Genomic DNA, 72,089 nt, shown 5'->3' with positions numbered 1-72,089 from the left:
TTTAAGAATTTGTCCCAAATGGGTGTTGAAAAGTCGTGTAGGAAAGGCATATTGTGACATATCTCCATAACAGACAACTTTGGCTAATGTATTACTGCCTTTCTTCCTAACAGTTAACATTTTATGGAATTAAACCAAAAAGCATATTATGGAAAGGGAAGAAAATGTTAGGTAGATGTGCTTAGTTTTCTGGTGGTATTTAAACTGATTGGAGAGTACTAGAAATAATCAGGTTCCAGCAAGAATCTAAAAATGGCATCAATTTTGAATTTTGAACAAGATGGAAGATAGAGCCATGCAAAGGCCTCTGTCCCTCCCATTCCAAATTCGTGGAAATGACAGATCTTTTTTTTGTTTTTTTTAAAAATTCATAGTAGTACTAGAAAACAGAAATGGATACACTGGACGGGCCAGAAATTATTATAAGGAATCCTGAAGTATGCAAAGCAGATGGAATAATGTTAACAGAGAAAAGCTACTACCTAAAAATGGAAATGACTTCAAATGTGCTACTGACTCAGGGCAGATACAGGGAACAGGAAGAATCCTAGGCCACCAGAAAGTGACCAGTTGGGACAAATGTGGACATTAAAGCAAAAATGCTGAAGAACATGTTGGTACATCAGATTCAGTGATGTATTAATAGATTTATGTATTATAACCAAGCAGGATTTATCCCAGAAGAGGTTCAACACTGGAAAAAAAATTAATGTAATTCACTCTATTACTAGATTAAAAATGGAAATCATACAGTCATGTAAATAGATGCCTCATAAAAGAATTTGATAAATTTCAACATGTATATCTAATAAAAAAATTCTTTTTAGCATAGTAGGAATAGAAAAAACCTTCTTAACCCAATAAAGGGTATTATTAACCCAAAATCCTCAACCCACAAGATCCACAGGTACAAAGGTGAATTATTTGAATGGTTTCCATTAAAGTCAGAAATAAATCTAGAATGACTGTTATCATTTCTGCTATCCAACATTATAATGAAAGTTATAACAAAATAAGAAAAAAAAATCTCTAAATATTGGCAACAAATAAGAAAAATGACCTATGTGTATTCAGATAATTTTTTTTTAATTCCAGGAGAATCAACTAACAAACTATTAGAAATAGTAACAGAGCCCAACAATGTGACCAGAAACAAAATCAATAGACAAAATCTTCAGCCTTAGACAATGTATGTGTCCCCTCAAAACTTCTTGTAGGCTTCCCTGGTGGCGCAGTGGTTGAGAGTCTGCCTGCCAATGCAGGGGACACGGGTTTGAGCCCTGGTCTGGGAGGATCCCGCGTGCCGTGTAGCGGCTGGGCCCGTGAGCCACAATTACTGAGCCTGCGCGTCTGGAGCCTGTGCTCCGCAACAAGAGAGGCCGCGATGGTGAGAGGCCCGCGCACCGCGATGAGGAGTGGCCCCTACTTGCCGAAACTAGAGAAAGCCCTCGCGCAGAAACGAGGACCCAACACAGCCATAAATAAATAAATTAAAAACAAAAGACACAAAAAACTTCTTGTATTGAAATACTAACCCCCAGTGTGATGGTATTAAAAGATAGGACCTTTGGTGACCTTTGGTATTAGAAGATAGGACCTCAAGAATGAGATTAGTGGCATCTATGAAAGAGATATTTTTCTTTCACGAAAAATGTCATGGGTATTTTGATAGGGATGACATTAAGTCTGTAGATTGGTTTGGGTAGTATGGACATTTTAACAACATTAATCTTCCAATCTAAGAACATGGGATATCTTTCCATTTCTCTGTGTCATCTTCAAGTTCCTTCATCAGTGTTTTATAGTTTTCAGAGTTTAGGTCTTTCATCTCCTTGGTTAAGTTTATTCCTAGGTATTTTATTCTTCTTGATGCTATTTTAAATGGGATTTTTTTCATGCTTTCTCTTTCTGATAGTTCGTTTTTAGTGTATAGAGGAGCAATAGATTTCTGTATATCAGTTTTGTATCCTGCAGCTTTACTGAATTCCTTGATGAACTCTAGTAGTTTTTTGGTGGGATCATGGTGTATGATCCTTTTATATATTGTTGAATTTGGTTTGCTAATATTTTGTTGAGAATTATTGCATCTCTATTCATCAGAGATATTGGCTTGTAAATTTTTTCTTTTTGGTAGCATTTTTGTCTGGTTTTGGTATTGAGTAATGGTGACCTTGTAGAATGAATTTAGGAGTGTTCCATCCTCTTTAATTTTTTGGAATAGTTTGAGAAGGATAGGTATTAGCTCTTCTTTATATGTTTGATAGAATTCCCCTATGAAGTTGTCGGGTCCTGGCTTTTGTTTGCTGGGATTTTTTTTTTAAATTACAAATTCAATTTCACTACTAGTGATCTGTCTGTTCAGATTGTCTATTTCTTTTTCTTTCTGATTCAGTCTTGGAACTGAATGTTTCTAGAAATGTGTTCATTTCATGTGTTTCTTCTAGGTTTTCCAGTTTTGGGACATACAACTGTTTGTAGTATTCTCTCATAGTTCTTTGTATCTCTGTGATATCTGTTGTTATTTCTCCTCTTTCATTTCTTATTTTGTTTATCTGCATCCTCTCTTTTTCTTAATGAGCCTGGCTAAAGGTTTATTAATTTTGTTTATCCTTTCACAAAACCAGTTCTTGATTTCATTGGTCTTTTCAATTGTTTTTTTGTTGTTGTTGTTCTCTATTTTATTTATTTCCTCTCTTATCTTTATTATTTCCTTCCTTCTGCTGACTTTGGACTTTGTTCTTCTTTTTGTAATTAGGTTAGGCTGTTTATTTGAGATTTTTGGTATTTCTTGAGGTAGGCCTGTATCACTATAAACTTCCCTCTTAGAACTGCTTTTACTGTATCTCGTAGATTTTAGAAAATTGTGTTTCCATTTTCATTTGTCTTGGGGCATTTTCGGATTTCCTCTTTGATTTCTTCATTGTTCCATTGTTTTTTTTAGTAGCATGTTGTTTGGTCTCCAAGTGTTTGTGCTTTCCCCATTTTTCTCCCTGTAATTGATTTCTAGTTTAAGACTGTTGTGGTCTGAAAAAATGCTTGATATAATTTCTCTCACCTTAAATTTGTTGAGACTTGTTTTGTGGCCTAGCATGTGATCCATCCCGGAGAATGTTCCATATGCACTTTGAAAGAATGTGTATTCTGCTATTTGGGGATGGAATGTCCGATAGATATCTCTTAAGCCCAACTATTCTATTGTATCATTTAAGACCACTGTTTCCTTATTGATTTTCTGTCTGGATGATCTGACCATTGATATAAGTGGGGTGTTAATAGTCCACTGTTATTGGATTATTGTCACTTTCTCCCTTTATGTCTGTTAATATTTGCTTTACATATTTAGGTGCTCCTGTACTAGGTGCATATATGTTAACAAGTGTAATATCCTCTTTTTGTATTGATCCCTAATGCCCTTCCTTTTCTTTTGTTATAAACTTTGTTTTAAAGTCTGATATGAGTATTGCTACCCCTGCTTTCCTGTCATTTCCATTTGCATGAAATATCTTTTTCCATCCCCTCACTTTCAGTCTGTGTATGTATTTAGCTCTGAAGTGAGTCTCTTGCAAGCAGCATATAAATGGGTCTTGTTTTTTATCCAACCAGCCACCTAATATCTTTTGATTGGAGCATTCAGTCCATTGATATTTAAAGTAATTATTGATAGCTACGTACTTATTGCTGTTTTGTTACTTGTTTTCTGGTTGTATCTGTATTTCTTCTCTTTTTCTTCTTTTAGTTTCTTCTTTTGTGTTTCGATGATTTTCTTTAGTGGTATGCTGGTGTTCCTTTCTCTCTTTTTTTGTGTATCTGTTGTAGGTTTTTGATTTGTGGTTACCATGAGGTTCATATATGTTGACCTATAACTGTCTACTTGTTTCAAACAAGTAGTCCTTCAGGTTCAAACACATTCTAAAAGATCTACAATTTTTTACTCCCCTCCCCAACATTTTGTGTTTTTGATGTCATATTTAACAATTTCATGTTTATCTTTTTAATAATTATTATAGTTATAGTTGATTTTATAATTTTTTTGGTCTTTTAATTTTCATACTAGCTTATTTAAGTGGTTGATCTTCAGCCTTTACTATGTATTTGCCTTTCCTATAGAAGACCCTTTAAGACTTCTTTTAGAGTAGGTTTAGCATTGATGAACTCTTAGTTTTTGCTTGTCTGAGAAGTTCTTTATCTCTCCTTCAATTCTAAATAATAATCTTGCTGGGTAGAGTATCCTAGGTTGCAGATTTTTCCCTTTCAGTTCTTTGAATACATCATGCCACTCCCTTCTGGTCTGCAACGTTTCTGCAGAAAAGTCAGCTGATAGCCTTTTGGAGTTTCCCTTGTATGTGATTCTTTGTTTTTCTCTTGCTGCCTTTAGAATTCTCTCTTTTCTTTTACTCTTGCCATTTTAATTATGATATGTCTTGGTGTGGGTCTGTTGAGTTCATCTGGTTTGGGACCCTCTGTTTCCTATACCTGGATATTTTTTTCCTTCTTCAGGTTTGGGAACTTTTCAGCCATAGTTTTGTCAAATACATTTTCAATTCCCTTCTCTTTCTCTTCTCCTTCTGGGACCCCTATAATGCAATTGTTGGTACACTTGACGTTGTCCCAGGGACCTCTTAAACTGTTCTCATTTTTTAAATTTGTTTTTCCTTTTGGTGGTTGATTGGGTGATTTCCATTATTCTATCTTCCAGATCACTTATGAGTTCTTCTGTATCACCTAGTCTGCTGTTAATTCCTTTTAGTATGTTTTTCATTTCAGTTATTGTATTCTTCAGCTCTGACTGATACTTCTTTATGTTTTCTAGTTCCTTGTTAAAATTCTCATTGTGTTCATGTATCCTTTTCCATACTTCAGTTAGCATTTTTATTACTAATTCTTTGAATTCTTTGTCTGGTAAATTGTTTATTTCTGTTTCATTTCTTGTTTTTTCCCAGGGGTTTTCTCTTGCTCTTTCAATTGGGACAAACTCCTTTGTCTTCTCATTTTGTTTGACTTTCTTTGTCACTCTGAAATTGGGTGAAACAGTTACCTATTGTGGTCTTGAAGTAGTGTCCTTATGTGGGAGCATCCTCACTCAGTCTGTGTGTGCCCAGTGGCTTTGGTGGGGGGAGCTGAATCTCACGTGATCACGAGTCACATCTTTCTCCAGGGTGTGCCGGTAGCTATCACCATGGTAGGAGGTGGGGCTTGAGATGGAGAGGCTAGGGCTGGAGCCAGGTGTGAGCTAGGTCTTCCCGACTTTTCTGTGACCATCATCACCCTATCAGGGGTGGGGTTGGTCCCAAGTTACTGGAGCAGAAGTCTTGAGGATTGGGTCTGAGCCGGTTCTGTTCCCTTTAAGTGTGTGCTCTCGCCCCTCCCAGCACCAGTACCCTCACCCCAGAGGGAAGCAGTGCTGGAGCAAGAAGGGCTAGTGTGGGCACTTGGCATGAGTCAGGGTGTGGCCTGTCGCAGTCCGGCTGGGGTCAGAGACCCAGACTGCTTCTGATGTGCTGCCTATGTAAGCACCAGTAATGGCTGCCCCCGCCTGGCTCAGACGTCACATCAGCCACATTTTTGTCTCACTGCTGAGCTCTCTCCTTGGGCCTTGGCAGACCTTGCCCTAGTGTAGAGTTGTGTCATGATGCAAGTGTCTGGAGCTATCACTCATCTCAGGCTGGGGTACATGCAGGGGCAGTGGTATGCCGTCTCAATCCACTGTCTCTACCCTGCTTCAAGAGCAAGCGTTTGTGCACTCTTCACAAGTGGCGTCCAGGCTTCCCACAGCCCTCCTGTTAGTGCCACCGGCCCTCCAACCAGGCAAGCGGGCTTGTCTTCCCGGTGTTGGACCCCAGGGCCAAGGCGCCCAATATGTGGCTTGAACCACTCACTCCCAGGGCAAATCTCCACCTGTGTAATCTCCTTTTTCCTCTGAGACCTCTCCCAGGAGCGCAGGTCCCAACCTGACTCTTTCTCTTCCCTTTCTACCTGATTCTGTGTGTAGCTTTCCTACAGGCTTGGTTGTACAGCAGTCCTTCTGCCAGTCTCCAGTTAGTTTTCAGTGAGAATTGTTCCACATGTAGTTGTATTTTTGATGTGTTCGTGGGGAAATGTGAGTTCCACATCCTCCTACTCTGCCATCTCGATCTCCTCCCTTTCATCACTGATTTGAAATATCACCTTTATTACTTAGTAAATAAACAGAAATCATGTAAAATCTAATCATAAGTTTTAATCTAGATTTTCTATTCTGTGTTATTGATCTACTTGTCTATTCTTATACCAGTTGTTCTAATTATTATGGCTTCATTTTTGTATTTGCTACAGCATTGTACTTTTATAAATTGTCTTGGCCAATCTTGTGCATTTCTCTCTTTAAAAAAAAAAAAATTATTTATTTATTTTGGCTGCACCGGGTCTTAGTTGTGGCATGTGGGATCTTCGTTGTGGCATGTTTAGTTGTGGCATGCGGACTTCTTTGTTGCGGCATGCAAACTCTTAGTTGCAGCATGCATGTGGGATCTAGTTCCCTGACCACAGATCAAACCCGGGCCCCCTACATTGGGAGTACAGAGTCTTACCCACTGGTCTTTTGAATTAATTTTAGAATTAACTTGACATGTTCCTAGAAAATCCTGAAAGTAATTTTATTGTGATTATTTTGGATTTACAGATTAATTAAAAGACTGAAGAAACATTGCTAATACATTGTCTTACAAATATACTAAAGGAGGTCTTCAGAATGAAAGGAAATGACTACAGATAGCAGGAAATGATAGGTACCAGAAATGATAAACTGTGAATAAATAAATTGTGTACATATATTTTTTTCCTCTTCTCTTAATTTCTTTAAAAACACAGCAATCTTGTGTTAGATTGTGTAAAGCAGTAATTATAAGAATGTATTCTTGGGTTTATCACATACATAGGTGTTATACATACATAATATGTATGACAGTGGAGGGAGGAGGATTGGAACTGTATTGTTAAGTTGCTGTATTTTACTGGTATTAAGTCAGTATTAACCTAAAGTAGATTGTGCTCAGTTAATATTTATATCATAATTCCTAGAGTAACTATTAAGAAGTAGTAATTTTGTTAAAATCAACAGAAGAATGAAATAGGTTCACTAAAAAAAATTTAACACCAAAGAATACAGTAGAGGAGGAACAAAGGAAGAACAAAGACCTAAGACATGGAAAACCAACTTTACCTAGCTGATTCATGGAATGCTCCACCCAACAGAAGAATACACATGCCTTTTAAGCATACATGGAATATTACCCAAAACAGATAATATTTTAGGAAACAATCAGTAAACTACAACTCAAGAGCCAGACACCTAATTTTTTAAAACCATTTTTAAGTGTGCAGTTCAGTGGCATTATTTACATTCGTAATGTTGTGCAGCCATCACCATTAACTATACCCCAAATTTTTCATCATCCACAACATAATCTCTGTACCCATTAAACAGTAACTCCCCATTCCCCTCTCCCTCCGGTCTGTCTAATCTACTTTCTGTCCCTATGAATTAGCCTATCCTAGACATTTTATATAAGGAAAATTATATAGTATTTGTCCTTCTGTGTCTAGCTTATTTCACTTAGCCTAATGTTTTCAAGGTCTATCCGTATTGTACCATATATCAGACGTTCATTCCATATTATAGACAAAAAATATTCCATTATATGTATATACTACATTTTGTTTATCCAATCATGTGTTGATCAACACTTGGGTTGTTTATATCTTTTGTTGATTGTGAAAAATGCAGCAATGAACACTTGTGTACAAACAAGTATCTCTTTGAGTCCCTGCTTTCAGTTCTTTTGAGTATCTACCTAGAAGTGGAATTGCTGGTAGTTTTATGTTTAACTTCTTGAGGTACCACTAAACTGTTTCCCACTGCATCATTTTATATTCCCATCAGCTATGTACAAGGCTTCCAATTTCTCCACATCATCACGAGCACTTATTTTCCATTTCTTTTAAATTATAAGCATCCCAGTAGGTATGAAGTGGTATTGGGTTGCATTTCCCTAATGACTAATGATGGTTGAGCACCTTTTCATGTGCTTATTCAGTTGCCTATTTTTGTAAATAAATGTTTATTGGAACATAGCCTCACCCACTTGTTTATCTGTTGTTGACTGTGCTTTCATCAAAAAGACTGTATTGCTGCAAGTGTTAAATGTTTAACTAATATCTCACCCAGTAAGAGAAGGTTTGCTAACTCCCATGTTAGCCCATAAAAAAGCCTCAATATATTTTTAAAACATTGAAATAATTTTAAAAAATGGTCTTTGTTTAAAACCGAATTAGATTAGAAATCAACAGGAAGAAATATGGGAAATCTAAATTATTTAGAAATTTGGAATAATTTGGAAATTAAACAACATATTTCTAGATAGCCTGTCACAAGGAAAATTAGAAAATATTTCTAAATGAATAAAAATAAACACACAATGTATCAAAATTTATGGAATGTAGCTAAACCAATATATCATGGTTAAAGATGGACTGTTTCTCTGCTACTATTGGGAATGAGGCAAGGATGTCAACTCCTGTCACTTTTATTCAGTATTATAATGGAGGTTCTAACTAGAGCTATAAGGCAAGAAAAATAAAGACATACAGAGTGGAAAGGAAAAAGTAAAACTTTCTTTAATTACGGATTAATGAATTTTACAACACTGCAAGATACAGTTTATTATGCAATTATTAGTTGCATTTCTGTGTACAAGCAATAAACAGCCCAAAAATGAAATTAAGAAATCAAGTTCATTCACAATAATAAGATACTTAGCAACGCATTTAACAAAAGCAGTGCAATATATCTGAACACTATAGAGCACAGCTAAGAGAAATTAGAGAAAATCTCAATAAATGGAGAGATATTCCAATGTTTTAGAACTGGATTATGAGATGATTGCATAACTCCATAATTTAATAAAAATTACTAAACTGTACACTTACAATTGGTGAATTTTATGGTATGTAAATCATACCTCAATAAAGCTGTTAAAAAATTAGTTTTTTTTAATGACCTTTCTAGATATAGGTGCTAGGATGCATTTGTGTCAGAAAGCTACATTTTATCTTTCCAATTTTGAAATAAAGACTGTTGAAGTAAATATGAGGGTCTATTAAAACCAGGATATTTTTATATTACTAATTCCAGTCTCTAACTCTTAAACTGCTAAACATTTGTCATCATAGATTTCAACTTCTAAATTTGTACAATTATTTGTGTCCACAGCTAAGAAAAACTTGGAATGTGTATTTTGTGTGTTATTTGTTAAAACTATTGTGTTATGTTGTTTACTATAAGGAGGAGAAAATAGGGTGTCATGGATGAAAATGAAGCCAAAAGCTGTGGCTCTCTGTAAGTTAGAGTTATTTCAGTAATCTGCATGGCAATTAAGCAGTTATATTGAAAAGTTTTCTCCATTAGATGGAAACTGACAATTAGATTTCCCACAGCGAGGGACTCTTTAATATTGCTAGACTTCTCAGTGTGAAAAATTCACACATCACGTAATCCCTCTATTAAATATCTTCTTTTAGGTGGGGAAGTTCCCTGTGAAGCAGCATCTGTCATGCTACTTTTATTATTTTTGAGAAATGTGAATTAACTTTTTTCTTAATTTTGGTTCCTATGGGGAATGAAGTTAGATATTAATCTGTATGATATTAATCTTATTTTGTTCTTAGAAGTAAGAGAAATAATAAAGCAAATTTTGTTTGGCACCTACTGACTGATCCTGTGTCTTTGAAATCTGTACAGAGAATTTCAAGGGAAATGTTAATGCAGTCTTCATTTTGTATGCCTGTCATCTTTGAAAGGCTCTTAATGCTCCATAGTGCTGTTCACTCAGTGACTAAATAAAGAGTGGTAAGTACCACCAGGCATCTGAGTAAATGCTCAGTGTCCAACTTGTGGGCACCGATCTGGACTCTCATGGGCAGTTCCACTTCTTGCCACTACAGCAGCTGATTCTAAGACCCTTGCCCCCAGCCCCATCTTGGCCTTGGGTGGGAATCCAGGCAACTGTTAAGCATATTTTGCCTGGACTATTTCCTAATAGCAAGTGATCGGGTGGACAGATCTTTTGTAACAGCAACTTATTCAGGGAAAAGAAGAGCAGCTAGTGCTGCCAGATGGTAAAGGGATCCTTAGATTGGAGACATTAGCATTAAGAGCAGGAAGAGGTTAGACCATTTAGTTCAAAACCAGAAGAGGAACACCATTTAGTTCAAAACCAGTCATTTTACAGAAGAGAAAATTGAAACTCAGCAAACTGGGACTTCCCTGGCAGTCTAGTGGTTACGACTCCACGCTTCCACTGCAGGGGGCACGGGTTCAATCCCTGGTCGGGGAACTAAGATCCCACGTGCCGCGTGGTGCAGCCAAAAAAGTGAAAAAAAAGAAGAAAGAAACTCAGGAAACTGAATGGACTTAACCCCAGGGGTAGCAGAAACCGACAGTTTCCTGCTCAATATCTCTTTCTTCTTCTTCCTCACTAATAAATCCTTGATTTTGTTTAGAGTGGCAATGTTCCCAGAGTAAAATAATCACCTTCCCAGCCTTCCTTGTAACTATGGGTGGACATATGTCCTTGTTCTCACACGGGAGATGTAAGTGGAGGTCATTGGATGGGGTTTTGGGGGAAAGCTTTTTAAGGGGAAACATTTGGCTTTTTTTGTTCCTTTGTCTCTCCCTTCTTCCTGCTTGTCACGCCTGACATAAGACTAGTTTGGCTCTAACATCGTGATTTTTATTATGTGCCCAAATTCTTTCTGGGTGTGAAAAACTTTCTCTTTTAAAGCAATACCTCTTTCTGGCAATCTGTCAAGTATTGCTAATATTGGGGAGGAATGCATTCATGGATGATACAGACCTTACTTGAATTCTGTTTAGTTTTCCTTATGGAAGCAAAGGGCATACACAAGGTTCTGCAGAACTTGAGAAGGACAAGAAGCTTCTAAACAAGAAGCATTATGGTTTTGTCTTATCTCCTACTGAGCCCAACTGCGAACACCCAACACATTAACTTCTGCTGCTTGCTGTAAGAGGCGATCGGCACCAACTCAGAGAGAAAAGTTAACACACTGAAGAAGGAGCAAAGTTCTAGTGGAAGAAGAGTCAAGGAGCAACATTATTGGAGCTTTATGTGCAGGAAAAAAAAGAAAGAAATCATTATATACTTTTGGATTTCTGGACCAGAGAAGAGAAATCAGAAAATGACCAAAAGAAAAGGCAAACAAGAAAAACCCCTAAGGAAAATGGTTTCATTCTTGCAGTAAATCTTATAGTTGTGTCTAATCTAATCATAGCTGGCATTTCTTTTCTTTTCTTCTTTCTTTCTTTCTTTCTTTTTTTTTTTAAGGAAAAGCTCATGCCCTTATCACTTTCCTCCTTTTCAAGAAAGATAAGAGGTTGCCTATAGTGGAGGAATAGAGTAGTCCTGACTTTGTTCCGCCAAGTTTTCTTCTCAAGAGAAGCAAAGATAGTCAGGTATGAGTGAAGCAGGGAGAAGACTAAGAGGCCGTTTCAGCTGCAGCCTCCTAGGGGAGCTGCTATTTTAAAAAGAAGTATAAAACGTGAGAAACATGCACTGAATGTTTAACTCAATCAATGAAATAAATAATTGGAAAGTGAGTTACTCAGTAACTAGGGGTGAGAATGTCCAGGAATCTTGCTGGCAGGAATCCTTTTTTTTTTTCAAATTAAAGGAAAGTTGAGTATCAAGAGGATATAGAGATACAATCGACCTTACACACTTAGAGTGTTTAAAATACAATCCTGGTGTTTGTTCTCGTCTCAGAAGCGCTGGCTTGGTCTTTGTTACCTATTGGATTTCAGGAAAGCTGACTTGAGATGTGGCGTTGCCGCTTCCTGGGCCCTCACTTATTTTTTTTTCCGGCGCTGTCAGCCAGATCCTTTGTTGTGCCTGCTCTACATTCATTCTCTCTGCCCTCGCACCTCCAGACAGTGGGATGAGGATTTTTCCTGGTCCTTTTTGCGCTGAGAGCTCCAGACAGTCACCGTCTCAGCCATCGCATAAAGGACGGCTTTAACTATCCAGTGGATGTCCAGGCTGGGGCGGCGCCACGCCGGGAGCAGACAAGCTTTTGTGTAGGTGTTTGTCTCCGCAGCCGTCCGACCCCCGGCAGGAGGCGCGGGCCGCGACCCCCGAGGAGGCGGGGCCTCCGCGCCCTGCTCCGCCCGGTGAGGATTTCACGGTCGCCACCGCCTCCGCCGCCCTCGTTTGTTCCGTTACGTCGCCCTGCCCGGAGCTAAGAACGCCAGACGTGGCTGCCCAGGAGCCCTCTATGGCCTTCATCCCACCCAACCCCGCTTTTTGCTTTTCCCCCCGCTTTCTCATTTTTCCTCGTTAACAGCATACAGGCGGGGCGCTTGGCAAAACTCAGACTAAAAACAGAGCAAGAGAGAGAAAAAGAACGTATTCGATGCACCTGCCTGGTTCCTCCCGAGTTTGCGAAGGGTCGTAACCATGTCTGAGTCGGGGGAGATAAGTGAATTTGGCTACATCATGGAATTGCTAGCCAGAGGCAAGGTAAGTGCCGGGGCGCGCGGAGCCGCGGCCTGGGCCCCCACTCCAGGCACTACACGGCCTGTGGCTGTAGGCGTCCCGGGCCCTTGAAGCCGCCGGGGAGGGCGGGGCTGGAGTCCCAGGTCCGCTCTCTCAGCCAGGGCGCCCCAGCAGCTGCAGAACGCAAAGTAGACGCCTTCTTCTTCTTTTTTTTTTAATTGCGCGGCATTTCTGAAATGAGCCAAAAGGCACTTGGCTCGCTGGGCGACCGTGGGGGCTCTCGGGACGGCGAGGGTCAAGATCTCAGCCTGCGAAGATGGGGAGGAGGGCCGGGCATTGGCCAGGGGGCTCCCCTTGACGCCCCCAGGGCTCCTAAGCGTGGTGACATCGAGGGGTTGACCTCGCCCGTCCAGGCGCGGAGCGCGGAGGGAGGGTCGGACCAGACGGTGAATAGGCGAGGAGGGTGGGATCGGGTTCAGCAAGCAGTCTGACCTTGTGGCGGATAAATAGGAGCAGAACCCCCGTTCGCCAAGCCTTGGCGTTATCAGCACTCCTTCCAGGTCCTTGGCCGTTGTCCCAGGTCGGGAACATTTCAAACATCCTTCCTTTAGTGGGGAGGAGATGCTAAGGCACCGGATTTCAGCCAGGCACCTGTCCCGGAGCCCTTTAGAAACCCAGGCTGGCGCTGTCGGTGGCGCGTGGTGACCGCGCCCTCGGCCGGGCCGGGTGGCGCCGCGCCTAAGCTGAAAGCCTTGCGGGGAGGCGGGCCTCCGCGCTGCATCAGAGAAAGTGCCTGGAGAGGCACCTAATTGGTTTACAGGCGGGAAGTGTCGGGAAATGCGAAGGCTGCGCGGTGCGCGGCCTGTCGGGATTCGCCTGTGGCTAGAAGGCGAGAAACGGCGTCCGCGTTTGTCTTCTGCACCTGGAGTTTCGAGAAAAGGTTGTGGCACAGACGACAAAAGGAGGCCCTGCGCAAGGTCATCAGAAAGGAGAAGGATGATCTGTAGCTCTGGTGCGAGCACCTGAAACACCAGTCTCATACCTCACTAACCCCAACTCCGTGGATGCTTCAGGCCAGACAGTCCCGCGGCTCCCGGGGCTGGGGAGCCGGTTAACGCCCTCCCAGACGGAAGCGTCCCGGGCGAACTGTGAGCCTCCCTGAATTCTCTCTCCTGTTCTGCAAACACGGAATACACTCATCCGAAACAGAATACTTATGAACATTTCGAAGGTAGAGGCTGTGCTTCGGGCCATCCCTATCATTTACACCCCGGACCAGAAGTACAAATGGAGGACCCTGGTTCTACTTTTCTTCGAATCCTGGGGCTCCATCCTACAATTCGAGGGGCCTCCTGCACATGCATAGGGACATCCTGACCAGTATCTCCAAGCTCCTTGTCGCCCCAAACAGCTTCCCCTTGGCCACCAGCACCTTCCCCCTCCCCGCCCCGTCTGGGATGCGTACTACAGCACTCTCTACCCTCTGGAGGACCGACCCTGGGGAAAGAAGTCCAGAAGGAAGTGCTGGCTCTGAGCGAGGAGGCTTGCCGCCAGAGGGCCAGAAACTGGCCCTCTAAAGCACACAGTAGGACCCTGGTTGCCTAGGAACTCGGGGGGCGGGGGCGGGGAGAAGGAAAGAGGATGCCTTTTGTTGATTGCAAAATAAATGTACCACTCTTGATGGGATCGGGAATAGGATGATGGAGAGGTGAGTTTAGGCCCGTGGTGCTCAGACATTCTTCAGAGAAAGCCAGAATTGTATTAGTTGCCTAATACTTTCCTTCAATAGCAGGCAACACTTGATATACGGAGAGAATAGTTTTGAGGTGGGACCCAGGGATCTGCAAGTTGACATCCCAGGTGATTATGAAGCAGGCAGGTGAACTTCTCATGAATACTAAATGGGCGAGTAGGGCAGAATCACTAGTGAACCCTTAAAACTTCTTATAATAAAGTCAGGTGAACAAAAACCTCTCAGAATTAGCATTGTGTTTCACAATATGCTCACTGTAATGAAAAACAAAACCCAAGTAACCTTCTGGCTTCATCCACTGAATTTCTCTGCCTCGCTCTCCATTAGGTGGACCCTCTTCACTAGGTTTCAGTAATGGGCCTGCAGCAAAAGCAGGAGCAGGAGCTCAGCTGACTTCCAAAGTTAGAGAGGCAGGTATCCCTGTGAAATGTCTTGAGTTGGAAAGTAGGCTCTCACAGTGAGATCTTAGGACAGTTCCTCCCTCTGCCTTTTATTTGGCGGGGTGGGGCATGAGGGGTCAGGAGTAGCCTCCTAACCATTACAACTCAAGCTTATTTTCTGCCCACTTTCCTCACAGCTCCGCCCCCTAACTCTATTTAAAACCCTGCTTATATATATGTGATTATACAGGATTTGAACACAGAATACCTCGTTGAGTATTAGCCATGGACTAGCAGACCTTTGACTTGCTTTATTTTCCTCTGAGAAGTTAGGTTCCACTTTGTAGCTCAAGTTGGTAAGGTAAATAATAATGTGAAACTGATCTGATTACACCAAGCTCATGGAGTTAAAAAAAAAAAAAGAGCAGAGGCTCTTGTCTTCCTAACCCCCTGCCCTTTCCTTCACTTCCTTCAAAGTTGAGGGGTTGACCATCATCATAATTTCTTTCACTTGTCTCTGATGGCTTTAAAATTTTACAATGTTTAATACATGCTCATTGCAAAATATTCAAACTTTACAGAGTAAAAGGTGGAACTTCACTTCCACCTCCAATCTACTGCATTTCCCAGTGGCAGCAGTTTGCTGTGTGTCTATTTCAAATTAAATTAGCTTACTGTTGTGTTCTTGAATGTGGGAGGTGAGCCTTTCATCTTAGAGTAATATAAAACCCACATGACAAAGTTGATCATCTAGTTTTACTCTATTGTGATGATTACTTTAATATTTAAAATACACAGTGATATCTACCATTGTGGTCTTTCTGTTCATCAAACAATACCCTATGAGTATGGTTAATACCTATGATAAGTCTCAAGAGGTTTAAAAATCAATGTAAATGGACTTGCTTATATTTCACTATCACAGAAATAACAGAAATTTGTACCATTTCTGGAAGCTGCTTTCTGAGGTTTTGTTTTTTGTTGTTTTGTTTTGGTTTGTTTTGGTTTGGTTTTTCTTTTGTAACTCATCTCTTTGGCTAAAAGAGAGCTTTCCAACTCTGTGATCAATATCTAGGATTACACAAAGCAGTATTTTCAAACTGTTTTGGTCTCTAGAAAGATTTACCTTATTAATTTTTTATCATCTTCATATACTTCTTTTCTTCACACTATCACACACTTTTCTAGAATCATATAATGAAGATTTGATGACAAGTAACATAGAAGAATTTAAACTCAGTATGCTTCCTTATTTAGCATTTAAACATACTTATATTTATGTATTCACAGCCAGAAAGCACTTCTTGTTTCCCACAGTTCAATAGTTACTGTTCAGGCACATCCAAAGAGTACAATAGTTTGAGCAAAATAAAGAGCCTTTGGAAAGCTTACATTTAATTTTAATAGAGAAACAGGCGATGATTCCATTACTTGGTGAATTATTACTTTTAACTTTGAATATCTTTGAGGCACAAAAGATTCAAGAACTTTTATAAACACAAAATTTGCTTTCAAGAAGATGCTTATACTCTGAAAGAATTACATTTAGAAAATCCTCACATCTCGACTAACGTAAAGTCTTAAACATCTCCTGGGACCAAAACAAACATACCACCAAATGATGTGTTTCAGAAGGCTCAATAGATAGTTGCTCACACAACTGAATCTAAACTGGGTGATAATACTAAGGTTGTGCCCACTGCAAAGTATCCTTTAAAATATTTTTTTATATCTTGAGATTGGGTAAAGTGTGTGTGTTGTGGGGAGGAGGAAAGGCGAAGAGAAGATTTAGATGATAGCAGGATCACTTGAATGTAGCTAATTTTATAAATATCAGAATTTTCCTCTGATGTTTTTACTACAGTACTCGAAAGATAATTTTGGGGGAAAAACTGTCTCTGAAACTCCTTTGTCAAAGAATGTTTAAATCATATTTTCTATGAAATTGAAATTGCATGTTAGACACTCCTGTGGGCCTGAGTAGGGATGCTGGAGTGAGACCCATGTTTGAATCTTGGCTCTTGGTATCTAGCCATGTGACCTTGAGGGTATTACTTGATCTCCGGATAGAGGTGGAGAGGACTTGTGACTGTTACATGTCCCCTCTGAAGGGAATTATTCCTATTTCACAGGGTTATTGCAAGGATTAAATGAATATTTTGTGCGAAGTTCCTAATACAGTTATTGGCACATAGTAGGCCTTCAATAAGTAAAGCTATTACATCTAGCTACTTTGACAACAGGGTTGGGTCTTGAGACACCTTATATGCAAACTATGATCATTAACAATGGGAGGTAGAGATGCCAGATAAAATACAGGATGTAGAGTTAAATTTGAATTTCAGTTAAACAACAGATTTTTTAATGTAAATATATCCCATTCAATATTTGGGACATATACTAAAAAAGTTCATTATGTATCTGAAATTCAAATTTAACAGGGTGTTCTGTGTTTTTATTTGCTAAACCTAGCAACCCTAAGTGTAGGAATAATAAGATGCGGTCAAAGGGGACCTGCTAACAACCTCTGAATATTATCGATATTGTTCACACCCCAAGTTGGCTAAGGGACCCCTTTGCCCACCAGTTATGCAGGCAATACACTCCTGCCTTTAATGGGGAAGTGTCTGTCAGAGCAGCACTGTACCTCTCATCAACTCTCAAATTGTTGGTCTGGTGTTACCAGTTAGCAGATAAATGCCTCCTGGATTTTCTCTTAAACAAACAAAAGCTTGAAATGGATGGGAAGATAAGGCTTACAAAACATCAAAAATGAGTGTACGAAATGAGAGCATGTAATGGTGTTAAACTGAGCGGTAAGACTCTAAGTGCTAGAGGAACTCAGAGTAAAGGGAGCTGATCAATGAGAACTAGACTAATGAGGATGGAGGCTCTAGATTTGCACCTTGAAAGATGAGCTGGAGTTGGCTCGGCAAGGGAAATCCGAACTTCCTGGCTTGCTGGACTCCTCTCCCCTGAGGTTGTTCCCACAGAAACACTTTATGACAGGTAAGCTTGGCTTGTCAGATGCTTGGGTCAATAATTGGTAAATGTCATTTGTTGTCCCTCCTGATACCCAGCAGCTTAGACAGTGCATGTGCCAGTCTACTGTGAAACCCTGTGATTGACTTCATCGATTGACTTCATTGCCACCTTCTTTACTTCCCCTAAGTCCAGGGGCTCTCTTAATTGAAAACCCAGGTTGTTTCCACCAGGGGGCAAGGTTTAGAAGTATGCTGGCCATGGGACCTTGTTGCTTGTTCTGTTCAAGCTATACTAACAGAACAGTACCCTGGCTGTTTGACCTCAGACCAAACAGATTAAGAGCCAGTGGTGCCTCACGGCACTGATGCAAATATGCACCAGGGTCATTAGGACCTGACTTGGCCAGGAATTTAAGCTCTTGTTGGGTATTAGGAGTCAGTGTGGAAAAAGAGCAGGTCAGTTTAGTGAATAGTGTAGAAACTAAAGGGTATCAGGTTTATATTTTAAGTGTGAGGTAATTAACATTTATTGAACGTCTATTTTACCAGACCTGAATAGTGTGTGTGTGTGTGTTTCGGGAGTGGTGGTTGATGGCAGGTGAAGGAGGAGAAATTGACCTTTTGGACTTCATGAAGCAGATAGATTTGAGACAGCTCACACCCCTGTGATAGAAGAACAATTACACAACACCACCAAGCACAAGATACCATAATATAGGCAGGAGTATTGAAGGTCTGTGGACTGGAGGGGGTGATAGATGTGGAAGAGGCTTCCTTGTGTTGAATTTTGACGCATGTTTTAAAAGCAACTACTGGAAAAGAAGGTGCTAGGATACTCCAAACTGGGGAGGGGCAGGCACCAAGGGATGGTATATGCAATACAAATTGGGGGAATAATGATTTAAAAAACAAAACAAAACACATCTTTCATGTCATTCCTACATAAACGCCTTCAAATGTCTACAGAGAAGAAGCATAGTAATTCTAGGCCCTCCATACTATACTAGATTCATTTTGAGTTGTTGTAAGAGGATTTGAAGGCTGTCAGAGAGAGGTACGGGGAAAGGAAAGAGAAGAATTAAAAAAACAAAAACAAAAACCCAAACCACACAAGATTTTAAGTTGAGGAACTGGGAAGGCTCTTGGTATCTTTGATACCTGGGAGGCTGAGATGGATGGATGTTGAGAGAAAGTGATGAGATGCCCCAAAGCATGGCAGCCAAGGGGGGAGAAATGACTAGGCAAATGGGAGAGTGGTCATTTAGACTGGTGGTTTTCATATTTGCTATCTTCTTACCAATATTCCCCCTCCACCGTTTTGCTTTTAAAAGTATATGGGTTAAATAGTTTAAATAAATATGGATTTAAAAGTTTATGGATTAAGTTACATTAAAAAGTTTCTAGAAGTAAAACATACACATATTTTAAAGAGCAAATAATACAATACAATGTGGGTGGAAAGTGTCTTCTGCACCTGACTCCATCCCCTTACTTCTCCACAACACTGTTACCAATTTTTGTGCTCCATTTCAGACTTACTTTTATTTACTTATTTGCCTATGTAAGCAATATGCCTGCCTGTCTCACCTTTTTTTTTTCCAAAGTGGCAACATACAGAATCCATATGGTTTTGTATTTGTTTTACACTATTTTAGAAATCCTTTCTCATCAGTGCATTCATTTTAACTGCTGCAATGCTGAAATATTTTTCATGGCATGGATGTACATTATGGATGGTTGATATTTAATTTCTATGAAGTCCCCCTGAGATCTTTGTACACGTTTTAGTGTACAATGCAAGTCTTTCAGTGGGAAAGTTATTAGAAGTGGAATTGTTTAGTTAAAGGTAGAAACACTGAAATTTTTTGATAGGTTTTACAAAATTTCCCTTCAAATAAGCTGGACCAATCTACACTGTTACAAAAAAGTTTGAAAGTGTCTGCTTTCCCACATTCTTACCAAGTGTATTAACATATTTTTTGAACTTTGAGAATCAGGTGGAAAATAACTCATTGTCATTTGATTTGCATAATGGAAGGGCTTTCAAATTTATTTTCAGCCAAGTATTGTCTATACAGTTTTTTTCTTTAGTTCATGTTTATGAAACCTTCTAATCTCTTTTACTCTGTACTTTCGTTAGTTTCGGACCAAAGCACTATTCAAGTGTGCTGATGTGAGATTACAGCCAAAGGGGTATTGTTGAACCCAAAGACCAGAATTAAAAACAGAAACCGACTTATAATGCTTTTTAATGGTCGAGCCTTTTAAAATCTATATGGGAACATGGTGTAGGACATCATATAGGTAACTAAATTACACACGCATTTGTTATCTTCCTCAGTTCCCTTCTGATTAGGACGCTTCAGAACCCGTGGGGAGGAAGCAGCCTCAACTCCAGCATGTTCGGCCACGCAGCGGGCATTAATCTGGATCAGAACAGTCCAGTCATTATTTGGCAAGGTGTTCATCCTCTCTGCACCTCATCTGTAAATTGAGGGTATTCCATTAAAGACAATTGCTACGGTCCCTTGCTGTTCTTAATTCTACACTGCCACAGCGTTATTTAATTGTCGGCTGGAGAAGAGGCTATTACTGCTGACAGAGCTGTGGGAAGACGCCGGAACTTGCCACAGACAGAGACTTGTCCCAAATGGGAAATAAAAGTGGGAAGCGTGTCAAAACCTAAACGGGATACCGCGCTACAGCTCTGTGGTCCCTTCGCCCAGCTGCTTAGAGCTCCTGTTTTCTCAGTCTATACATAAGAGATGGAATTATTTAGCCAGCTGGGAGGGCGGTGGCGTGATCTAACAATACGGCTTCCAACAACCCCACGTTAATGTGTTTTCGGTTTGCCTTGAAATCTGGAAGAAACGCGCTTGAACCGCAGCAGGTGAATTTGACGCGGCTAGTCTCCAAGCTGGAAAAGCGGTGCCTGAACACAGGGCGGGCGCCCACCGCCTGGGTGCGTGGGTGCCGGAGCCGTTAAAGACCAACCAGCTGTCCCGATTTCCCCGCACCCTCTGTGCCCGGGGGTGGGAACCGTGCGGCGGCGGCGGGACGCACACACTAGGCGGGTCAGGGGGCTGCCGCCTCTAATTCCCGGCCAATACCCGGGAGAGGGACCCCTACGCTGCGGCTTGTCCCCGCGCCACTTGGCAAGAACGTGCCGTGCGTGGCAGCGCGGCGCCCTGGTGTGTAAAAGCAGAAGCAGACAACGAGTGGCTGGTGACCAGTCAGGGAATGTGAAGTTCACGCTACGAATCGGGCCGGAAGAGAAGGAGGAGAGCGGGGCGGGGACAGGGACCCTCTAGGGGAAACCCCCGGCCCCGGTTGGGGTGGGGTGAGCCGGGTCTCGCCCTGGTCGCCTCCCCCGCGCGCGACTCTGTGTGCCGGGTGCGACGGCACGGGAAGGCGGCCTGGGCCAGCCCTCGCCCCGCCGCCCCGGCTAGAGTCAGGAAATGGAGCTTGTCTCTGAATGGTTAGTCCGCGCTTTAGCAAAGCGCACGGAAAGCAAAATGAAGAGCAGAGGGTCGGCGCGGAGCAGTGGCCAGGGCAGTAGTCAGGGGCAGCACCGCCGGACCGCTCCACCGCGGCCCCGCCCCGGCTCGGCCCTCGGCCTCCACCGCCCCTTCCCCACCCTCACTTCCGACCCTCCGAGGCTTCCTACCCGGCAGGGGGCGAAGGTGGCGGCTCGGGCGGCAGTATGGAGCGGCGGGGAAGGAGCAAAGGCGGTGGCGGAGCGAGCTGTAACCCCGCCGACTGCCACACCCCCGCCCGCTGCTCCGCCGCTGGGTCTCCCACCCGCCCGCGGCCCCTCCTCCTTTGTGCGGTGGGCGCTGTTGCCCGGGCGACGGCGCCGCCCCGCTCAGGCCCCGCCCTCCGCGGCTCCCTGGCCTTGGTCTCCGCGTGGCTGCCCGCCCAGCCGCAGGCCGAAGGAGCTGCTGCTGCAGCCGGATGCGGGGCGGGATTCACGGGGCCATCGCAGGGAGCAAAGCTCGGCTCTCCGCGTCTTTGCTTTCGCCCGCCCTGGCCTCCTCGCCGCGTCGGTCCGCTGGTCGGGTCCGGCTGACCAGCTCGCCCTCCGGCTCCGAACCGAGGCTCCACGGCAGCCACAGGGACCCGCCCACCAGACCCAGCCAGGGGCCGCCCGTCTGCCTGTTTGGATCCTGCGGTTGATGACACCTGGCAGAAGGCTACCATGGAGGGGGATGGTTCAGACTCGCTGGTAAGTGTGGGAGAGGGACGGCCGCCTAACGCCTCGGTGGCGGCGCGCCGGGTCCCCTGGGTTTCTCTTTCTCCTCTGCCCTGAGCCGTGAGGGACCCTCTCCCCTCGGAGGAGCGAGGGCGGACGTGTGGTGGCCCCGCTTCCTCTTCGCCTTTCCCGCCCCGGGCAGGGTTCCGCAGCCCGGGGCACCCCCTTTCTGCCCCTCAGTGGGGACGGTCGGACTCGGGGTCACCGGGACCCGGAAGAGTGCGCCACTCCTGTGCGGTGATGGCTCACCTGAGAACCTCGGGGAGTTTGGGCGGGGCTCTTTAATGGTATTCAGATTGTAGAATTAATTCGCTTTAGGGAGTCGGGTGCCCGTCAAGACCCGGGGCGCGTGTCCCGCGCGTGTCCCGCCTGTGTCCCGCCTTCCTTTGTCTGGGAGCGCGGTGGCGCCGGCTCTCCAGTCCCCCTCGGACCCTCGGGCCCGCAGTCGCCTCGAGCAATGGCTCCTCCCCGCTTTTGCCTGCTCTCGGGAGGCGGGCTTACTCCGGCAGCTGTCGGTGTACAAGTGTTTTTGTTTCAAGGGGTCGGATATGCAATTCTTTCCAACTTGCTAGTTTCCCGTCGAACCTCATTTATTTTGAAATAGCTTAATTGGGGGAGCCAGCACATCACATTTCTCTTAATCAGATTGTTTCCTCTCAGTGAATGTAAAATGAGCACTAAATTTTTCTTTTGCGTAAGAATTGCTTTATATCCATTGTGATTAGAAAGCTTATGCACTGCTCTGTGTACAAGAAAAGTGGAAATGATTTTAGATCTTTCAGTGGGAAGTAAACCTCTCATAAAATGGGGCGTGAGAGCCTGTTTTGAACATTCAGGACAATAATTTCCTTTTGAATCAGATGTCAAATTCTTTACGAAATGAGAGAGGATATGAATATTCTGTATTCTTTGATGTGAATTGTGAGGTGTGGATATCCTCCAAATTTACTAAAACTATGACGTGATGTGGGCTTTTTTTAAACATTTGTGTGATGCATCAAGAAACGCTGCAACAAAAACAGAAATATAGATCAATGGAACAGGATAGAAAGCCCAGAGATAAACCCACACACATATGGTCACCTTATCTTTGATAAAGGAGGCAAGCATATACAGTGGAGAAAAGACAGCCTCTTCAATAAGTGGTGCTGGGAAAACTGGACAGCTACATGTAAAAGAATGAAATTAGAACACTCCCTGACACCATGCACAAAAATAAACTCAAAATGGATTAAAGACCTAAGTGTAAGGGCAGACACTATCAAACTCTTAGAGGAAAACATAGGCAGAACACTCTATGACATACATCACAGCAAGATTCTTTTTGACCCAGCTCCCAGAGAAATGGAAATAAGAACACAAATAAACAAATGGGATCTAATGAAACTTAAAAGCTTTTGCACAGCAAAGGAAACCATAAACAAGACCAAAAGACAACCCTCAGAATGGGAGAAAATATTTGCAAATGAAGCAACTGACAAAGGATTAATCTCCAAGATTTACAAGCAGCTCATGCAGCTCAATAACAAAAAAACGAACAACCCAATCCAAAAATGGGCAGAAGACCTAAATAGACATTTATCCAAAGAAGATATACAGATGGCCTACAGACACATGAAAGAATGCTCAACATCATTAATCATTAGAGAAATGCAAATCAAAACTACAATGAGATATCATCTCACACCGGTCAGAATGGCCATCATCAAAAAATCTAGAAACAATAAATGCTGGAGAGGGTGTGGAGGAAAGGGAACACTCTTGCACTGTTGGTGGGAATGTAAATTGATACAGCCACTATGGAGAACAGTATGGAGGTTCCTTAAAAAACTACAAATAGAACTACCATACGACCCAGCAATCCCACTTCTGGGCATATACCCTGAGAAAACCATAGGTCAAAAAGAGTCATGTACCAAAATGTTCATTGCAGCTCTATTTACAATAGCCAGGACATGGAAGCAACCTAAGTGTCCATCATCGGATGAATGGATAAAGCAGATGTGGCACATATATACAATGGAATATTACTCAGCCATAAAAAGAAATGAAATGGAGGTATTTGTAATGAGGTGGATGGAGTTAGAGTCTGTCATACAGAGTGAAGTAAGTCAGAAAGAGAAAAACAAATACAGTATGCTAACACATATATACAGAATCTAAGGAAAAAAAAAAAAGGCCATGAAGAACCTAGTGGCAAGACAGGAATAAAGACACAGACCTACCAGAGAATGGACTTGAGGATATGGGGAGGGGTTGGGGTGAGATGTGACAGGGTAAGAGACCAACCAAATGTAAAAAAGAGACTACCAAATGTAAAATAGATAGCTAGTGGGAAGCAGCCGCATAGCACAGGGAGATCAACTTGGTGCTTTGTGACCACCTAGAGGGGTGGGATGGGGAGGGTGGGAGGGAGGGAGATGCAAGAGGGAAGAGAAATGGGAACATATTGTATATGTATAACTGATTCACTTTGTTATAAAGCAGAAGCTAACACACCATTGTAAGGCAATTATACTTCAATAAAGATGTTAAAAAAAAAAAAGAAACGCTGCATCACAAGACCCATTGACAGTGATAAAGCCAGTTGGCTGAAGTGCTATTGTCAGGGATTATTAAAGCACTTGGTGTCTGTTTAAGGGGAATACTCGCATGCATTTTTATTTAACTAAAACAAGTGAATTAATTCAGTTTTAATTTTCTGTGTGTTTCCAGTAGTTGAAATGATTGTACGGGGTTATGAGTACTTTAAAATTATACCATCATTAAAATTGCAGGAATGCTAAATATAGATTTATAGCACCTGAAGTTTGGGATCCGTGGGGAAAAACTACACAGGCAAAGGATGGGAAAACTGGTATGAGGTCATCAGACCTTTTTAGTTGTGATGAGTCTAAATGTTTCTCACTGAAAATATTGCAAGCCTGTAGTATCGAGAGAGCGCTTATAATGGTTCCTTCTAATCCCCTATACCCTTTTAGTATTCATAAAGTGCTTTTAAGATAACTGCTTTGATATGCAGCCTGAGAACCTCTTACCTACATTACAGTTGCAGCACATGGAAAATGGTCACATTTAATGTAGAAAGTTGCTGATAATTCAGCTTGTAAATAGATTTCAAGTAGAGTTCCATGAACATAATGGCTAACCCAGTTTTTACCAGCTCTTGTTACTTGCCAGTTACAGAGCTAATGTGCTAAATAGGAATAATCCTATTCTTAGTGCTATATACTTAATTTTTATTGCAGTAATCTACTTTCAGGATTTTATTGAATTCCTAAATCAGTTAATTAATAATGATTTGAATAACTTAATAATTATTGATGAAATATTATGGTCCCCTAATACTTTATGCTAATTTTTCTCATACTTCAGGTTTTCTCTTTTTTTTTTTTCTTTAACCATTTCCTGTCCCTTCACCGCTAGGCATTGGATGATGAGGGGGACATAATTAATGGTATAGACTTTCATAGCCAAAACGAAACTTCAGACTTTAAAAAAATCTGTTTAATTCTTTTTTGAAAGGTAAACACATGTACTTATACAAGAGGTATAAGCATGTTAATGTATTTACACACTAAAAGGCTTTGATTCTGATTTCTTTTTCTCAACTTAAGGTTACCATTAAGAATATCGAAAGAGAGCTCATTTGCCCGGCATGCAAGGAGCTGTTTACCCACCCATTGATTCTCCCTTGTCAACATAGTATCTGTCATAAATGTGTAAAAGAACTCTTACTGATGCTTGATGATTCATTCAATGACGTGGGATCAGACAACTCCAATCAGAGCAGTCCTCGACTTCGGCTTCCTTCCCCTAGCATGGATAAAATTGACAGAATTAGCAGACCAGGTATGTGGTAGAACCTGGGGTGGTGGAGTTTGGTTATATGTTCAGTGATAATTGTGGAAGGGAAATTATTTTCGTTGTTTTGGGGGTTAATCATTTCAGGTGAATAAGTTAAAACTATAGTTAGAAAAGAATCCCTCTCTCTTTTAAAATGAACTTTTAAAACGTCAAAATGAACTTTTATTGTCTTTTGGTATGCATTTAAAATGGATATTGGATATTGAACACGAATTTTGTATTAAACCCATTATTAACTGTGCCTATATTTTAGGGGGTGTTCTGACCCTGTGAAGTCCTTTATATGAGGAATGAAATAATGGACTACTGAAGTACTTACTAGGGAACCATCTATGTATGGTAATAGGTAAATAAATATGCAGAATTAAGGGATGAGACTACGTAATGCCCAGTTCTAGAAGACTTTTTAGAGGAATGTTATTTGGTATCATTTTATTCCATTTTATTCTTCAGCCATTTTTTAATCCAAATTTTAAAATAAGGATTTTGAACATCAGCTAAACAGTAGTGGAATTCTGTAGTAGTATGTAGAAGTAGATCTAATTAGATGTATAGCACATGTACTATACCATTATTTATTTATTTTTTAAAAATAAATTTGTTTATTTTTAAAAGTAAATTTATTTTTTAAAATAAATTTATTTATTTTTAGAAATAAATTTATTTTTTAAAAAATAAATTTATTTATTTTTAGAAATAAATTTATTTTTTAAAAAATAAATTTATTTATTTTTTTAAAAATAAATTTATTTATTTTTTTAAAAATAAATTTATTTATTTTTGGCTGCGTCAGGTCTTCATTGCTGCGCGCGGGCTTTCTCTATTTGCAGTGAGCGGGGGCTACTCTTCATTGCAGTGCGTGGGCTTCTCATTGCGGTGGCTTCTCGTTGTGGAGCTTGGGCTCTAGGCGCACGGACTTCAGTAGTTATGGTGCGCAAGCTCAGTAGTTGTGGCTCGCGGGCTCTAGAGCGCTGGCTCAGTAGTTGTGGCGCACAGGCTTAGTTGCTTCTGTGGCATGTGAGATCTTCCCAGACCAGGGCTCGAACCCGTGTCCCCTGCATTGGCAGGCGGATTCTTAACCACTGCGGCACCAGGGAAGTCCTATACTATTATTATATAGCCGGTGTTTAAATTTTTTCCTCTTGGGATGATTTTTCTTTCTTCTGAACATCTATTGCAGAATTAATGTAGATCAAAATTAATTTAAAATCATTGGGAACAGGGCCACTGGGAAGTTAAGGGCCAAAATCAGCAGTAAGGGTCAAGGGGAGGCAGAGGTTTGGGTAGAAATACCACAGCATCATGTTCAGCACTTCCTTCCTATGGAGGAGGGTCCTCGAGCGGCCATGAGCACCAGACTTCAGGGCTTCAGCTCTGCCCAGTTTGGGCTTTGAGGTTTTCAGTTTAATCCTTTTGTCCACTCTGTCCATTTCTCCCTCCTTAGTATAGGAGTAACTTTTTAATACTGTAAAAAAAACCGTTTTTTTTTTAAGTCAGAGAAGAATCTTTTTCTCCTCATTTGCATTTTAGAGAACGTCATCTTTTTTGGTCCATGCTGGGATATGGAGTCTCCTTGAGCAATATTTGTGTCTATGTGCTCCATCAGAGAGTGGATAAGAGGAGATTTATTCTAAGAGTGGTATTATGGTATTTTAAAAACATGATTTTTTAAAAAATGGTAATCACCAATTCCTTGGAGGATATTTTACACACATAAAAATTATATGTATATACAAAAAAGGGAGCATTAGGTAACTGCGGGAGTGCAGGATGTATGAGGTTGGAGAGGGTCATGCTCTTTGTGAAGTCATCACTTTTATGTTTTCGTCCCTGTTAGGAAACTGGCATACTGAGGAGGGGAGGAAAGACAGTGATAGCTTGAAATCATTCTACCAGATAAAAATTCATATTCTGTTGGTAGATCCTCATTGGATAATTAGGGACCCTGGCTTGATTGACCAACAAGATTCAGTTTTTGTATATTAATATTCAGCACAGACCATTAAATAAAATTCTAGTTAAATACTAGTATTTCTACTGATCATTAGATTGAGGTCACATGTGTATTTCATGAAATTCTGTGTTTTATATAGGCTTTGAATCTTAAGATTTGGTTAGTTTTTTTGTGATCGATATAAAGTATGAATGAAATATAGATGAAAAATAGTTAACTGTTTCTGTTTTCAGGAACTTACCTAGCACAGTAGTTGGTAGATGTTTAATAAATATGTGTTGAGTGGATGTTGAATGACAAACGTTTGCTATAAGATTTGTACAGAGCATGCCATGATGGCTTATATTTATCGATGATGGCATTTTTTCCAGAACAAGAGATCAGAAATAGATTTACCGAGATGTTCCTCCCTCTTCTTTAGGAAGAACCCTGTTAAGCTGTATTATGTCCTCATGGGGGGCAAGTTAGAAAGCTTCTCTGTGGAGATCAATTATAGGAAATAAGAATATTTAACTTGGTGAAGGGATGACTGCAGAATATGATGGCTGCCTTGTGGAAGAGTAGTAGTACTCTGGGTATCTTCACAGCAAAAATTCCAGTACACTAGCCACATATGGCTGTTGAGTGCTTGAAACACATTAGTCTGAATTGAGATATGCACTTGTACCTCTTAGAGTGAAAAAGTGAATATAAAATATCTCTAATAATTTTATATTATATTTTAAAATGATAGTTTTTGGATATATTGTGTTAAATATGTATTACTAAAATTAATTTCACTTATTTTTACTTTTTTGTGGCTACTGGAAAATGTAAAATGACGTATGTGGCTTACACTTTCACACATATTCCTTTCAAATAGCATTGCATGGGTCATTTGACAGATTTTAAAATAGAAGGATGCCTTGAAAGGAGAGTAAGATTTGTGTGTATAACACTAGCATGTTAAATTGTGTAAAAATAAAAGAGCTATATAACTGTTCACTTTTGGTCATATATATGCAAGCTTTTCTCCCATTCTGTATTACCTGTTGTCATTAAGATACAATCATTGTTAGTAATGTTTACTTACTGTGTTGATTTAGATCACTTAAAAAAAACCAAAAAAAAAAGATGCTTGATTTTTACTTTATATATTCAACAGTTTCCAGAAGTATGATTGTTTAAAAATACAAATCTATAGGATAAAGTATAGGTCTCTTAAGTGACGCACCAACAGTGATTAATTCTGAACTGTGATAGGATAAGCTTGATGACTGTTTTACACTGGTGGCTTTATATAAATACCATGTGTACCAGGAAAAACCTTTTTTTTTACTGTTAATTCAATAATTGTATTATGTGTAGGACACAGTTACTGCTTTATCTTTTGTTAACAGGTTGTGAATCTTCTCTTTGAAATTAAATTCTAAATCCAGCTTTCTGTTCATTGTTCACAGCATCACAACGGAGATCTTTGGGGTGGAGAGGTAGAAAATGCTTTATTGCTTGTGTGGCCGCAGGCAGTATAGTGTTAGATTTAAATCAAATAACTTTATATAGATAAAGTTTTTTTAAAAATAAACATCAGTGGTCAAGTCTTCAAAATCATGTAGAAAGTGAACAAATTTGGCTGGCATGACTTAAAGGTCAACAGGACTAAATTTCCAAGCAATTTCTGATGTTTTAAAATGGAGCTCTGATTATTAGTGCTTGCATTTTGCCATGTATACACACACACACACACACACACACACACACACACACACACACACATATCCATGATGGGATATTTTTAAAGAAAATGACATCCCCTTGTTTTTTTTTAATGTTACCTTAAAAATGCTTTACATTTACTTAGTGGAACAAAGATTACGTTAACAGCCATATTACCCTTTGGGAGGTTAAATAAGCCAGTACTTTCTTCTGTATTTAAAAATTTACTTAAAGGTACTGATAATTTTTGTAGTTAATACCATAATCTTTGCTTGTTTGTGCATATGGTGTATTTTTTGTTTTTATTTTAAGGTATTTGGGATCAGAGTTTTAACAGTCAGGTCTCACTTGTGGGTAAATAATGTACATTGCTTCTGTGTGAAAGGTGGGCCAACCCATTTTATTAAAATAATTTTTTTTTTTTACTCCAGTTGACATTTAAAGTAAAATTGGCTACTTTTTTTCAGGAATGCTGGTGATACCTTAAATTTTAGTGGAGAAAATAAACACCTGAAATGTATCCCTTTTCTGGTTTCCTCACCTTCTTCTACATGCCTCGATTTTAAAATCTTACAGCCACTTCTAGAAGCCACATGTAATCCATTCTCTTACAGGCTTTAGTGAGTCCCTGAGAATTTTAAGTGTTGAAATTTAATAAGTAGGAGGAAAGATAGGAACAGTTTGCTTAAAAAATTACCTTGTTACCTACTTTTGATTCAGAGGGTAGTCGAGAAAAAGTTTTTGCAGTTTGAAAATGCTAATACTCAAAGGGTAAATGTAACTCATAGGCATCAGATGGTCAGAATGTGGAAGCATTAAGGTGGAAGCATAAGGCATCAGCCCAATGCACAACACCAGGAAGCCCAACATGAGGGTCCAGCATGAGGAGAAATAGTCTACTTAACGTGTCCAGGTGGTAACAGTGGGGAAGTTGTTTGCAGCCAGGATATGGGAGAAGTTGCAGCTGTCACAGGTTTGGAACCTGTTATGAATTGACTCTCTTTGTTTTGAAATACTTTATTATTCTCTTTGATCATTTAAACGGTAAAACATATGATGGAAAGCTGACTTTTTGGGGGGGATTTGCTATAAACGAGTTTGAAATTTTTTTGGCGTCTTCATTTTATAATTGTGTCATGGTTTATGCTTAACTAGTTTAATCTGTCTTTGAAGTTAAAGGTATGGGGGAAAGAATTGATTCTGTGAGGTGGCAGTGTTCAGATAATTAGCAACTATTATTGACCCCGCAAATGGAGTTTGACATAGAAAATTGCATTGCTTGGCCTATATTGCTTCTTTACCTTTCTAAGACATCATTACTTTTTTCCCCATTATATCATGCTACTGGGTAGTACTGCCCCATAGACCTTTCTATAATCATAGAAATGTTTGACCCTGCACCATACAAGATGGTAGCCACTAGCCATATGTGGCTCTTGAGAATTTTAAATGTGGGTACTACAACTAAGGAAATGAATTTTAAATTAAATTTTAATTAAATTTAAATAGCCACATTTGGCTAATGTTTACTATATTAGCAGAGTTATAGAGAAATATTGATTCTGTTATGTTTTATTCTTAGTTCTACCGTCTTGATTTTTTTCCATCCAGCTTACTTCCCAGAGTATCCTTAGATCTGTCCTGTTTTCTTTATTGCCCTGAATATATATTCTGTTGATTGTTTTTATGAAAACAATGGTAGAAGTTAAGACAGATGAAATAAAAGCTCTTTAGCAGATATATTGATTTAATATTTTGTCTGATATAAGAAGTTCAGTGTGATGCTTTACACCTTGTTTTTTTTTTTATTATAAAAACAAGTTAAAAGAGGTTTACAGAAAAGGGATAAAACTTTTTTTCTGAAATTTCTGAACATGAGGCCAAAATCTGGGTGTCACCAGTGTATAGTGTTAAAGTGTGATTTTACTGGCATAATTTACTTTTGTTTTTCCCCATGACTTAATTGATCACAATCTTCTATTCATAAAACCAATAATTCATTTTTTTAAAAACATTGACTGTTGAGATTAGTTATCCATTTTAATTTCTATCACCTAGTTCATGTGTGGAAGCATGCAATTAAATATGAATTTCCATTTGTTTAAACTTGACCACTGTACTATATCACTTCCAGAATTATTTGGCTTGTTTTTTCACTAAACAAAATTTTCATTGGCATGTGTTTTAAAAGTAGCTCTGGTGCTTATTTTATTATGTGCCTGCTGTGCTGTGAAATATCTTGTATTGCATGTTTTTAGAATTATTACAAGAGTATATTTTATGTAGGATTTTCAAGTGTTTATGGGGCAGCTTTTTTTGTATGCTTTTTTGGGTATATTTTAAAATGTGAAGGTTAAAAATATCTTTAAATATTTTGAAAATATTTAAAATTTAAAATAGTGCAGCTGCATGTTTGTTGCATAAGTAGCTTTGGGGGCCTAATGCCACTTTGCATGGTGTAAAGTCTCTTCAAATGAATAATATCGTGGGCTGATCACTAAATTTTACCTGTAGTGATTTATGTAGTGATATGCCAGACATCTTTTAAGACAGTCTTCAGTGATGATAGTAGTGTTGCCAAGGCAATATTAATATAGCTGTTTAGAGACCTTTTCTAAATGTTGTATACTAAGTTTAACCATTCACTTTTGGTACTGGATACATAGTAGTATGAAAGAAGGCTGTAGGTTAAAAAGTTTGTGTTTATATTTAGGAAGTTATTTTGTGGGCAACCAAGGCTACATACTCAAATTTATACAGAAGAGGAGGGAACATGATAGGCATACACCTGTGTTAAACAGACCACCCCAGATTCTTGTGAACCTGTGGGTAAGGACTGTCATGCCTTGGTTTCTTGATTTGTTAAAATCAGGATAATACTGAAGAAGAGTGTGATGTTTAAGGTCATTCATTGTATTATTTATATATTGTAAAGTTATCTGTAATTTTTTTGGTGTATCTTCTGGCTTACTGAATTAAATAATCTTAATGATTCTTTTTTTCAGGTCGTAAGAAGATATTAAATGGTTGGTTCCTCTTAAAGTCACTAGATTCTAGATCTATGAATGAGCTTTTTACTCTTTTATAGATTGCACTCAATTAACTAATGATTTTGCCTACTGAATTTTCTAGATAAAACAATACTACAGTGGGATACCCTCTCTTGCGGTGGTTCTTAACAGTTTTGTGGTCACATATTCTTTTGAGAACCTGATAAAAGCTATGGGTTGTTTAACCAGAAAATATGTATGGATACATACATGCAAAATTTTGCATATAATTTCAAATAGTTTACCAAACTATTTGAATCTTCCTGGAGTCAGTCGATGGACCCTGGCTGGTTTAAGGACTCTTGCTCTTTTATGTATAAACTCAGTTCCTATCAATGAGCCAAGGCTGTGTTCATTTAAATGCAAGCCAGATTCCTTTGGGAATGATACATGAAATTATCTATAAATGTTAATTGTATAATTTCAAAAGATCTTGACCCTGTGTAGTATTGTATTATATGTTTTGTCCACATATCTGTTTGATTTAATATGGTTTTTATATGGGATTTATTATAGAATAATTTCATTCCTTTTTGATTTGATCACTGTTTAATAACTTGGGCTTATCTTTTGTATGCCAAGGAAAAGCCATTTAAAAAAAAGCATTTTCAGTACATAAATTGATTTATATGGGGCCACTTTGAGTATTATGTTTTTGCAATATATTTGTAGATATGTATCTTTCCAAAACATGACTCCTTAGTTTTCATTCTATCCATTTTCCTACTGATGTAACTAAACAAGGACTTAACTGATTACACAGGCTGGAAGCGCAATTCATTGACTCCTAGGACAACTACTTTTCCTTGTCCTGGCTGTGAACATGATGTGGATCTTGGAGAACGGGGAATCAACGGTCTGTTTCGAAATTTCACTTTGGAAACTATTGTTGAAAGGTATCGTCAGGCAGCCAGGGCAGCCACGGCCATTATGTGTGACCTTTGTAAACCACCACCTCAAGAATCCACAAAAAGTTGCATGGACTGTAGTGCAAGCTACTGCAATGAATGCTTCAAAATTTATCATCCTTGGGGTACTGTAAAAGCGCAGCATGAGTATGTGGGCCCAACTACGAATTTTAGACCCAAGGTAAGTGAAGTTTCTATTAAGTTAGAGTATTAAACTTAATATGATAAGATAAATTGTAACAAGTCTAGAACCTGACAGTAAGAAGGGAAATAACTTTAAAAGCTGGAACAAGAAATTAAGGCCTAGTAGTTGGAGTTATTTAGTATGTTGCTAAACATCCCCAGAGCTTAGAAGGCAATATTATGGTTCACTCTATTACAATACATTGTGATACAATACAATATATGAATGTTTGTAATGATAACTGAGTAAGAGAGGAAAGGTGATGTCAGATATACTCTCTAAGATTGAAATGGTTAAAGTTAAAAAGCTTTTGTGCTTTAATATGATAAATCCATAATTGTCTAAAAGATGTGATTGGGAAACATTCTGACATTTTTGGTTACCTAAAATTGTATTATGAATAAATAAGAGTAACTACAGCCTAATAGTTTGAAGCTTATGATATAATGGTTATATAGTATTTGAAGTGGAATTTGCATTTCTTAAATATTCTGGGTAATTTCTATAGTAACATACAGAAGAACTTTATGAATGAATGAAGTTATAGATGAAACAAAATAGTGAATAGTGTAATTCACTATAGTCAAATTCTAAAGAGGTGTCTCATCCTATAGAATATTTGCCTTATAATTTTGAGTTCTTACATTCCTTGCAGAAAGCCTGACTTTATATTCTATTTTAAATGTAATGGCTTTGAGAATGTAGGAACCTGGACATGCTTAGAAATTTGAAATCTTTTCCAGTTTTTCTCCTGGAGCTACACATTGGTATTAGGACTTTTTATAATGGAATTAAAAAAAAATTTCTCTTAAGTTATCAGACCAGTTGTAGTTGCTTAAAATCTAATCTTTTGGAATAATGGGCAGCTTTTTGATTTCCATTAACACACTAGTTTAAAAGAATCCTCCTTCTTTTCCAAATGAAAACAGCTATATTATGTAAAAATTCAGTGTAACTATGATGATAGTTTACAGAGTAAACAAAAAGGTAGAAACTTAAATCAGGAGAACACAGTTCTAAATTTGGTCAATGTGTGTGCAATCAATATGTAAAAGCAAACATCTGGAAGCTTATAAAGTGTTCCAAGATCATTAAGAATTTACGTAGTCATTATGATCAGTGGACCTTTCTAGCTTGTTTAAGCATTTCACTTAAGTCTTATAGGAAGTAAATTTTTCTCTTCTTATCACCAAGTTTAGAGGAAATAACAAATAATTAATTGACCATTTGAACCCTCAAATTGAAAAACAGTAATTCTAATGTAGAGAATTCTCATGTAATGTACCAAATGCTTTTATTTCTTTTTACACTTTCATTACTTTAAATGACTTTATTTAGTGATATCATAAAGCAAATCTTTGTGTTTTGGGACTTTATCCAATTACTTGAAATCTTTTGAGTGCCATGTAAGCTAAGAAGACCCTTAATCCCACTTTTATTCTTTATTCAATAGATTTTAATGTGCCCAGAACATGAAACGGAGAGAATAAATATGTACTGTGAATTATGTAGGAGGCCAGTTTGTCATCTCTGTAAGTTGGGTGGTAATCATTCCAACCACCGTGTAACCACTATGAGCAGTGCCTACAAAACCTTAAAGGTAGAACTTACTTTTAGAACTAAATTTTGATCCTTTATAACTTTAGAACTTTAACTTTTTCTGTATAAAATCATATTGTGCATATTGTGTGGTCTGTTTTACTGAAATGAGTTAATAATCTAAAGTGTTACTTAATGATTAATATTAGGTTGTTAGTATTTCTGACCAGGGAACTCTTTGTCCTACTGATATCTAGTTCTGAGGAAAGAGAGGGATGAAGGACACTTCATTATGATCCATCCCTACATGAGCCCAATGCCACGACATTGAGTGTGGTTATGGGAGTGACACACTTTGAAGGGTAGTAGCTGTTTTAAGACACTTGATTCTTATTGCTGCCAATAGAATTAGTATAAACATTTTTGTTTATTCTGGTGGGTTCCAGCTAAAACTATTTACTGTCTGTTAACCTTATACATGGTCCTTTTAAAACTTTCAAATTTGATAATCTACAGCCAAGTAGGCAGTGGAATAATGCTATTTTTTTTGTTTCATTCTTTTTTCCTTTTTAAAAGGGAATCAATTCATTTATAAATCTACTACCCATTTAAATTTTTGATTCCTTTAACAATATGTGTATGCATTTTTTGACCTGTATCTATTTTGCATCTATACATACAGTTTCATATTTTGTATTTTGTATGTCTGACGTGCTCAGTCCTCCCTCTACATTGAACACATGGGTTACAAGTATTGTTGTTTTATTGTCTGTCCTCATTTACTAATTCTGTTATCTGTGTCATTACTAGGTCAATTTTGACTGATTTTTCTTATCATTATGAGTTGTATTCCCCTCCTCCTTTGCAAGCCTGCCAACTTTTGATTGGCTGCCAGGTATTGTAAAGCTTACCTTGTTGGGCAGTGGATATTTTTATATTCCTAAAGATATTCTTGAGTTTTTTTCTGTTGTGTGATTAAGTTAGAACAATTTGTTCCTTTTTGGTCTTGCTGTTAAGCTTTGTTAGGACAGAGCAGCATTTTGTTCTAGGACTAATTTTATGTGATTATTGAAGTAAAGCCATTTGTTTACTCTTCCCAATGCCCTATGAATTTTGAGGGTTTTTTTAGTCTGGCTGGTGGGGAACAGGCACTATTTCCGGCATGTGTGAGCTCTGAAACTGTTCCTTCTAATTCTTTTGGGTGATACTTGCCCTGTCCTGTGGCAATTTCCTCACACATAAAAATTGATCAAAGCTCATATGAATAAGCAAGGGGGCTGCTTGGTAAATCTCTGGAGTTCTTTCTCTTTATGGCCACCTGTTCTTAGGTGTCATGTTTTATAAACTCTGGCCTCCCCAGACTCCCAGCTTCATCGCCTCATCTCACGGGAGATCCTGGGCCCCATTTGAGTTCTCTGCACCAGGCCTGGGAAGCCTTCTCCTGACAATAAGCTGAGAGCAATCATAGGCTCATCTTGTTTCCCATCCCTCAGGGACACTGTTTTTTGTTTCTTGATGTCCAGTGTCTTGAGAGCTGTTTCATTTATTCTGTTAGGTTTTTTTAGTTGTTTCAAGTGGGTGAGTAAATCCAGTCTCTGTTTCTCTGTTGTGCCTCACAGTGGCAATAACACTGTTTGCTAATTTTAACTTTGACACCTTTTTTGTTTGTTTCTTATTGGTTGGATATTATATAAGTTGTCCAAAATTTTTTTTTCTGTTACTTGGAATCAATATTTGACAATAGCATACACTTAAGTTATCCTTTGCCTTGTTGTTAATTTCTCCCATTTATGTTTCACACTTTTAAAAATGAGACTCCATAATGGATTTTTCAATTTATTCACTTTTTAGTAAGAGTAAAATTATTCAGTTTTGCTGAAAGTAGCAAACAGATCTCCTTAGATCTTCCTTTTTACTTGTTTTAGATTGTAAGCCAGAGGCCTTCATGATCTAGGTGACATAGGTTTATAATATCATTTTCATTTTTACTCACTTGAGTGTTGCAGGGAGAGAGCTCAAACTCTGCTGGGTGTTAGAATCACCTGGAACACTTGGTAAAACTATGGAAGCCAGGCCTGTACTACTTTAATGACCTTGGGCCTCTGTGTTCTTTATGGACACTCAGGAGACTGATGCACACCAGCATTTGAGAACCACTGCTCTAGAGGAAGCTTTGAGCAACTTTGGGGTCCTTGAGAATTTAGCCTCTGATCAGTTCCTAGAGAACTGGGGTCCTAATAGGACTAAAGGATTTAAACCTGCTTCTCACGTTAGATGAACTTCCTGGATAAAATGCCTAGTATCAGTGTCTGGTGCATATACTTTTTGGAGGATTATGAATAAATGGACCACTGATTCTTGGTTAAGACAGATCTAGTCTTAACACAGACTGCCTAAGTTTAAGGGGACTGAGAAGACTGGAGCCGTCTCAGATAAAGGCTGTGGTTGGCCAGAGGCTTGGTTTAAGCATCACAGCTCACTGGAACCACTTAGACCTTGGACGGTGTTTCTGAATTCTGTCCTCTATTCTTCTCTAGCCTATTTAGCACTGTTAACTTAAGCTGTTTCAGAACTAAGCCCTCCTTCAGTTTAAATGGCCAAATTCCTTTCTTTGCTACTATAGCTAAAAAGAGTGCCAGCACTCATACCCCGTAGGTCTGGTCCTAACATGGGCCTGACAGCGGTGGTATCGGAGGAACTATCATCTTCCTTGCAGCTTGGTGCTGAGGAAGCACCTCTCAGCCTGTGACATCATGGTTAATGTGTGGTGAGGAGGTTTCTAGTTCAGCTGTTGACTATGTGATATTTGTACTCAGTGAGCTTTGGTTTCCTCATCTGTAAAATGCTGGATTAAAATGCAGGATTTTAATGTCTCTTCCTGTCCTTAACATCCTATGATTTCCTTCTTGGTCCCGTCGTGCCTTGAGTTCTCAGAAATCTTGTTCCTCTGCCTAACAGGTCTTTCCTCTGTCCCTCCAGTGAGCCATCAAGGAAACTCGCTGGGTCTGATTGCTGGGTGTCCCAAAGAGTTAAAGATGGGCCATGCTGGAGACCTGTCACTTTGATTTCTGCATACGTTCTCTTACCCTGTAACATGGTCTAAGTAAAAAAAGAGGACGATGATATAAGAAGGAGACTCACTTCTTTAATTCCTAAGAGCTTTGCCTCTCTTCTTCCTAACTCTTTTCAACCCTTAGTCACCAGTTGTGAGCAAGAAATGTTCAGATCCTCCTGTCAGGGCTACAGCATGGGAAGTGTTTTCTGGATGTTCTTATTCTTAGTCTCAGGATACATTGTCTCTTACTACTTTGTACCCCTGTGGTGCGTCAGGGTATTATTGTTTGTTTTTAAATGTATTTCAGGTATATTAATGTTTTCTGGGCTACACTAGTGATCTCACCAAAATCTATGACATTATCTCTATGATAAACTATACCAGTTTCAAAATGACTACTTTATGAACAAACTATTCAATAAGCTCTTGAAGTTACCTATTTTTATAAATCTGTGTTTTCATTATTGTGTATTGTGTAATTGTTTAATGAACATCTAGGCTGGGATGGACTATGAAGATTATTTTGGAAGGGTCTTTGTTGTTTTTCCTGTTGTGTGTGGGGTGTGTGTGTGTGAGAGTGAATTATAAAATCTGGTGGAAGACAACACTATTTGGATTGCTGCCCTTCCATTTACTTAGAAGCCTTGGGAGGAAGCATTCTGGGAGTGATGATGAGACAACAAAAATATGCCATTTGTGTATTCAGGAGTTTTTACTAATCTGAGCATCACTACCTTGTTCTTTTTTCTAACTGCTTCTAATCCCTCATGTATCTTTAGGCCTGTGTGCTCAAGGCCAGTGACTGTTTACCCTGGGTTAATAATGATAATCACCATTGTTGATTTTACTGTCTGTTCATCATAGGCTAGAGAAGAGGGTACTGTGTTAAAAGAAATTCTGGAAGGCCTTTGTTACACTTCTATTTCTGTTTCTAATATATTCCAATAGGAAAAGCTTTCAAAAGATATTGATTACCTTATTGGCAAGGAGAGCCAGGTGAAGAGTCAGATTTCTGAACTAAACTTGTTAATGAAAGAAACGGAGGTAAGTGATAAGCTGGTTTGCATATTTTTCATTTATTCATTTAGACATTCATTTATTCATTCATAAAATCCAGAGGGTATTATTTGAGCTGAGAGTACAAAGTTGTGTTAGATTTCACTCCTGCTTTTCTGGGACTAAGAAAACAAATGTAGGGCTTCCCTGGTGGCGCAGTGGTTGGGAATCTGCCTGCTAATGCAGGGGACACGGGTTCGAGCCCTGGTCTGGGAAGATTCCCACATGCCGCGGAGCAGCTGGGCCCGTGAGCCACAACTGCTGAGCCTGCGCGTCTGGAGCCTGTGCTCCGCAACAAGAGAGGCCGCGATAATGAGAGGCCCGCGCACCGCGATGAGGAGTGGCCCCCGCTTGCCGCAACTAGAGAAAGCCCTCGCACAGAAATGAAGACCCAACACAGCCAAAAGTAAATAAATAAATACATTAATTAATTAATTAAAAAAAAAAAAAAAGAAAACAAATGTAAAAAATAATGCTATGTGATCAGTGCTGATAGAGGTTGTGAGTAAATGATATTGGAACACAGAGGAAAGAATGACATTCTTTATGTGGCAGTTAACGAGTTCTCCAAAGTAGCAGTATAAGGAAAATAATAGCCTTTATGATTATCTGTAGCTTATAAAACTAACAGATTGCATTTGAAAAATGTACTATATGTCAATAGGACCAGGTTTATTTAAGTTTCCAGATACTCCGAAGTATATTCCTGTCACATATGTTCACCAAAAGACATGTATTAAGATGTTCTTAGCTGCATTATTTTGTGATAGCCACAAAATGGAAAGTACTCAAATGTTCATTAACAGTGGAATATAAATAGCAGTGAAGGATGAATATCTACAACTATGTGCAACAATGTAGATAAGTCTGGCACTAATATTGAAAGGAAGATGCCAAATACAAAGGAGTACATGCTGGGTGATTCCAAGACAGGTGAAACTAGACTGTGTTGTTCAGGATAGGAGTTATTGAAGAGAGGGAGGATTAGTGCCTGGAAAGGTTATAAGGGTGGCTTCTGGGATACTGGTAATATTGTTCAATCTGGATGCCGGTTACATGGGTGTAGTTGCAAAGCCTCATTGATCCTTACACTTATACGTACATTTTCCTCTTTGCATATTATACTTCAGTAAAAAATTTTAAAAACTGATAGCACTTTAAAAATATAGTAAGAGAGGATAGGACTGGGTTACTTTAAAATTCCTAATAGTCTTCACTGATTTTGATCCCTATTTCTTTTCTCTATTTGAAATAAACTGAAGAGCCATTACCCTTGATCACTTTATGTTTTGTAATTAAATATAAAAATATTCTGGCTAGTATGAGACTGTCATTTCTTACAAATTTTTTTCAAAAATGGGTTAAAATCATTGAAAAATTATGTGAATTAGCACCATATTACCAGTATTATTTTTTTTGAATTTTATTTCATTTATTTTTTTATACAGCAGATTCTTATTAGTCATCCATTTTATACACATCAGTGTATACATGTCAATCCAAATCTCCCAATTCATCACACCCCCACCCCCACCCACGGCTGCTTTCCCCCCTTTGTGTCCATACGTTTGTTCTCTACATCTGTGTCTCAACTTCTGCCCTACAAACAGGATCATCTGTACCATTTTTCTAGGTTAATGCATATATATATGTGTTAATATATGATACTTGTTTTTCTCTTTCTGACTTACTTCACTCTGTATGACAGTCTCTAGATTCATCCACGTCTCTACAAATGACCCAATTTCGATCCTTTTCATGGCTGAGTACTATTCCACTGTATATATGTACCACAACTTCTTTATCCATTTGTCTGTCGATGGGCATTTAGGTTGCTTCCATGACCTGGCTATTGTAAATAGTGCTGCAATGAACATTGGGGTGCATGTGTCTTTTTGAATTATGGTTTCCTCTGGGTATATGCCCAGTAGTGGGATTGCTGGGTCATATGGTAATTCTATTTTTAGTTTTTTAAGGAACCTCCATACCGTTCTCCATAGTGGCTGTATCAATTTACATTCCCACCAACAGTGCAAGAGGGTTCCCTTTTCTCCACACCCTCTCCAGCATTTGTTGTTTGTAGATTTTCTGATGATGCCCATTCTAACTGGTGTGAGGTGATACCTCTTTGTAGTTTTGATTTGCATTTCTCTAATAATTAGTGATGTTGAGCAGCTATTCATGTGCTTCTTGGCCATCTGTCTGTCCTCTTTGGAGAAATGTCTATTGAAGTCTTCTGCCCATTTTTTGATTGGGTTGTTTGTTTTTTTAATATTGAGCTGCATGAGCTGTTTATATACTTTGGAGATTAATCCTTTGTCTGTAGATTCGTTTGCAAATATTTTCTCCCATTCTGAGGGTTGTCTTTTCATCTTGTTTGTAGTTTCCTTTCTTTTGCAAAAGCTTTTAAGTTTCATTAGGTCCCACTTGTTTATTTTTGTTTTTATTTACATTACTCTAGGAGGTGGATCAAAAAAGATCTTGCTGTGATTGATGTCAAAGAGTGTTCTTCCTATGCTTTCCTCTAAGAGTTTTATAGTGTCCCGTCTTACATTTAGGTCTCGAATCCATTTTGAGTTTATTTTTGTGTATGGTGTTAGGGAGTGTTCTAATTTCATTCTTTCACATGTAGCTGTCCAGTTTTCCCAGCACCACTTATTGAAGAGGTTGTCTTTTCTCCATTGTATATCCTTGCCTCCTTTGTCATAGATTAGTTGACCATAGGTGCGTGGGTTTATCTCTGGGCTTTCTATCCTGTTCCATTGATCTATATTTCTGTTTTTGTGCCAGTACCATATTGTCTTGATTACTGTAGCTTTGTGGTATAGTCTGAAGTCAGGGAGTCTGATTCCTCTAGCTCCGTTTTTTTCCTCAAGATTGCTTTGGCTATTCGGGGTCTTCTGTGTATCCATACAAATTTCAAGATTTTTTTGTTCTAATTATGTAAAAAATGCCATTGGTAATTTGATAGGGATTGCATTGAATCTGTAGATTGCTTTGGGTAGTATAGTCATTTTCACAATATTGATTCTTCCAATCCAAGAAAATAGTATATCTCTCCATCTGTTGGTATCTTCTTTAATTTCTTTCATCAATGTCTTATAGTTTTCTGCATACAGATCTTATTTCTCCCTAGGTAGGTTTATTCCTAGGTATTTTATTCTTTTTGTTGCAATGGTGAATGGGATCGCTTCCTTAATTTCTCTTTCAGATTTTTCATCATTAGTACATAGGAATGCAAGAGATTTCTGTGCATTAATTTTGTATCCTGCACCTTTACCAAATTCATTGATTAGCTCTAGCAGTTTTCTGGTGGCATCTTTAGGATTCTCTATGTATAGTAACATGTCATCTGCTAACAGTGACAGTTTTACTTCTTCTTTTCCAATTTGTATTCCATTTATTTCTTTTTCTTCTGATTGCCGTGACTAGGACTTCCAAAACTATGTTGAATAATAGTGGTGAGAGTGGACATCCTTATCTTGTTCCTGATCTTAGAGGAAATGCTTCCAGTTTTTCACCCTTGAGAATGATATTTGCTGTGGGTTTGTCATATATGGCCTTTATTATGTTGAGGTGGGTTCCCTCTATGCCCACTTTCTGGAGAGTCTTTATCATAAATGGGTGTTGAATTTTGTCAAAAGCTTTTTCTGCATCTATTGAGATGATCATATGGTTTTTATTCTTCAATTTGTTAATATGGTGTATCACATTGATTGATTTGCATATATTGAAGAATCTTTGCATCCCTGGGATAAATTCCACTTGATCACGGTGTATGATCCTTTTAATGTGTTGTTGGATTCTGTTTGCTAGTATTTTGTTGAGGATTTTTGCATCTATATTCATCAGTGATATTGGTCTGTAATTTTCTTTTTTTGTAGTATCTTTGTCTGGTTTTGGTATCAGGGTGATGGTGGCCTCATAGAATGAGTTTGGGAGTGTTCCTTCCTCTGCAGTTTTTTGGAAGAGTTTGAGAAGGATGGGTGTTAGCTCTTTTCTAAACGTTTGATAGAATTCACCTGTGAAGCCATCTGGTCCTGGACTTTGTTTGTTGGAAGATTTTTTTTTAATTAATTAATTTTATTTTATTATTTATTTTTGGCTGCGTTGGGTCTTCGTTACTGCATGCAGTCTTTCTCTAGTTGCGGCGAGCGGGGGCTACTCTTCGTTGCGGTGTGTGGGTTTCTCATTGCGGTGGCTTCTCTTTTTGCGGATCACGGGCTCTAGGTGTGCGTGCTTCAGTAGTTGTGGCACATGGACTCAGTAGTTGTGGCTCTCGGGCTCTGGAGTGTAGGCTCAGTAGTTGTGGCACATGGGCTTAGTTGCTCCGCGGCATGTGGGATCTTACTGGACCAGGGCTCGAACCTGTGTCCCCTGCATTGGCAGGCGGATTCTTAACCACTCTGCCACCAGGGAAGCCCTGTTGGAAGATTTTTAATCACAGTTTCAATTTCATTGCTTGTGATTGGTCTGTTCATATTTTCTGTTTCTTCCTGGTTCAGTCTTAGAAGGTTATACCTCTCTAAGAATTTGTCCGTTTCTTCCAGGTTGTCCATTTTATTGGCGTAGAGTTGCTTGTAGTGGTCTCTGAGGATGCTTTGTATTTCTGCAGTGTCTGTTGTAACTTCTCTTTTTTCATTTCTAATTTTATTGATTTGAGTCCTCTCCCTCTTTTTCTTGATGAGTCTGGCTAATCGTTTATCAATTTTGTTTGTCTTCTCAAAGAACCAGCTTTTAGTTTTATTGATCTTTGCTATTGTTTTCTATTTCATTTATTTCTGCTCTGATCTTTATGATTTCTTTCCTTCTGCTAACCCTGGGTTTTGTTTGTTCTTCTTTCTCTAGTTCCTTTAGGTGTAAGATTAGGTTGTTTGTTTGGGATTTTTCTTGTTTCTTGAGGTAGGCTTGTATAGCTATAAACTTCCCCCTTAGAACTGCTTTTGCTGCATCCCATTGGTTTTGTATCATTGTCTTTTCATTATCATTTTTCTCTAGGTATTTTTTGATTTCCTCTTTGATTTCTCCAGTGATCTCTTGGTTATTTAGTAACATATTGTTTAGCCTCCATGTGTTTGTGTTTTTTACGTTTTTTTTCCCTGTAATTGATTTCTAATCTCATAGCGTTGTGGTCAGAAAAGATGCTTGATATGATTTCAATTTTCTTAAATTTACTGAGGCTTGATTTGTGACCCAAGATGTGATCCATCCTGGAGAATGTTCCATGTGCACTTGAGAAGAAAGTGTAATCTGCTGTTTTTGGATGGAATGTCCTATAAATGTCAATTAAATCTATCTAGTCTATTGTGTCATTTAAAGCTTGTGTTTCCTTATTAATTTTCTGTCTGGATGATATGTCCATTGGTATAAGTGAGGGGTTAAAGTGCCCCACTATTATTGTGTTACTGTCGATTTCTTCTTTTATAGCTGTTAGCAGTTGCTTTATGTATTGAGGTGCTCCTGTGATGGGTTCATATATATTTATAATTGTTGTATCTTCTTCTTGGATTGATCCCTTGATCATTATGTAGTGTCCTTCTTTGTCTCTTGTAATAGTCTTTATTTTAAAGTCTATTTTATCTGATATGAGTATTGCTACTCCACCTTTCTTTTGATTTCCATTTGCATGGAATATCTTTTTCCATCCCCTCACTTTCAGTCTGAATGTGTCCCTAGGTCTGAAGTGGGTCTCTTGTAGACAGCATATGTATGGGTCTTGTTTTTGTATCCATTCAGCAAGCCTGTGTCTTTTGGTTGGAGCATTTAATCCATTCACTTTTAACGTAATTATCGATATGTATGTTCCTATTACCATTTTCTTAATTGTTTTGGGTTTGTTTTTTAGGTTCTTTTCTTCTCTTGTGTTTCCCACTTAGGGAAGTTCCATTAGCATTTGTTGTAGAGCTGGTTTGGTGGTGCTGAATTCTCTTAGCTTTTGCTTGTCTGTAGAGCTTTTGATTTCTCCATCGAATCTGAATGAGATCCTTGGCGGGTAGAGTAATCTTGTTTGTCGGTTCTTCCCTTTCATCACTTTAAGTATGTCATGCTGCTCCCTTCTGACTTGTAGAGTTTCTGCTGAGAAATCAGCTGTTAACCTTATGGGAGTTCCCTTGTATGTCATTTCTCGTTTTTCCCTTGCTGCTTTCAATAATTTTCCTTTGTCTTTAATTTTTGCCAATTTGATTACTATGTGTCTCGGCATGTTTCTCCTTGGGTTTATCCTGTATGGAACTCTCTGCACTTCCTGGACTTGGGTGGCTATTTCCTTTCCCATGTTAGGGAAGTTTTATACTATAATCTCTTCAAATATTTTCTCAGGTCCTTTCTCTTTCTCTTCTCCTTCTGGGACCCCTATAATGCGAATGCTGTTGTGTTTAATATTGTCCCAGAAGTCTCTTATGCTGTCTTCATTTCTTTTCATTCTTTTTTCTTTATTCTATTCCGCAGCAGTGAATTCCACCATTCTGTCTTCCAGGTCACTTATCCGTTCTCCTGCCTCAGTTATTCTGCTATTGATTCCTTTCAGTGTATTTTTCATTTCAGTTATTGTGTTGTTCATCTCTGTTTGTTTGTTCTTTAATTCTTCTAGACATTTGTTAAACATTTCTTGCATCTTCTTGATGTTTGCCTCCATTCTTTTTCTGAGGTCCTGGATCATCTTCACTATCATTATTCTGAAATCTTTTTCTGGAAGGTTGCCTATCTCCACTTCATTTAGTTGTTTTTCTGGGGTTTTATCTTGTTCCTTCATCTGGTACATAGCCCTCTGCCTTTTCATCTTGTCTATCTTTCTGTGAATGTGGTTTTTGTTCCACAGGCTGCCGGATTGTAGTTCTTGCTTCTGCTGTCTGCCCTCTGGTGGATGAGGCTATCTAAGAGGCTTGTGCAAGTTTCCTGATGGGAGGGACTGGTGGTGGGTAGAGCTGGCTGTTGCTTTGGTGGGCAGAGCTCAGTAAATCTTTAATCCGATTTTCTGCTGATGGGTGGGGCTGGGTTCCCTCCCTGTTGGTTGTTTGGCCTGAGGCACCCCAACACTGGAGCCTGCCTACCCAGGCTCTTTGGTGGGGCTAATGGCGGACTCTGGGAGGGCTCACGCCAAGGAGTACTTCCCAGAACTTCTGCTGCCAGTGTCCTTGTCCTCATGGTGAGACATAGCCACACCCCGCCTCTGCAGGAGACCTTCCAACACTAGCAGGTAGGTCTGGTTCAGTCTCCTATGGGGTCACTGCTCTTTCCCACTGGTTCCTGATGTACACACTACTTTGTGTGTGCCCTCCAAGAGTGGAGTCTCTGTTTCCTCCAGTCCTGTCGAAGTCCTGCAATCAAATCCCACTAACCTTCAAAGTCTGATTCTCTAGGAATTCCTTCTCCCCTTGCCGGACCCCCAGGTTGGGAAGCCTGATGTGGGTCTCAGAACCTTCACCCCAGTGGGTGGACTTCTGTGGTTTAAGTGTTCTCCAGTTTGTGAGTCACCCACCCAGCAGTTATGGGATTTGATTTTACTGTGATTGCGCCCTCCTGCTGTCTCATTGTGGCTTCTCCTTTGTCTTTGGATGTGGGGTATCTTTTTTGGTGAGTTCCAGTGTCTTCCTGTCGATGATTGTTCAGCAGTTAGTTGTGATTCTGTTGTTCTTGCAAGAGGGAGTGAGAGTACATCCTTCTACTCCGCCATCTTGAACCAATCTCCATATTACCAGTATTGCTTTAATATTTTAAATATTATTTTTCTGATAGTCACTGATTGCATTTTCATGTAATTTAAAAGTAGGATTCTGTTTCTCGCATTTGTATCTGATTGACAAACTCTCTCAGTTTACTATAATCCCTGAACACATAGCACATTATCATCTGGATAGTAGGTTGCTTCAGGGATTGTGTCTGTGGTTATTTTAGATTTGTCTTTATTGGTTTTCTCAGTCAGGCTGCCTTTACTTCTGAGATAAGGAAACCCAGTGCTTGTTTTTGAGTTTGTCATTCAGTAGGTTGAAAACTGAGGAACTCAGTCATCAAGTATTCATGTAGGCATTGATGCCTTGGGATTCTGGAGAAATTATTTAACTCCTTCTTGTACCTTTGACCTAAGCTGCGTTTGTAGGCTTATCAGTAAGAATCTTCTGCACTAGAGAATTTGTCTCCATTCTTGAATTTTACTCAGTGAAGACTGTGACACTGTCTTTTTATCTATAATGATACTTAGCTGGAAAAAGTCTCCTCTTGATCTATGTATAATGATATTTCTGAACTTAATGTGATATGTCACTGAAATACTACCAGAATGTCACCACCCTCTGTTCTCTCCTCCTATCCTCCTTTTAAAAAATTGGCTGTTGAGGTTAGGAATCAGAGAAGGAAATCTGGAAAAAATTTCCTTTCATTTTAAATGTTGGCCAGAAGCCATTGGAAAAGGCGCAATGCACTTCTACCATATATTGTCAGCTTTTAAGAATGTTCTTGAAGACTCTTTTCTGTTGGCTGCTGCTATGAGTCTATTATGATAAATGCTTGTAAGTGCTTTGCTGGTCTTATTTTCAAAATCAGGTCAAGGTGTGATTTTGTGGACATTCAAAATGTTTAATAAGCACTATAGAGAGGATCATTTTTTGGCAAAGTACAGGAATAGCTATGTGTGCAGTGAAAATAATGTTTATTGAGAGTATGTGACATTTTGGTGGGCATTTTATGTAAATAATCTTTTTCAATCTTCAGAAAAACCTAAATGGTCTCTCTTACCCCTAGTTTTCAGAAAGGAAAAACTCAAGCATAAAAAAGTTAATTTGCATAACTTATAATTAAATCAATATTAATTAAATTACAGCTTAATTATAATTATATATAACTAAATATTAATTTGAAGAGAAGAGTTACATTTTTATTACTTAGTATAGGATGTAATTTTTTTGAGTTTCATAGCTGTGGGTTTAACTTTTTAAAAAATTGGTATATGGTAGAAAGGATAAAATTTCCTGAATTAGAAATGAATAAAAATAAATAAGTGCAAGATTGTATTTTCCTGTGTCTTTGGTTAAATCAGTTCATTTCTGCCTCAAGTTCCTTTGTATATAAATTGAATGTTGCTTTCTTATTTCATTGAATAAGTTGTTTATTGCTGGACTTTGGAGATTGAAAGCTTAAGGAAATATAGTATTATAAAATTACAAAGTATGTCTCAAAGTTGCTGATCATTCCTTAGTAAGCATATTTGATGCCAAATTATTGTTCCGAAAACATCAAGGAGTCAGACAAAATCTTTTTCTTTCCAGTATTTGGGTTCGTTTTGTTGAATTGCGACTCTTTCTTGAAAAGACATTTGGATTTAGCAGATGAGGTAACGCTTTGCTTGTTTTATAATAGTGTAATGGAGAGCGGGCTAAAGAAGAAGCAATTACACATTTTGAAAAGCTCTTTGAAATCCTAGGAGAGAGGAAATCATCTGTTTTGAAGGCAATTGATGCTTCTAAGAAACTAAGATTAGACAAATTTCAGACTCAAATGGAAGAGTATCAGGGGCTGCTAGAGAACAACGGACTCGTGGGATACGCTCAAGAAGTGCTGAAAGAGACAGATCAGTCTTGCTTTGTTCAGACCGCAAAACAGCTCCACCTCAGGTATTTAACTTTGAACTGACAGTCTCTCTCTAGCAGTGTCATTAAATGCTGCTTTATGTTTCAGCTGTAGCTCTGAGTGGTTCAGAGTGCTGTGTTATGTGCAGTATCTCTTGCTTCACTCTTAGCTTGAATGTTGAGTGAAGTTTTCTTTTGTTAATCTCATTGAAAATATTTAGTCTGATTTGCCTTTTTAAAGAATCATTTTTGTATAAAATATTTTATATCTGTCTGTAGAATACAGAAAGCTACAGAATCTTTGAAGAGCTTTAGACCTGCGGCTCAGACTTCTTTTGAAGACTACGTTGTTAATACATCTAAACAAACAGAACTTCTTGGAGAATTGTCCTTTTTCTCTAGTGGTGAGTTTTAGTAACAGCATACCTTCATGTTTTTAGTTTGAATTCACATTGTGTAGGAGAAACACAAATTCTCTTCAGTTTGACATTATAATGCAGCATCTCAGTTGCCCAGACCATCATACGCTAAAATCATATGCCATTTATGTTTTTATAACCATGTTTTTATGCACAGAAGCTAGATTCTTTTGGTTTGTATGTTTTTAAACATTGTGTGAATGGTACCACATTGTATGTATCTTTTTTTTGTAAATTATTTTTTTGAGAAATTAAGTTTAAGATAAATATTTGTTAATACATGAAGTTCTGGTTTACAGCTATATGTTAACTTTACAGTATTCCATTATGTAAGTAAGTTTCCCACTAAGAGACAGTCTGTTCCTGTTTTTTTATCTGTTGTAAGCAATGCTCTATTGAACATCTTTGTCAGTGTTTCTTTGTGCGTGTGTATGAGTTTCCCTAGGGCAGAAACCTAGAAATGATATCTCCAGGCTAACAATGACTCTAAGATGTTTAAGTGTTTACATTGCTGTATGAGTTTGCCAGGGCTGCCAAAACTAAATACCACAGACTGGGTGACATAACAACAGAAATTTAATTTCATAGGATTCTGGCAGTAAAAGGTTTTATTTATTTATTTATCTATCTATCTATCTATCAATCACACCTTGGGGCTTGCAGGATATTAGTTCCCCGACCAGGGATCAAACCCAGGTCCTTGGCAGTAAAAGCCCACATCTTAACCACTGGACCGCCAGGGAATTCCCGTTGGATTCTGGAGGCTAGAAGTCTGAGATGAAGCTGTCGTCAGGGTTGGTTTCTTCTGAGGTCTCTCTCCTAGGTGTGCACGTGGCCGTCTTCTCGTGTCTTCACGTGGTCTTCCCTCTATACATATCTGAGTCCAAATTTCCTCTTATAAGGACTCCAGTCCTATTAGTCATAGTGGACTAGGCTCCACCTTAACGACCTGTTTTTAATTGTGTTACTTCTTTAAAGACCCTCTCTCCAAATAAAGGCCCATTCTGAGGTACTAGGGCCTAGAACTTCAACATATGAGTTTTAGGGCGGGCAGCTCGGCCCCTAACATTTGCTTGTGTTTGTGTTCTGCTGCTCTGCAGCAGGGAGGTCTTCCGTTCCTTTTTTCTTCTCACCTTGTTCATCTCCCTCAGATTTCTCTTCTAATAATGGTGAACAATTACAGTCCTTGGAAAAGTACACTTACAGTTTAATTACTGTACAGGTATAGATGCATAGATTTGTATTCAGTCAAAGGAAATTTGTCTTGTTTAAAAGTTAAACACACTGAAGGGTTATTACTATGACCACCTTTCTCTTCCAATCAATACCTGAATCTCTGTCAGGTACATACTTTTCTTGTCTATTATGATGATCTTGTTTTTCCAAATATGTGGTGATATTTGAAATGCTGATTCTATTTCATGTACTGTACTTTCCTCTTTTTCCAAAATGTATACTTGAATTGTTTTTTATATACACGCTAGTTTACTTAGGAGTACAAGGTCCTCCCTTCCCTGGGGGTCCCAAAACAGTCTTTGGAAAAAGGAAGTTGAGTGTGGGTAATCTCGGGGTTATACCAGTGCGTAACGAAGGACCAGTAAAATGGGTGGGTCAGAATGGAAAGCTGCTGGTCACCCAGCTTCCTGCTGGTGGATGCTCTCCTCATGTTTTCCTGCACGCACGTAGAGCATTCCAGTCATGTTATTCTTTAACTAGCTTTTTTTTTTTAACTTTAAAATGTAGTTCGGATGGCTTTTCAGATCCCGTGGCTGCATAACATTCAGTTGCACAAATGCACACATAGACATACCTATGCTGTACATTGCTTGTACATAGCTGGAGGATAAGGAGAAGAGGGAGACTTCTTCTATTTCTCTGTGATTTGATATAAATATGTGTTTATTTATGTGTGCATGTGCATGTGTAACTCCTATAGCTTATTTTTACCATATGACCAAAGCAGTTAAGCTGTTTGGAATTTATTCTAAGGAAAAGATTATGAATATGCACAAAGATTTAGCTGTGATATTTTAATCATTGTATTTTTAGTGAGAAATTAGAAACATGTTTCTGAAAATAGTTAAATGTTGCTACAGTGGAATGCCACTGGGAGAAAAATACTGGCAGGAGCTACACAAAATTATTGTAGTGATAATCTTTGAGTTACTTAATTTGTGTGTGTTTTATGTAGTTTCTGATTTTCTTAAAAAAATATGTATCTTGTTTATACCAAGAAAAAGTCATTTAAATTGCTTTGCCAGACTTCCCTGGTGGTCCAGTGGTTAAGACTCCATGCTCCCAATGCAGGGGGCCTGGGTTCGATCCCTGGTCAGGGAACTGAATCCCACATGACGCAACTAAGAGTCCGCATGCTGCAACTAAAGATCCTGCACGCTGCAACGAAGATCCCGCATGCCCAACTAAGACCTGGTGCAGCCAAATAAATAAATAAATAAATAAATAAATTTTAAAATAAATAAATAAATTGCTTTGCAACTCTGTGGAAGATAATATGAAAGAAAACTATATAATGTTTTATTGAAGTTTGTTTATTATTATACTGACCAAACAGATTTAAAAGTATTTATTAAAATAATTTATAGGAGGACACATATTATAAATTTCAAGTCTAGGGTTGTTATTCAGTAGATGGAAATTGAAGAGTATGTGGTTAAAAATTTTGATTTATGGTGTTTCAGAATTAATATGTAAAGCTAAAATTGAGTTTTACTTATTTTGTCTGTCTTATTTTTCATTCTTGTTTCCCCTTTCAGTTATAAACATAAATATACCTTTTAAAATCTCAATTTACTTTCCTTTTTAAATTTTATTATGATAAAACTTACCCTGAGATCTAGCCTCTTAAATTTCTGGTATACAATACAGTATTGTTGTCTGTAGACACAAGTTGTACAGCACATCTCTAGAGCTTATTCATCTTGCTTAACTGAAACTTTATGCCTGTTGATTAATAAGCGCCCATTTCTCCCTGCTCCTCAGCCCCTGGTAACCACCATTCCAGTCTTTGATTTTATGAATTTGGCTACTTTAGATACCTCGCGAAAGTGGAATCACGCAGTCAGCATTTGTTTTTCTCTGTCTCACTTATTTCACTTAGCATGTCCTCAAAGTCCAACATCCTGTTGTATTTGCAGGATTTATTCTTTTTCTTATGCACAGTATGATAAGTGTAGAAAGTTCTTGAACAGCAGAGAAATCCTTTAAGTATTTTCAATAAATCATTTTTACTGAAATAAAAGGAAAAGTAAAGGTTCTGAAATAATATTTTAACACTGTTTTCTCTTTCGTACTTCTTTCAGGCATAGATGTGCCAGAGATCAATGAGCAACAGAGCAAAGTGTATAACAATGCTTGGATAAACTGGCACCATCCAGAAAAGGATAAAGCCGATAGCTATGTCCTCGAATATCGGAAGATTAATAGAGATGAGGAAATGTTGTCTTGGAATGAGATAGAAGTGTGTGGCACAAGTAAAGTCATTTCCGACCTTGAAAGTAATTGTAACTATGCTTTCAGAGTAAGAGCCTACAAGGGTTCAATCTGCAGTCCTTGCAGCAGGGAATTGATTCTTCATACTCCTCCAGCTCCAGGTATTGTGAATAGCGGGAATAAGAAAAGCATAGAGTTGGAAGAGACCATGATAAAAAATAAACCAGTTAACGTGTCCATGCAGACCTACATTATAAAACCACCTCTCATCTGTAGAATACTCTAGAACAGTAGATTCCATACCCAGCTAGGATTTAGAAATAGACTGAATACTTGAATTTCACCATCTAGGCCGAGAACAGGATTAGATTTCTGACTGACATCAGATACAGAAAAACATGACATTTGAGTGAGCAGGGCTATTAATTTGGGAGTAAAATAGCATAAATGCTACCTTACAAGTATTAAATAGTATAATTCTGTATTTTTGATCAGTTTATAGAAATCTCTATTAACATAGGATCTAGGCAGATATTTTAAAAATTTATTGGTACAACAACGTGAAGAATAATTTTAATTTACCTAATTCTGACTTGTCTGGCTTTTCTAACTCAGTAATTACGAGCACATGGGGATGGAAGGCAGGTATTAGAACCACATGGATAGCTTTCTCCTACACTAAAAGCTCCTCCTGCCCAGCAGTCCTCCCTCCCCCTTCCAAGTTAATAACCACTGATACTACTTAAACAGCACCTGTAAATTTTTATAGAATGAGAATGACTTACAGGTTAGTTGATGTTCACTACAGTGTCTCCATGGATAAGGGACATTTAGAACCAAAGTTGTGCTCATCCTGGTGAGCAGGAAATCATTCTGCCCAGTTGGTCACGGCCTCAGAGGTTCCTTCATTTGGCTTTTAGACCTCATTGTTCCTGCCCATTTTTAGTGGCTTATGTACCCATATTTTGTGCACTCTGCCCATCCTTCCCTTTTTGTCCAGAGTGTACTATTCACTCTGTTTTTCATGTACATTGTGACTAATTAAAAAGAAATACAAATAAATAGGGTTGGCTCAAATTATTTTTCTTGAATTTTAATAAAATCCAAAAGAGTTTTAGGATCCATTTGCAAGTATTAAGTAAATATTTTACTGTTTATGCAGTTTCCGCTTTCTTTTCTAGTCTCTGACTGAAATTGGAAGAAAAAGGAAACCTGAAAGTAGCTACTGTTTTCAGTGACAAAGTGAAGGGGGATGGAGGAAAGGAAACATTAAAAGCTGTCTTTCTTTTCTCCAAGAGAAACCACATGAATAGGGTGACCATTTAAATTTATTTTGCAAACTGGGAGACTTTTGAGATTGAGAGAAAGTGTGAATTGCCATGCCAGGGTAATAGGCATTCCCAGGAAGACTGGTCAAATCACATATGGAGAATAGTTTTAGCTTGTTAGCCGACAGTTTTTTTACAATTGTGGTATTATATAGTTAAAATTTGCCATTTTAACCATTTTTACAGATCAGTGGCATTAAGTACATTCAACAGTGTTGTGCAGCCATCACCACTCACAATCTCTGGAACTTTTTCATTTTTCCAAACTGACACTCTGTGCCCATTAAACAGTAACTCCCCATCCACCCTTCCCCCAGAGCTTGGTAACCTTTGTTCTACCTCTGCCTCTATGAATTTGCCTATTCTAAGTACCTCATGTGAATGGATTCACATAATCCTTTTGTGACTGGCTTATTTCAAGGTTCATGCATGTTGTAGCATGTATCAGAATTTCCTTACTTTTTTAGGCTGAATAGTATTCCATTGTATGTATATACCACATTTTCTTTATCTATTCATCTATTGATGGGCATTTGGAATTTAGCAGCCACTAAATGTTAGGCTGAATGGGTTTAAGTTGATAGAAGAGTAGTGTTATTGAAACAGGAGGGAAGGGGCAGGGCACAACCTTTAAAAGAAAGACATAGCCATAGTACATGATGAAAACTAGTGAGAACCAACTAGGTCCAAGATGGCGGAAGATTCGACTTCCAGTAGACCTTGAGCCTCATACGCTCATTGTAATACATTAGCATGTTAATGACACATCTGCCAGCATCATGACAGTTTTGAGGCCAACCATAAAAGGTCAAAAAGTGGGTGGTAACACACCACTGTAAAGCAATTATACTCCAATAAAGATGTTAAAAAAAAAAAAAGTGGGTGGTAGCCCAATTCCTGGCTATCCCCGCCCCTTCCCCAAAATAATTGGAACAATCCTCCTACTCATTAGCCTATGAAATTATCCAGCCCATAAAAACTAACCACGCCCTATTTCGAGGCCTCTTGCTTCTTGTCTTCCAAGATGGCCCGCACTCTGTCTGTGGAGTGTGTTTCTCTCCAAATAAATCCACTTCTTGAATTTGGAATTCTCCAAATTCTTTTGCGACGAAGAACGTTAAATTCACCGACAACATTATCTCCATTCTGTAGTTGAGGAAATCAAAGTTTAGGTTAAACTCTAGTTAAATGCTTGCGCCAGGCATCAAACCCAGGTCTCTCTGAACCCAAAGCCTGTGTGTGTGTTTTTTTTTTTTACACTGTACACTGTTTCTCATGTCTGCCATCTTGATTGATAAGGAAAAGACCTTACTAAAATTGCTAATAGTTTCCATATTTATAAAATTTGGAATAAAGTTTTAATAAAATACATAGATATTTTTGAAAATGTACAGCCCCTTATTTTAGGGATAAAAGGACAGATTCAAGACTGTAAAATACTTAGGATAGATTTGCTATGTCTATTCCAAGGAACTACATTCATAAATTTCTCATGCATTTAAAATGTTTCTTCTGCTTTGAAATTTCTGAAGATTTTCAGGTACAGAGAATTTACTGGAAATTATTTCTAAGTTGGGGTTTTGTTTTGTCATAGTTTGTGTAGGGTAGAATGATATATTCCTCTTCCTATATCTTTTTAGTAATTTCTGTTTGAAAAACCTGTTAAATGTAACCATAGATTGTAGAAATGCTAATAATTTGCAGCCTAATTTTCTGCTCTATTTACAGTTTTCAGTTTCCTTTTTGATGAAAAATGTGGCTATAATAATGAACACCTCTTGCTGAACTTGAAGAGAGACCGTGTAGAGAGCAGAGCTGGATTTAATCTTCTCCTTGCTGCGGAGCGGATCCAAGTGGGTTACTTCACAAGCTTAGACTACATCATTGGAGATGTTGGAATTACAAAAGGGAAACACTTTTGGGCCTTCCGTGTAGAACCATATTCATACCTGGTAAAAGTGGGAGTTGCTTCCAGTGATAAACTACAAGAATGGCTCCGGTCTCCCCGGGATGCAGTCAGTCCAAGGTAGATTCTTCTACTGATAATTCTTTAGTTCTTTAGGAAGTAAACATCCTGGTTTAGCAAGGTGAGACTGAAAATAGACTTGGATTTACTTGTTGCATTTAGAGTATTTAGTATTTAGAGTATACATTTCTTAGACTCAGGTGTTTTGGCTGTGCTTATGTGGCTGGCTAAGAAAAGGAGTCAGGTTGTCTTGTATTCACACAGTGAATAATGAGATTCAGCAGTTAATTTCTGATGCTGTGAGGAAATAAGTCTGTTTTGGGTACACCTCTTGATTATGGTATAGCTTCGCAATTTAGAATTTTCAAAGTCTTTCATATCATTTACCTTAATGATGTGATAAAATTGCATAAATAGTGAAATGCCTCTAAATGCCATATTTCACAATTGATATTAAGTTGTTCTTTTGTTAAGGGATACAATTCTTTAAACTGTCCCGTAAGTACTTACAAAATTGTGTCATGGTAAACGTGTTTCCATGGCAGAAAATTCCAGTTTCTTGAGTTTGACTATTTAGTGGAGACTGTACAGTTTATTTTTGTTAGATGGTATAGTGTGCACTAGTCCAGGCAAGTAATTTTTGACCATTTATGTCTACAGAAATCCCAGATTAACAATCTGAGTGATAGGAAAAACTTTTTGCACTAAAATGAGAAATTGAAATAAGAGCGAAAATTGAAATAGGGAAATAGTCACTTAAACATAGTGGCATGTCTACTTGGTAGATTATTATTAATAATGCTAAAAAAGTTTACAACATGAGAAATATTAGAAGTGAAAAGACCTGATTAAAGTTGTTGATGTAGTATTATCACAAATATATAAGAAGCAATCTATGCATAGGGAAAAAATGGAAGGAACTTTGTATCAAAATTTTCTTCAAGGTGTTACTGTTTTATAATCAAGGGGGGGAAAAAAAAAACCTTTATAATTCTTGCTTGCATCATAGATCCATGTAGAACTCCCAACCAGGAAATATAGTTCTTAGCAGGAGAATGAAACATGGTTTTTTCTCCTGCATTATTTTGCAGTGCCCATTTATTTTACTTAGTCTGAAAATTCCTTGGATTAGGGGGCCTGTCTTGGTTTTTAATTTTTTTATATATGATTTTTGTGCTAGAAATATTTAATCTTTGTCAAGTCCCTTCAGTTCCCTTCCCCCTGCTTTATTTTTGATAGGCCAAAATTATTATTTTTAGGTTCTCAGGTATATAGGTAAAAATGGATGCTACTTAATGACAGAATTTGGGGCTGAGTTTGTGGCGTAATTCTAAGTGGCAATGTGAAGTCCTTATGTTTTCAATTGATTATGGTTTACCAGAAAGGTTTTGATGTACTACAATTGATTTTAATTTTAACTCAATGTATATTATCTTGTGAAAATGTCTCGAAGCTACTTGAAAGCCTATGCTGATACAGATAAGATTCTGCTTTGTCTGTTTGTGTTGTATTTTAGATACGAGCAAGACAGTGGGCATGACAGCGGAAGTGAGGATACCTGTTTTGATTCTTCACAACCCTTTACATTAGTTACTATAGGCATGAAGAAATTTTTTATTCCCAAGTCACCTACTTCTTCTAATGAACCTGAAAATCGAGTTCTCCCCATGCCAACAAGTATAGGGGTTTTCCTCGACTACGATAAAGGCAAAGTGGGTTTCTATGATATGGATCACATGAAATGCCTTTATGAGCGCCAAGTGGACTGTTCGCATACTATGTATCCAGCATTTGCATTAATGGGCAGTGGAGGAATTCAGCTTGAAGAACCCATCACAGCAACATATCTAGAATACCAAGAGACCATGTAGTTTAAGCATCTGATGTGACTTAGGATAAAAAATGTGAGCAAAGTAATGCCTTGGTGTTAACCTTTGTAACTAATTACATATCATCTAAGTATCTGGTCGCTACACTTGTTTTTTGTGTATGTTTCTTCTTAAAACAGAAAGCCTAAACAGGCTTCCTGCCTTTTACAAACACCGGGAAAAAGATACTTTTTCATAGTTAACACTGAAATGGTTAACTGGATTATCTTCTTACCCACGGGAAATCTAATTTATTTTTGTCAGCTTGTGTTGCTGATACTTATATTCCTTGTTTCGGGGTTGGGGGAAGGGATACAAAAGTATTTATTATGCTTCTTTTGTGTTTGGTTTTTCATTTTTATATCATGTTTATGTCCTAAGAGAAAATATTTTTTAAATGCCTTCTGGATAGAAATTAGTACTAAGCATTGTGTTGTGCATTCGTTTTTAATCGGAAAACAAAGGTATAGATAGGTAAAAAAAGGCCATAGAAACGGTAGTATATTTAAATGGAAAATTATGTATTTAATATTCAGAATATATTGCCTGGAAAATGAATACTGCTGGGTTTTTTTTTAAGACCACAAACTGTATTCTTAAGGACATTTTTAAGAGTTCTCTTAGCTGTAATGCCCATACTTGCATGTGTAGGAAACATGGTTTCTTGCAGGAAACACAAAATTCTTGGCTAACACACGAAGCTTTTCACTTCATATGATTTTTGGGGAAATTTTTTTTCTTCAATTTTTTTTTTAGTTTCTCTAATATTTGCGCTTATATCAAATCATTATTTTTCATAAATATTAGTGAAGATACACTGATAACTGTCATATTCTTTTGCTTTCTTTTTGTGTCTTGTAATTTTCATTCTTTGGCACAAATATTATATATCAGATTGTCCTGGTTTATGTTTACATGTTTGAAAAGTTCTTGATACATTTTTAGTGTCATTAAACATATTATAAAATGTGAAGTAACTATCCGGTCAGTTGTATGGCATTTTCTATGGCTCATTGGTAATAAGCATTTGTCATATAAGCAAGTAAAAATACAAATTTAATTGTTTAGGAATAATAATTAAAATCATAATGACTGTGTGTACCCTTTTTTAAAGTTAAAAGTTCTTTGAATTTGAAGAATCTCATTATATCTAAATTTTATCTTCATTTTTGAAAGATTCTTTCTTGGGTGGTTTTATTTAAACTGGTTAGTTTTTTTAAAGTTAGAGTATTCAGAAACTAGACTGTTAGGCATTTAGCATTAATCATCTTGAAATTCTTTTGACATATTTTAATTGACTAAACAAAACTCTTAGATCTGGTTTTTTTTTTTTTTCTTTCTGGTTATATATGTATATAAATGGAAATCTGCTATTCAGGTTGGTAACACTAAATTAGCTTTCTTTTCCCTGACTGAGGTAGGAAATATCATGGAGAATTTCAGTGTTTAGTAAGCTTTGTTCCTTTCCCACCTATGAATAGCACTTTATGACATAGGGTGAACTAAGCAAATATGCAGTGTTAACGTGGATCATTGTGCAATAAAGCTGCTGAAGTCACATGTGTGGTAAAGTTTGATAGTGTTAAGCCTGTGAAGCACATATTATGTAGACATTTTAAATGTAAAGCTTTAATAGGAATAGGAAAGCCACTTAAAACATTGTATAGTTGCATATAAATTGTTCTCTTGGACTTCTTTCATTTTTAATAAAAACTTAAAGTAAGTTAAGTATAATTATTGAAATCTGCATTCCAGGAATTCTCTGTGTTTATATGGAAAATAGGAACAGTTTATGAAAAGATGTTTGACTGAATATATTAACTTAGAGCTAAAGTTCTATATACAATTATTTTGGGCATTTACTAGCTTTAATTCTTGTGGAGATGATCATTAGCAAAGCGTAACATGAAACTAATTTACAGTTGACCCTTGCATAATGCAGGGGTTTGGGGTGTCCACCCTGCATGCGGTTGAAAGGCCGAGTATAAATTTATGGTTGGCCCTCTGCCTCCTCGGTTCTACATCTGAAGATCCAACCAACCGGGGGTTGTGTAGTACTGTAGAACATGTTTACTGAAAATAAATCCACGTATAAGTGGACCTATGCAGTTTAAACCTGTGTTGTAGAAGGATCAACTGTCTAAACTGATCTGTTTGTCTAATATTTCTTTTCTGATCCATAATAGGTCAGATTTTGGTTTAGATGAGTGGCCCTTTAGTTCACATTCATACTCTTGGGTTATGGGGCTCTGGTAGTTAAGTCTGAATTGCAGTGAATTGTTACAAATGCTTGATGGGTCTTAATTTTAAAATAAATAAGAGTTGACTCATGCATATCCCTATGATACTGTATAATAACTTAATTTTCATATTCACAATTGCTTTCTTGAAAGTAGTAGGAATTAGAGCTACCTTTGGGGGATTGAACACCATCTGAGCCTGTTAAATCTTTGGACTAGCCCCCGTTATCTGATAGGCCCTGACAGTGTATCCCATGTGGGAATATAATCAATCATTGGATTGCTACAGAAAACAATCTAGTAACTAGTGTTATAGGCGGGAATAGTCTTAAGAAATGCTGTTCTAGCAAACATTTGCATTCATTTTAAATGAGTTTTACCTGCTTATGGGAATAACATCCCATAAGACTTGGAGATTGTCTTGGGACTCTTTTGCTTTAAAAATTAAACTTGAAGGAATTTTTTTTTAAAGTTTGGTTTGAAACCACGTCATTTCACAAGAAGTCTTTAACTCCTGCTCTTATTAGACTCCATGCTGTGCACTGGGTAAAAGGTGAACAAGACAGCCTAGTTAAGTTCCTACTTTTAGGAGCTTAATTTCTAGGAAAGAGAGATGATAAAAATGGAAGGGACTAAGAGAGTGCTTGAGGTGGGAGCTAATACTAGATTTGGTGGTCAGGGAAGCCCCTCTGAGGAGGGTGATAGGAGTTTGACACCTGATCTCTAAGGAGGCAGTATACAAAAGGGCTAAGTGAAGAACATGTTAGGTATAGTGAACATGAAGTGCAAAAAGGCTTTGAGATAATGAATTGGTCAGAGTTCTGGCTGGTAATAGAATCACCCTAGCTGGTTCAGTTGAAAAGAAGTTAATGGAAGAGTTGCTTAGAGATAACGGGCAGCCTGAAAGGAAGAAAAGAGCAGTGGTGAAAGGCTGGGATAGACTAGCCACAGCCTGAAGCCATTACCGCCTCTAGAGCAAGGGGGACAAGGGGAAATAGTGTTACTAGATCTCAGGGAGAGTGAGAACAGGAAGGAAGGGTTGCCGTGGGATGCAGCGGTTGCCAAAGATGTGGTGCCCAAGACAGGGAGGGAGTCAGAAAGAAAGATCCTCCACCGGATCTGCTGGGGCTGCCTGCTGACCAAACCCAACTGGCAGCCAGCCAGCAAGCGCTCTCTAGAGATGCACATGGCAGGGATCATCTTCCTGGGGGCAGAGATGGGAAGGCAGGGATCTGGCGGTGGTTGTGCGGGTGGCGTAAAGGGAGAATAACTGGCACAACTGGGGAGGAGTTTGGTGTATTTGAGGGAAAAGAAGGGAGGCTATGGGCCATTGTGCTGGCTGGCTGCTTAAATGAGGGTATTTATAATGTTCTGAAATGCTAAAACACATAAAAATGAAAGGAATCATTTTGATTCCTAAAGATTAAGAAAGCTAATGCACTTTTTCCTTTTAGCTTTTTTTTTTTTTTTTAGTATGTCTCTTCCCCGTTGGCCATTCTATGCTGAGATCATTCATCTTTGAGACTAATGGAGTTGCTTCTTTTCTGAGTTTGCCATCTCTTGTCTGAAATATCTTCGGATAGAGAAGAATAAGTGTTATGGTTAAGAAAAACGTGCCCTTAAAGTTCTGGCTAGACTGATGCCTGCATGTAGAAGTAAGTTTGTAACATACTGTCAAAATAAAATTGAAATGTGCCGTAAGTGAATTATAGACTATAGTCTGACTGCCTGTGGATAATAAAAAATACTTTTTTTTCCCCTAGATTCCTTTGTTTATCTTATCTGAATGCAGTGGTTTGTTAGTTTTTCAAATGCCATACTGCATGCTTTTAGAAGACCTAAAAAAGTTCCTTAGTTTTGTTTATGTTGGAATGTGGTTCAGATGAGTTTGAATCTATGCTCACTGGCCAGATTATATGACTGCTTCTGAAGATCTGTTTTCTTTTTTTCTAAGTCTTGGTCTCCTTAAAAGACCTTAAGTCTTTTAAGTGCAGAGCTAACATCCTTTGGAATAGTACACCTGTCATGTGTTATTAAGACTATTGGAGCAACATTGATTTTCTAACTTTATTTCCTTGGAAGAGTGGTGGGTACTGTTAGCTGCTGTAAAAGTATTTTATCTCTTCTAAGTAATATGTATATAGTATATCTATATATCTCCAAAATAATAAATGCAGGGTTTATAAAGTCCAATAACAGTAAAAGATGCATACCAAAAAACAGAGGGCTCCCAATCCCCCACCTCTACCCCTTCCAGCTCCCTAGGGTCAGTGACATTAACTCTTACTTGTTTTTTCTGCATTTATAGTAATGTTCATTTTCTCCTAATAATTTTAGACATTACTTACCAACATCCTATAATATTAAATGAGGAGTTTAACTCTCTAAGTAAATATTGTTCAATATTCAGCTAAGTAGGTCTGTTATGTCTATCTTTCTTGTACAACTTTTTTTTTCCCTTGGAGTTAGTAAGTGCCTATTTTATTTACGTAATTTTCTTTGGCTCTCTAGCTAAGTTGTCCTACATCTTCCAAAAGCTCTATAAAATGCCTCTAGTATGGCATTTTCACAGATCAAACATATTTCTATGTTTTTATTTTTCCTGGGGAATCTCTCCTAGAGCTCCTTGTCATCCTGTTCCAATATGGGCTAGTTGGTTCCTCAGCTTGTTACATAGCTCTCTTGGGGTTTCCTTTTGCCCTTATGCCAGGAATAACCCATCCTTCTCTTCTGAGTTGAACCCCATTTCCTGGATCCTATGTTTTTCTTTGACTTGGTTTATGCCCTAGTTTTAGTGAGCATATTCTCCAGTAAGTATCTTGAGAAAAGGTTTGGAGAAGGTAGAATTTTTGGAAATCTTGCATTCTAAAATTTCTTTATTCTAACCTCCCACTTAACCATTTGAAATCATTTTCCTACTTTTCAAGGCATTGTTCTGTTGTGTCCTAGCACCCAGTCTTGCTATTAAAGTCTGATGCCATTTTGATTATTGATTTTTTTGTTTGTGACCTGTTTTTCCTCTTTGGAAGCTTTTAGCTTCTGTTTTTCTCTCTGTTGTTTTGAAAATTTATAATGTTTCTTAGTGTGTGTTATTTTCCCCTGTTCCATGTTTTGGAAATTTGGTTATTTCCTTCAGTTCTGGGAAGCATTCTTGTATTATTTCTTTGGTGATTTCTTCCCCTTAATTTCATATCACTACCTTTTTGCAACTGTCTTACTAGTGACTATTAGACTACTTCATATTCTTATTCTTTTTGATAGCATCCTGTTCTTGTTTCACTGACACAGTATTTTTTTACTACTCTTAGACTTTAAACTATTTTTTTGAAAAATTTTTTCCTCCCTTTGTTATTCTATTCCTTTGAGTTTTCCACTCTTTTTTCCTGACTTCCCTGTTAGAGCATTTTCTCAATTGTTTACATGTTTTTGGCTATTTCTATTAAAGATTGAAGCACTAAAGGCTGATTACTGATTATTGGACTTCACTATCACTTAATCAAGTGATGAGGTGGCTTTTGTTGGATTCCACCCCCCAGATCCCCCAAATCACTCTGCAGGTCTTTCTTCTGGGGATATCCATTTTTCTCCAAAGAAGAGTTCTTCAATCTTCTGTCGGAATAGTGGTCCTTAGGAACTGAGGACTTACTGTACCTGAATAAGGAACTCTTCCAATTTTTTTCAGAGACTTTCTCTTCTATCTTCTTTTGAAGTGATTGGTGGTGGTGGTGGTAGAGGCTCAGGTGGAGAGGAGAGAGGTGGGAGAGAGGGTCATCATCTGATAATATAGGGTGGAGCTGGGAAACTGGAAGGTGGGGTTTAACTGTTCCTTATATATACTAATTTTCCAACAGTCCCTGTTGGCTCGACTTTCAGAATACCCAGAATCCAGCTTCTCCCACCTCCACTGTTACCAACATTCTAACCTGATCATTATAATATTCTCCTAACAGGTCTTCTTTCTTTAGCCAAGAATTAGTTGGATAGCTAAGTTCTACTACTAATAAACCCTGAAACCTCTGGATTTAACCAAAATTTATTTCTTGCTCTCACAAAATCTATTGTAGATCAGTAAAGCTCTCCTCCACTGATGATACAGGGATCAGGATCCCTACATTCTGTGACACCACCTTCCGAGCTCACGGTTTCTAAAGTTACTACAGCAGGAAAAGAGCATGGAGGAGTCCCAGCAGATAATAATTCCTCAGCACATGCTTTCCATTCATGTTTTATTGGCTAGAACTAATTGCATGGTGCTAACTAATAGGCATGGGCGTGTTATCTTCTGAGTGCTCAGGAAGAAGACAACCGATATGAGTGAGGGCTAACAATGTTATACCTCAAGCCCTCACACCGTTACTTTTTCTCGATTAAAAAATCAGAATAAGCCTTTTGAAAAAAAGTGAAGCATTTCATACTACTCCTGCTGTTCCAGGTATCCACACGTTCTTCCCTACCTTTGTCTTTTTTTAGATGTCACTTTCTCAATGAGAATCAGGTACCATTCTATTTAAATTGTGCCCACACACCCCCCCCCCCCCATACTTTTCATTCCCTGCTTTGTTTTCCAAAGCACTTTTAAGTTTAAGTTTTGCCTGCATCCTCTAATGCAGCTTCACGAGGGCAGGATTTATACCCAGTTTTTATCACTGCTGGATCCCAGCACCTTGAGTCTCCCTTGGTTTTCAGCCCTGTGACTCATCTCTGCCTTTGTGGTACATGGTCCCTGCAATTTCTGAGCCCGTCTGGGGTCTGTGTGAGTTAATCAGCCTGCTTCTCATGGGCTGCTCCCTCTGCAAGCATTTAGATTTGACCTTCCTTCACTAAGGCATTTGCCATTCCTCCATCTGTTCTCTTTTCATTATAGTTTGCAGTTAAAATGTCTCCTAGTTGCACTGTAGTTGAGTTTGCTTTTCAGTTTCTTGTTCATTTTGGGGGTGATTTTCAAGAGGAGGCGGTGGATAGGACTTTGCCATCTTGAAACTAGATAAAGTATTATTTTGGGAATGGTGGATCCATATAATTAGTATCTTTTTCAGATCTTCATTTTATAATGGTCTAGAAAATAACTCCTTGACTCATTTTTTTAAAGTTTTTTTTTTAATGTTATTTATTTTTGGCTGCGTTTGTTCTTCGTTGCTGCGTGTGGGTTTTCTCTAGTTGCAACGAGCGGAAGCTACTCTTTGTTGCAGTGCACGGGCTTCTCCTTGCGGTGGCTTCTCTTGTTGCGGAGCACGGGCTCTAGGGCACGTTGGCTTCAGGAGTTGTGGCACACGGGCTGCAGTAGTTGTGGCTTGCGGGCTCTAGAGCGCAGGCTCAGTAGCTGTAGCACAGGGGCTTAGTTGCTCCGCAACATGTGGGATCTTCCCGGACCAGGGCTCAAACCCGTGCCCCTGCATTGGCAGGCGGATTCTTAACCACTGTGCCACGAGAGAAGTCCCTCCTTGACTCTTAAGGTTTTATTTGTTTATTTTAAATGATGGAGCTATAGTATAGTGTATAGATGTACTTTGTTTGGTAGAAGATATGTTTTGGAACATCATGGGTAAATTGAACTTGTATTTGGTGAGTAGATTCAGTATTTTATAAAATCTGAGTGTTTTAAGGTGCTGTATGACACCTTAATTTGTTTTCCCATTTGGATTCTTTGTGCCCTAGATAGTCCCTCCATTTTTTAAACAAAGCACGTCTGACTAAGTGGAAATATTTGTATTCCAGAAGTTATTTTCCTGGTAAAATTTCTTGGGTTACCAGTTCTGCCCATATGTTTGACATGTAAGCATTTGAATTCCTTCTTGGAGCGTCCCTAATATGCCTTAAAACTGTTGAGTGACAGAGAGTTCTGAAAACATTTTAAAATGTTGTAAAGGTTAGTACACTGTGGTACATGTCTAAAGGGTGATCTAACAGTAGTTTATAGGTTTGGGGGAAAGGAGGGGACTCCATGAGCAAATAAGTTTGGGTGATACTCCATTACGCAAAATTAGATATTTGATGTGTTTTTGACTGCAGGAATTCTCACAGCATTTACTGCCTACATGGCTCAGTCTCACAGAGAATTTTGTGGATCACATGGACAGAGCAGTAGTGTTTAGTATGAAGTTTTGGTTTGGATTTATATGTGAGGTTTGTCATTTAGCAATTGTGTGATCTTAGACAAGTTCATAACCTGTGAGCTTCATCTTATCTGTGAAATAGTTCTAGCACTGTGTACTTAAGTAAATAAGATAATGTATACAAAATAGTTAGCACAGTGTCTTGTATATAGTAAGTACTCACTATATGGTGACTTCACATATTCATTCTGCTTTTAAATAGCATTTCTGAAAATAGTATTTAACCTCATAAGATATCTTTTACAAATGATGGGAAAATATTTGAATACAAAATTGTACTAGGGGACTCAGAGTTTTCAACTGATGTTATTTTCTTTTAATGTCCAAAACCAAACTGGAGAGGTACGGTAGTCCCCCCTTGTCCCCCCTTATCCAAATAGGATATGTTCCAAGACCCTCTGGGGATACCTGAAGCTGCAAACAGTACTGAACCCTATATATACTATGTTTTTTTTCCTATACATACATACCTATGATAAAGTTTAACTTATAAATTAGGCATGGTAAGAGATTAACAACAACAATAATAAAACATTTGTAACACTATCCTGTAATAAAAGTTACCTGAATGTGGTCTCCCAAAATATATTATTTACAGACTCATCCTTCTTGTGATGATGTGAGATGTTAAAATGCCTACATGATGAGATGAAGTGATGTGAGTGACGCAGGCGTTGTGAATATCATTAGGCTACTATTGATCTTCTGACCATACGAGAGAAGGAGGATCATCTGCTTTGGGTGATCCTGGATCATCAAGCCATGATCATATCGTGCTTGATCTTAGATGTCAGGAGTGGACAATGTCAATGGTTGAGGGTCCTGGGCAGGATGCAGCAGGACAGCGTGAGATATCATGTTACTCAGAACGGCGCGCAATTTAAAACTCATGAATTGTTTCTCTCTGGAATTTTCCATTTAATATTTTTGGACTCTGGTTGACTGTGGGTAACTGAAACCAGAAAGTGTAACTGTGGATAAGGGGGGAACTATTGTATACAAATAATTAACTTGAGGTATAATTCAGCCAGTCAGACAATTCAGTTTTCTGTGAGGTCACGATAATATGGTCCAGGTGTGTTTCTTTGCTGTTACATACAAATGAGCAAGAGAACATAAAACACAAAGGAAAAGGACATGTAGTCTGTGTCACCTATTCAGGGTCTCATAAACTCAGTTCACTGTGTATCTCTCAGTGGCTCCTGGAACCTGCTGATGATCTTGTTAATTAAAAAGCAGCAGGTACTGTGGGGCAGTGCTTCTCCAGTGTTAACATGCATATGGGTCACCTGGGGATCTAGTTAAAATGCAGATTTTTATTCAGGAGGGCTGAGAGGGAGCTTAAAACTCTGCATTGCTAATTAGCTCCAGGTGAAGCCAACAGTGCTCATCTATAGATCACAGTGTGAGTAGCCGGGGTGTAGAGAGCAGGACGGTTCCTCTGTGCGTGTATGGCTGGGGAGCCGGGATAGGAGGTATGACAGCATAAAGTTTGCAGTGAAAACTTAGCAGTCTCAGCTCAACTGGAATGGGAACTGTCATCTGAGGTTGGCCTCATGAGATTTACAGGTAAGACCAAAATTATCTTTTAAAAAAGCTTTGAATCAGCTCGGGCACTTGGGTAAACATTCAATTGAAATTTCCAAGCTACTGGGTCATACAGTATAATAGAGTGAGTTTGGACGTCCCAAATTAAGTGTAGGGGTTATAGAACACATCTATTTAAAACAAACCAACCAATCTCAACATATATCTGCCGGAATGTGTCTTGTATAGAATTTGCTTGATCCTAACCCTTGGTCCTTGGTAATTCTTGGTAATACCAGAATGAGGTAATTGTGAAATATAGCCACGATTAGCTAAAAGATTCGTTAGAATTTATTATTCATTATCATTTATTGACTGCTGTATTATAGGAACTTATGCATATTGCTTTATGTAGATCTTATTTTAATTCTCATAACATTCACAAGAGTGTATCATTTTACCTATTTTACAGGTGAGGAAACTTAGAGATTAAATAACCTCCCTAGGGTCTCAAAGCTAATTGGTGGCAGAGGTGGGGATTTGAATTCAAAACTTATCACAAAATCTAACTATTGAAACAGTATCCAACTTTCCTGTTAAACCCATTTAAATACTGAGGAATGTTTGCAAGTAAAATGATGACAATAATTGAAAAAATAGGTTCTGTCATTAACTCTTAGAAAACAAGTTTTAAATGACTGCATAGAATTTAATTGTTGGATCATTAGATTTTCTAGTCTCTTGTACATAAAATGCTTCGAAGAATGTCCTTGGTACGTGGGTTTGAAAGTGGCCACTCCAGGAGGAATGTACCTGTATACGTTTTGTTTCCTCAACGGTAAATGGGAAAAATACCTATCTTGTAAACAAAACAAAACTTGAATTTGAATGCCTTTCTGCTTTGGGGCAAGGCATGTACCCTTCCATTTCAGGATCACTTCTCACCTTTGTAACTTGCCCTGCCTCTGAAAGCCTTTGAGTTTTTCAAGGCTCACATAGAGTTTTGAAGAGATGTATTGTCAGTTGGGAAGATGAGAAGTTCTCAATCTTTTCAGTATCTTTAGCAGACTCAGATTTTAAGTATTTTCGAGAGAAACCATACCCGTGAAGTTTGTAATGCAGATGGTTTGGCAAGGATTCTGGCGGTAAGAAATCTTTTTCATAGGCAGTTTTCAGATTTATATAATCAATTCTAAAATGGATGGAGTTATTAGATTCCAGTTAAGGAAAATCTCGTTATCTACAAAGTTTAGATTTATTCTAGGTAGCACCTTGCCTTGCCATTATTAGAGATGTGTGTACCTTGGTGACAGTGCCCAAATCTGTATTATTTGCTTAGTCTACAGTACCCTTTGCCTTTTCCCTTTACCCTAAAATGTAAGTTGCTTCAGAAAAGATTTTAATTTAATCTGTAAATAGTCTCAGTTGAGTTCTTTGAGATCATTTCCCTAACTCCTCCAAAGACTTTTGTTTCATCAGTTTTAATTCAACCAAGAGCCACAACCACTTCTCTCCAGTTTTCCAACATGTCCACAGTTTATTTGTATGTAGTTAGTAAAATTACTTTATAGTTTAAAAGGTTATTTGTGAAACTAGAAAGGTTTCCAGTCTATATTAACTTCCTTCTCTCTATATGTTGGCATTCCACTGATGTATAGTTTAATTTAGGGGCAACTGAAGTGAAAAAAGTATTGATTTAAACAAAATAATCACATCGAAGATAGTCCAAAATATTTTGATGAGGGAGGTAAATGAAATAAAGGGCAATTATTTGAATCATTTGCATCAGTTCCTAATTTATCTAGGAATGTAATTGACTCACCTGGACTTAAATTATGGCTTTTAATATTCTTAGATTATGTTGGCCCATGAGTTTGACATATTTTTGCCCAAATGATCATTTTTCTAATGATATTTCCAAGTCTTTCCAACCTAGATTCCCCGTGAATAGGGACATGAAACAGCCTTTGTCAGTTAGACAACTTTAGGTTTGGATCTAGACATCTGAGGAATCTACACTTGTATTAATAGAAGAGATGGGTGCAGCATGACAAAGAAACACAGACTGAAGGATTAGGTTCTTACTGTAAAAAGATAACTGAAATTAGGCTGCCTATCCTGGTTTCCTATACTAAGAGATTGGATTGCAAATGAGTTAAATTTGAAGAGATCAGATCTCTTAGAAACAGTTAAGTCTTTAGAGGAAAAATGGAGACTCCAGATCATTGCAGTTTTCTCCTACTGACATTCTGGGAGAGGATCTTGAGTCATTTTGGACCATCTGTGTTTGCTTTTGGTGTTTTAGGATTTTCCAATTCCAGCCTATTAATTGATTAACACTAGGAACATAGTGGAGCCCTGGGGATTATCCTAATCCCTTAGGTGCTCTCATCTTTGCACGTGACTTCAGTCATGGTTCCACAGTTTATTTTCTCCAGCCTGTACCTCTCCTCTGTTTCCCAAATCCATTTGTATAACCGCCTACTTGCCATGGACACTGGATGTCTCAAGAGTTTCTCAAAACTAAGCTGCAGTTTCCCAGGGCTCTTGACCCTTGCTCTCCCCAACTAGGCAATTCATTTTAAAAGGAGAGCTATTAATTTAAAAAAAAAAAAAAATAGAATAGTGGGTTAGAGAGATAATTTAGAGGGTCCTTTTGGTATCCTCAACTGCTCATCAAAGTGCACCAGAAAATCATGTCAGGAATTCGCCATCCCACTTCTGAAAGCCTAATAAATCGTAAAGAATAATGGCTTCTGTGGTAAATTCTCCCCACCTCCCCGCCTCCTGTCAGTGTTGCTTAAGTTCTGACTCAGTTGGTCTCCTGGACTTTGGCAACAATGTCCTCATTTGGCATGCTTTCTGGACCCACTGCCTAGGGATTGTGGTGACATGTAAAGAACTCTGGAGCGAGGTAGACAAGTTTTCAATACGCAGATCCACTACTTTTTAGGGAGTAACCTCCGCAAAGTGTCATAACCCCTCAAACTACCGTTTCCTCACCTATAAGATGAAAAAATACCTATCTTGTAGAGTTTGTGAAGATTAGATGAAGTAATGTATGCCTGGTGTATAAACAATATTAATTCACTCCTACTTTCACAAACTGGGAGCAAATGTCACAAACTCCCAGTTTCTCTAGAAGCCCCTGGGTTTCTCTATAATTCTCTCACACAGTGGAATATACTCTTTGGCTCCCTTCAATAACATGAGATTCTCGTTTGATCTTGGTAGATTGAGGAAGTAAGATTTTTTTCTTCTGTTTTCCATTTTTTTGTTGTTGTTCTCCTGTAGTCAAGTGTCCTATCAATAGAGTATGTTCAAAGAAAAATGAATTGTTTTCATTGTAATTTAACAATTTTATTTTTCTAGCAAGACCAATATCTTGAATTAGATGATGAAAAGTTGTCTTTACATTGTTGTTTTGCTTCTATTTACAATTACCTTGGAATTAACTTTTGAGGTGAGTTTCTGCTGTAGCTTCCTTGTTATAGTGTCTGGCATATAGTAGGTGCTCAGCAAATTCTAGACCCCATCAGCCTGTGGTACAACTGTCATCATGTCAACAATAATATCTAGGGACTTCCCTGGTGGTCCAGTGGTTAAGACTCCTCACTTCCACCGCAGGGGATAAGGGTTTGATCCCTGGTCAGGGAACTAAGAACCCGTGTGCCACATCGTGTGGCCAAAAAAAAAAAAAAAACCATCTAAATTATAATGACAGCCTGTAGACTGACAGTATCAGACGTATACTCAAGATGAGGTTTGCTTCTGTATTTCACTGTCAGTGAGCAAAAGACTAGAAGAGACACTTCTCAAAAGAGGAAATCCAACAATACATGTTTGGAGATATGCAAAACAAGATCACACTGAGATATCACTAACACATCAGATTAGCAAACATTTTAAAGTCTGACAGTAACAAGTACTTGCAAAATTGTGGATTACTAGGAACTCATACATGGTTGGTGAGATGGTAGATAGGTACAACCATTTTTGGAAAGTAGTTTTATTATGTCATAAATTTGAAGATTTGCTTATCTAATGGTCTAGCAATTCTACTCATAGGTCTGTGTACTAGAGATTTCATTCTCATGTCCATCTGGATACATGTACGAGAAAGCTCATAGTCCCAAACTGGAAACAACCCAGGTGTCCATCAACAACAGAATGAAGAAATAAATTATGAAACATTTGTATGTGGGATACTATAGAGAGCAATGAAAGATAACTACAACTAACATATAACAAAGTGAGTGAATATCACAGTGTTGTGCAGAAGACATACGGTGCTATATGTCTGCATGATATTTGTATCAAGTTCAAAAACAGACACAAATTTGCTAGAACATAAGCCCCATGAGGGGGAGGATCTTATTTCAAATGCCTAGAACAG

General features: G+C 38.4%; 1 protein-coding gene across 1 annotated transcript; it reads left to right on the top strand.

The window, feature by feature from the left end:
* Nucleotides 1-21,571: 21,571 nt before the first annotated feature.
* TRIM36 (tripartite motif containing 36) lies at nucleotides 21,572-59,495 on the top strand. The gene is made up of 10 exons (XM_028169012.2): nucleotides 21,572-21,887; nucleotides 25,532-25,766; nucleotides 33,244-33,569; nucleotides 35,026-35,172; nucleotides 39,115-39,210; nucleotides 48,574-48,827; nucleotides 49,062-49,186; nucleotides 52,522-52,812; nucleotides 55,708-56,005; nucleotides 57,462-59,495. The coding sequence occupies exons 1-10, from the start codon at nucleotides 21,861-21,863 to the stop codon at nucleotides 57,814-57,816; spliced, it is 2,154 nt and encodes a 717-aa protein (XP_028024813.1). The 5' UTR covers nucleotides 21,572-21,860; the 3' UTR covers nucleotides 57,817-59,495.
* Nucleotides 59,496-72,089: the final 12,594 nt, after the last annotated feature.

Source organism: Balaenoptera acutorostrata, chromosome 2, assembly GCF_949987535.1.
Source record: "Balaenoptera acutorostrata chromosome 2, mBalAcu1.1, whole genome shotgun sequence".
NCBI classification, from domain to species: domain Eukaryota; kingdom Metazoa; phylum Chordata; class Mammalia; order Artiodactyla; family Balaenopteridae; genus Balaenoptera; species Balaenoptera acutorostrata.
Note: the sequence above shows the minus strand (reverse complement) of the source record. Positions and strands in the feature narration are given on the sequence as shown.

Coding starts and splice junctions, on each gene's coding strand:
- TRIM36 (XM_028169012.2), top strand. CDS start 21,861: ATGGAGGGGGATGGTTCAGACTCGCTG. Junction 35,173..39,114: donor GTGCCTACAAAACCTTAAAG/GTAGAACTTACT, acceptor ATATTCCAATAG/GAAAAGCTTTCAAAAGATAT. Junction 48,828..49,061: donor GCAAAACAGCTCCACCTCAG/GTATTTAACTTT, acceptor ATCTGTCTGTAG/AATACAGAAAGCTACAGAAT.